This window comes from Solanum dulcamara, chromosome 2 (assembly GCF_947179165.1).
Source record: "Solanum dulcamara chromosome 2, daSolDulc1.2, whole genome shotgun sequence".
Lineage (NCBI taxonomy): Eukaryota > Viridiplantae > Streptophyta > Magnoliopsida > Solanales > Solanaceae > Solanum > Solanum dulcamara.
Genome location: NC_077238.1, coordinates 80,366,370 through 80,438,458, shown reverse-complemented (window position 1 = coordinate 80,438,458; position 72,089 = coordinate 80,366,370). Strand labels below are relative to the sequence as shown.

The following is a 72,089-nucleotide window of genomic DNA, read 5'->3' as shown; positions in this document are numbered from 1 at the left end:
GAAGCTTCTTTCGTGGATAAATTCCTATACACAGAAACCAACAGTTCTTCATTGTTAATTCTTATTCCACCTACAAATATGATAAAGGTGTGAGCCAAGGGTGGCCACAGGCCCACATCCTAATATTAGCCTCTAAATTTGGCCCGTACTGGAATTTCTGGAGGAAAAAAAGAAAAACCAATTCTTAAAAATATTGCTTCTCTCAATCCAAGCATCGAGCAATCAAAGAAGACTGTCAGTTGATACTTAGGATCAATGAAAAATTGTTTATGGAACTTTTTGTTCGTTTTCTATTACCTTCTCATACTCAAGCATCAAGGACAAATCAAAGGGTATCATTTTCACAAAATGGTTAGGTATCTGTAACTTAAGTGGTCTAGCAAGGGTGTCCCTATAACTTACCCTAATATTAATTAAGTGTATTATATGTCAAAGAGAATTTGCTAAGAAACTACAAAAGTAAAAATGGACAGTGTAGTTTCAAGAAAAATTCATAGTGATATAAATAGGCATAGAAGGGAAACAGGCTCTTCCTTAATGTTTCTCCTTCAACAGTACCCATTTGATTCAGAATCTCTCAGGAAAACAAAAAAGAACTATTAGGAAGGTACAGTCCCCCCCCCCCTCCCCCCCCCCCCCCCAAGGAAAAAAAGAAGTAAACACAAAAAGAGAAAAGAAAGAAGAAAATATAGGTTTTGCCTGGTGCAATACCATTGAAAAGAATCAAGTTTCTATACAGAATGTTAACAGAGCAAAGACTAGCATGAAACAAAAGAAATTAAGTAGCTGTTTGGATTGGCTTATAAGCAGTTTTCAGTTTTTTTTGAGTGTTTGGCTGGCCAACTTAAAGTCATTTTGTGCTTAAAATAAGCCCCAATAAATAGTTGAGTTTATTTGGATGAACTTATTATAAGTAGTTTATAAGTTGAAAACAGCTTATAAGTCAAAAAAAAATTTTGGCTTGCACCTATTTTTTTTTTTTTTTTAACTTATAAGCAGTTTTTAACTTATAAGCTGCTTAAAAATAAGTCAATCCAAACAGGCTATAAGTCTTCAAATAAAGGATATGTACAGACTGTAAGACTAGAAACAGAACATACCTTCCAGAACCAAGCTATTTGAGGATCACTTTCTTTATAACCATTATAATCAGTATGTGCTTTCCAGTCTTCCACAGAAACAGCAGTTTCACTCCCATGGAGCATCCAGTCAAGATCTTCAAGAACTAAGCTCTGGAAAAAGGATTTCTGGAGCCTTAAGGTAGTTATAATGTCAGCAAAACCTTGAGCAAAATGAGCTACCTGCTCAGCAATGGATGTGACAAAGCGGTGCTGAATAAGAAGCTCAACATACTGCTCCCTATTTTTACTATTCACCATGGTGCTTTTCCCATTAGGGCAAAGCTCGACAACCTTCCTGGATCCTAACTCTTCAACTTCACGAACAAATGTCAAACCAAGAGTATCTTGATCTACCATCTCCGGATCCATTTCCAATATCTGCTTGCAGCTGCTGTATAAGAATGGATCTGCATCCCTTATGTCATCTAATGAAATACTCTTGCCCGACAATTGTAAGAAGAACACGCGGTCAAAGACAATGCCAACTTGTATTTTATGCATTAAGGCCAAAGCAATTACCCTGCCAGAGAAGCTAAAATACTCAAGGTGCAATGGGTCCACCTTCGACGCTGCAATAAGAAAGAATATGTAGAATGTCGATAAGGTCCCAATAAATAACAGTAGTATTAATGTCTTGCAAAATTAAAAAAATGTTCCAAGCAGAACACACTTTGCAAGTTCATCCAAATAAATAGGAACACTGATGATGAATGAAAATTGTCAGCTTGTCTAACCACATATCTCAAACAGAAGAAAAAAATGATACTATGACTTGAAAGTACTCCATATGTACTAGAATATAAAGAAAAGTGGACCATGGATTTCTAACTTCGTCTGAGAAAGTTCACTGGCTAAGGATCGGAGTGGTCATCCTTCAGACAGAATGTTGAACTCTTTATCACAGTTTCCCAGCATTTATCTGATTGTCTTGCAGAAGACTACCAAATGGGGGCTTCAGAAGAAAATGACAGAAGAGGACACGAAGAGTATTTAAATCAAGAAAACAAACTAATATTCAGATATTGCATGTCCCTAACACTAACTGATTTTGGACTGATGCAGCTGATTGATTTGATGTCAGAATAGCTGAATCTCCTTAAGTTTAAACGGAAATAATTATGTGATACTGGAATCTGGACAGGCAGGAGAAGTCCTAATCCTTATTCCCTGATTCTACCTTCAAATATTTGAAAAAAGAAACATTAGTTATCACTTATCAACAATTGTTGAAGATAACTCAAACCTAATGTAGGTCATGCAAGTTCTTGAGCAGCCTCTTTTCGCACGAGCATAAAAGCAATATCATGTTGAGTTTTTATGAGACGATTCAAGTTACTAAACAATCATTTATATCTCTAAGGATCACTAAGAAGCTTTTTTGACCTAATAGAAGCTTAACATTTTTAGGTAAGTAATCCTAATAAATGGTTTAACATTTGGACCAATAATTTGACCAATGGTCATACAATATATTCCAGGATATTTGCACAAATAAATAGCCCAATAAGGCACATTGCGCCCACAGACATATTTTTGGTTTAGACCCGCATACTCAGCATTTATTTACAACAGTATTTATACACCAACATAAGCAATGTATACCTTGTACAAAAGGGTATGATAGTGTATAAACATATATCAACCTTGTATAAAAGCATGCAACAATGTACAAATGTTGCTAGTTAAAGTGACGAACTTCTATCATTTTCAGTTGCAATTCTTGTTCAATACCAGTCTAATCTTCACCATATGACTTCAACTATTTCCAACAAGTCTAAACAATACTCACTCCAAAATTCTCAGAAATCATATTCGAAATTCAAACCCGCTTCTTGAAGATTGTAAAACAAAGGTGGATTACCTTTCTGATCTAATTTTCACCACCCAAATCTTACAGACCCATTACTTTAATCACGATTTGAGCTCCAAACATGATAATGAATTGAATTTGTCAACTAATAACCAATAGAACTCACAATTTCATAGGTCTTGTACTGATAAATGGCGTGGGTCTGTCTTCTGTGTGCATTTTTTATTGTCAAGGAAAATCTAGAAAAATGAATCTACAAACTGTGTGTGTTGTGCTGAGAGGGGCCGGCCGGGGGGGGGGGGGTCTGGAATAAATGAGCACAGGAAGAAGAATGGGCTCTAAAAGTTCGTATACATTATATGCAAAGCAGACTAGAGGAATAGAAACTAAAAAGAGGGTTAAAATCTGACACCATACCATCCAATCTGTACTTCAGTATAATAATCTCATATCTTCCTCCCCCCTTGATGGGTTATTAAATCAACAATTATGATCCCCATCGCCTTGGGCATGTGTAACTCATATTGGAACTTGAACACCTTAATGTCTAAAGAACCACACAGTCCACCTAGGTTCTTAGATTGGAAGTTCTGATAGAGATGTTTCAAATTAATATTAACCTCTTGATTAATATTATTGCATGTCATAACTATGCCATCAATATAAATGACCAAATTACACAGATCTTGAGTAAAGTACCAATAGAGCACAAAAATGAAGAGTCACTACGAGTAGTGATAAACTTTTGAATAATTGTGCTAAACAACCAAAATGATACCCGAACAGATTGGTACAATCCATAAACTGATTAACAAAACTTGTATACAAAACCAATACTCCTACCGAGTATCAACACCTGGTAGTTGCTCCATTGATACTTCATTTAAAAAATGCATACTTGATGTAGATGAAGAGACGGGGCAATGAAAACAGCAAGCATAAACAACAAGAAACAAGAGACGGATGGAAACTAGCCCCCGGAAGGCACATACCAACAGAATCAAGCTCAAGAATCTAAGTATAGCTAACGCACCTTAAGCCAATAAATCTGATCCTCTGGACGAACTTTTCACTGTCTAAACCAACCAACAACATTTTTAACTAGGAGGTAGAGAAACAACTCTCGAGTATCACTAAATTATAAAGCAATCATCTTCTCATTTACCACCTATTGCCAACAAGGATGAGAAGCTTCACCTATAGGCTTTAAGGACACGACTAGATGACAAGAATGACACAAATGTAAAAGGTGTAGCCTTTGGGGCTTCAGTCTAGCGATAAGAGCTCAATCAGTGATGTTTGAGTCATGCACGTGTTATGGGTTTAAGCCCTGCTGCAAATAAAAGCTTGGTATTTAAATGGAAAATGGTAAAGGGGTGGGTCCATCATCCATCCAGTTTCGAACCGTGCTCCACTAGTCCTCGGAGATTTCTCGATTTTTTAAAAGAAACATACAAAGGCATAAGAGCAAATATTGATGATACTGAGATGGTGGTTATGATTAAAGCGAACACTGAATAGCCCTTCAAAGATAATGCAGAAAAAGACAGTTTTGCAATAAAAGAAGGATTTGAATCAGAACTTGTATTACCATGACCTTGAGGGCATTGCTCGCATAAAAAATAAGATGGGAGCGATGAGCTTTAGGAGGAGACATAAGAAAGGTACTAATAGGATCCCTTAGTTGTGGATCATGTACAACCGCAAAAACTATGGTCTACCTAGGTAGAGGATGTGAAGAATGACCCGAAGAAGATGACAATGGCTAACGTAGTGTACCATACAAATAAGTTGAGTAGCAATGGCATTGTTCCTAAGAGCGAAAAGGGCAAAAAAGTGACCGGGTTCATGGGGCTTGAAGTGAAAAGCAAAAAGTGAAGCACACACTTCTTTGAAAGTAAAGTTTACAAGTTATAAACAAGTAAAAATCACCAAAGACATATTAAATAAGCCATATTTTAATCAAATTGCAATTAAATAACTATTTTCAACATCCAATAAATAAAAACAATGATACTCCAACTCGTCAAAGTTGAGATTCAAAGAACAACCTGAATTTCATTAGGATAGCCTCGCACATCATTTGTCTAAAGTCTTATACTTATCTAAACACATGGCTTAACCCAGGAAACGGTAACCCGTCGCTTCAAATTGCTTCATTGCTTTAAGCCACGAAGTGATGACTTTAAACAACACTGAGCAAGGTAATCCTTACTAAATGGATAACAACAAAGAAATAGACACTTAAAAATGGGGTTATTCACGGTTAAAATCCCACTCTCAACAGCTTTGACATTATTTTCTTTCTCAAAAAAAGAGTTAGGGTCTTTGCAGTTCTGTTTTTACATAAAAAGGATTAAATCAACTATGGCAGTTTGCTATATAAATACACCAAATTAAACCACTATAGAAACTACTCTTTTGAATTTGCATGTTTCTTTTTGGGGGTTTGTCACTTGGAATGCAAGTTCAATTCATTCAATCCACTAGAGCTATGTATAAAGATGTCAAATACAAACACAATATCCACTAGGTTACGCCACCGAAGATTCAAATTTTGTTTCATGTTCTGTATATAAAACTTTGAAATCAAATACTAACAAAATGTGAAGATTTGCGAGTTTATAGAGACAAAAATGTCAGATGAATTTAAAATAAAGGCAGGAAAAGCTTACCTGGATTTGGAAAAAACCTTCTGCGGTCATTTGGACAAGCAACAAACAGTGCATTCTGAGGGTTGAAGATTGCTTGGCATACCAAGAAAAACCACTCCCTCAAGACGCCAGGACCTGTAGCTTCTTCATTCTTGAACTCCATAAACAAGCCACCACGTAATGACTCAGGATCTGCATGTGCAATGTACTCAAAAGATTCTGATAGCAACTGAGAGCGGTCAATGAGCATCTCATGAAGCTCCTCGTACTCGTCCTTCACTTCTGGAAGCATCATCATGGCCAAATGCCTCCTCGACTCAAAATTAGTCACTTCCTTGTGGTCCAGAATCCACCGATGATCTTCAGATCGTTTAGCAAATCTAACAATCAGGAAACACAAAGAAACTTTTCTTTGCTTCATTTTATTCCAAAATACATCCTCCAAGCCCTTATAAAGTTTTGATATACCATTTATCTCCTTCAGAATGGCAAGATACTGGGACCAGCCGAGTGCAAAAGGCTCACCTTCTCCTTTCTCTTTCAATGCTAAAGATTCTTCCATTTTCTTTAGACATAGCTCTAATTTCTCCAGTAAATCAAAGCAAATATCATGCAAACATTTAATCTGTTGTCTGTAATACAACATCTCAAATATTTCGCTTTCCTCCTCACTGGTGCCTTCCTCCTGCAACGGGAAAGCGATTGGACTGCTAATCGCTACATGATCCCCTATCAAATTCCTGATAGGATGCATAAACGCAGTAAAATCACGCACATCACTCAAAGACGGCCCCATTAAGGTATCCGATCCCATACTTGATTCTAAAGCCTGTGATAGCTTAGCTGCTAACTCGCGAACAAATGGGAAAATGTCTTTCAATCCCATTTCATCTTTACCATTACTCTCCCAACTTGTAACCCCAACGGACTCTACTATACCCCCTAAACTACTTCGACAAAGACCATATAAAGAATCATCAACACCAGCAGACCCACTAAGCAACTTACAGAATTCTAAAACTATAGGAGCACATTGCATATATATAGGATTAGGCAAAACAGTCTTACTCGAATTAATAAATTGACGAATGGATTCATCAGCAGTATCTTTGTTCACTTTAGCTTGAGACATATACAGCATTACCAAAGCTGCCGGGGCACACGAAGAGAGGAAAATTTGAAGGTGCTCAGCGGATTTATCAGGAGCATTTCGAGGTGTCATAGTAAGAAACTCAATGAGTCTCGTCTTTATACGACTCGAAGGGCGAGGATTACCGCTTTTACACAGATCAAAAATCTGAGAAACCAAGTCGTTTATCAATTGCCATGCTTGTGGATGCCCCGTACTTCGCATTCGTCCAACCAATTGCAGTCCAGCATCATTTTGAATGTTGCAGCCGGCTAACGTTTGCTCCCACTGTAGCTGTTTCCCTCTGTAGATTAATCTCTGCTCAGTTATGGGTATTCCAGTAATGAATTGGATTTTCTCATGAATTGATTTTACTGAGTCAGTCGACTCAGCTTGAATAACCAAAGTGTTGCCGCCGGATAACAACCGGACGAAAAACTGAAGACGACCCAGAAACCTAGTTGACTGGATGAACGATGATGACGACGGAACCGGTGACGGCGATGAAGAAGCTGAGTCAGAGCTGTTGTTGTTGTGATGATGACGTTGAGGGGAATCGGTGAAAGAGGTAAGGTTAGATTGGTCTTTTCTCATTCTGACGGCGGAGGGTACTAAGTATAGCTCAGATGAAACCTCGGCGTCTTCTTCGGCGGCATAATCTTCAAGTTTTCGTTTGGGATTACCGCCGGTCATTGAAACTCCGGGGTTTTACTCCATAGAAGAATCATAACACCAAAATTCACCAAAAAAGAAACTAGACCCACTAATATTTTCTTCTGAATTCAAAAATTTCCTCAATCAAAACTGAAATCAAGAAGAAGAAGAAGAAGAAGAAGAAGAGAGAGAAAGTGTAGAGAGAGAAAATGGAGAGTGAGGAAATTGTTGAGAAGAAGAAGAGGAGAAATGAAAAGAAAAGAAAATGCTTTTTGTTACGCTAAGTAGTGTGAAATGACGAAAATGGGTTTCCCGCGAGGCACATGCTTTTTTCATTTTCAGTTACTAGTATTAATAAAATAGTAGATTTTATTGTTTCACATAAAGATTTACCTTTTTATTAGGGTAAAGGGTTAGATATACCCTTTACTTTACTATTGAAAGTAGATATATTATTCTTTAGAAAAATGGTACATATATATTCATGTTATTTAATAAATTTTGCATATTTACCTTAGTCGTCTATTAAATGGTGTATATTTAACTTTTTTGTTAACAAATTGAATGGAATTTTTTTTTCATAAAATTGATTTTTAAATTTCAAAAATGTGACTTGGGTTAAAAAAAATTACCTCATTCATTTTTTTAAGCATTCAGACTCGACTCAATAAAAAAATTACAATTCTTAATCTATTCAGATTCGATTCAAACCCATTTTATGATTGAGTAGAAGAGGAATTTGATTTTTTTTCATTTGGATCGGCTCTAGAGATATAAAAAAATGTGAGATAATTTTTGAAAGTCACATGACATTTTGAAATTAAAAAATCAGTATTATAATTTTTTTTTAATTATGTAAATATAAATATATTAACGAAAAAGTAAACATGCACCATTTGTTAGACGGTATGAATATATATACACTATGTTTTTAATAAAAAGTGTATATATACTGTATATCGCAAAGTTTAGAAATATATTTGACATCTTTCTCTTTTTATTATTAGTGAATAGTTGTATTTGGTAATTTGTTCATTAAATTTCTGTATCAGGTTTTGTTAATCAAATCTGGTAGTACTAATTTGGATTTGCAATATCTTGACCTTAATTCATGTATATTCATTGAATTAAACATTCCACTTTACAGATTTTATTTTATTTGTAAAATCAACTTTTTATATTACAAAAAAGTAATAAAATAAGCTGACCAACGTGAGTGTGGTGAGATAATTAATTCAGAATCTTTCTTCTTAATCAGAAATTTTTGAACTTAAGTTTTTTAGAATAATTTTTTTATTATTTAAAGAATCAACTTATAAATGAGCCCTATAATATGTAAATTCAAATTTAATCAAATTTTAGTGAAAATATCGAACGTCAAGTAAGAAAATAAAATCTCTTTTCCCATTGTTGGACTTGTTCACATTAGGGGTATTTTGGAACTTTCCACCGACATACAATAAGACAATACTATTACTTTTGAAAAAAAATATATGAAAAAAATCACATTCCATATATATGAACCAAAGCAATAAAACATAACTAAAATAACAATAAAATAACGTAATACAAGGTATATATTTTGTTTTTGATGATAATGATAATGTTCGTGTCAACTTGCATTAACTTAAAGCGATTTAATGAGTATTTGATATTTTTATCAGCTAATATGAATTATATAAATATTTAATGTTCAAAGTTGAAACAAGTTAATTATTAAAATAAATAAAAAATCCTAACCAGATTCAAATTTTGAAGCTAAAAGATCATTAGGTTGCATTTTTATGATTCGCCTTCATACTGAAAATTAAAATTGAACATTACCCCCTCTATTTAAACCCAAAGCGTATTGTGTATGTCAATTCAAGCGAAAAATATTATTACGAGATCTGAAAAAATCACATATCTTTTTTTGTTGTATAATATTACTATTGACACTTGGATTTTAGGCACATTTAATTTTTTTTTGCTAATTATCTTTAAAAATATATTTAATGATAATTAAATTATTGTTGTTAATTAATTATTGCTAAAGATATTTTTGATGTAGTGAATGAAACTAGTGTTTAATATAATTAAACTTTTTCTTCTTTCTTCTTTTTATCAACCATCTTTTCGAAAAAATAATAATATAATAAAATGGAAAAATTTATGTTCAATAGCAAAAGGAGGACAGTGAATGGCTAACTCAAAACTCTTTTTGGGTCAAATCTAAATAATTAAAATTTATTAAAATCTTGTTTTCTTGAGGAATTTAAATAAAAATATAATATAAGAAGGTATCAAAAAAGTTAGTTACTAGGTGTATACAACAAAGTATATATGACAATAATAAGTCAAAAAGCAAATGGGAACATGCTTATCTCATTTGACGCCAACACAGAGTATTTATATTTGGAAATCTATTAATTACGAATTCAGTAACTAAAATGAACTATGAGTTCGATGGCAAATAAAAAAATTTATAATTTTAAATTCTAACTCAATAGTGATTATTCACCGGCAATAATATATCATAATAAGCAATGTCAAAATTGTTCTTTTAATTCTGATGAGTTGCATTCTTTATATATTCTTATCACATAATTGATAATGCCTCGGCAAAAAACCTAAAATCTCAGTTTCAGTTCCGTAAAGGGGTAAATATCAGCAACAAGTGTTTGTTTGGTATTGTCTTTGTTCTTGTTGTTCATAGATTATGATGTGAATGTATTGCGATTTGTGTCAATTCGATATGTGTGAATAATGAGATTTTAATATCTAATGGAAGATTCGACTAGGCGAGTGTTTTTAAGAGAACTCATGGTGGAGAAAGCGTTACTTCATCCATACATTTTTAGTTTTTCTGAAGTGTGGAGCAAAATGCACTCTATGCTTATGCTTCAAACTAAAGGTGAAAAACTGACATTGTAAGCAAATAGAAAGTCTTTACCCTATTTTAGACAAAAAATTGTATTGATTATTTTGAGTCTCAAGGGTCATTTGCCTATTATTATTACCTATGAATCGCTAGCTCATCCTTCATTAGACATAGCGACTAAAGCCCTAGCTAGCTCCTCCAATTACTTTGACGCTTATGATTTCATGTTCTATTCACTTTCCAATGGGAGTTCTTTTCACCATTAAAGGAAAGGCACAACGAAGGATGAGTGCGGAGAAGAAAAATATTTTTGAAGATGAGATTTTATTAGATGAAAATTCACATAAAAATCCATGAAATTAGAGATGAATCAAATGGAATTGTATATTAAAATGTATTATAAATTACTCTTATTTTAAAGTAAAACATTCTCTACTAAACCTTTCAACATTTGAATAATTTCTACCACAATAACCATTCAAAATATTTTTGAAGCATTAGAGAAGACACAAGTATAGCATCTAATGTTGTATGACAATGATCAAATGCATGAGAGCCAAAAGATAAACTTTTACAAAACATGAGAAATTAAGAATATCACCTTTTTGATCCTTCATTTAATTGATATCCGTTATATGTTTTATTTTATATTAATATTCAATATTAGGTAGTTTCAAATAAAAGCGTTTGCGTTAAAAAAATAATCAGATCCACGTGATTGAAATTTTAGTCAATTCTAATATACGTTTCAATTATGTACGATTGAAACATATGCATACATGAAAAAAAATTAAAAGAGAACGAAATTAATTTGTTAGATTAATTGTTGTTTTAATAAATTGATGATTAGAGTTTGTTATTCTCGATACATGACACTTATGTTTCAATTTTTAGTTTATTTAGAGTAGATTTGAGTGTTGAATTACTAAAACCTAAGAACAAAAATTTCAGAATCACATGATTGAGATTTTAGTCAATTTTATGTATTTTAATCATGTATGAGTGAAGCGAAGACATACATGAAAAAAATGAAAAGAATGTTACATGAGTTTGTTAGATTTCTTGTTGTTTGGACAAATTGATGATTGAAGTTTTTTCTTTATTATATATGAATCTTATTTGGAGAATATTTGAATGTTGAAATCCGAAGGACATAAAAATAAATTCAAATACACATGATTGAAATCTTTAGTCATATTTTACATGCACTTAAGCAAAAATAACATGATATTTCAATTTCAGTCGCGTACTAAAGCATGTAACTTGCAAGCACAACTTAAATGACGACCCCCAAAACACATATATATTTGTGCACTTAACCTCGAACCCTTTGAAGTATTGCACACTCTTTTGATCGGGAGAGGAGTGAGAAATTTATGTCAATGATGGCTCCTCTGGATCCCCCTCCCCCCTATTCTGGAGCCAGCGGGTTCTGAATGACCTTTCTCTCCTTGTAGGTCGAGCTTTCGTTTCAGTCCTTTCACTTCGTTCTAGTTGAATTACATCCACCTTCTCACAATTAAAAAAGTGATTGACTATCTCAAAAAAATTCATATCTTCCATTCGAATTGTCTCATTACAACCAACTCCCCCTCCTCTGTTTTTAATCTCTATGGAAAAACTAGCCCTACTTATTTTGTTCTACGAATGCTAACCAAGGGATATGCCACCAGCCCAAACATGAAAAATCATCTGGGCCAGCCCAAAATAAACATTGGGCTCTCATCTATTATCCATTTTACATAAATTAGAGGCTGAAAAAGTCTCAGCTATTAGCCATTTCTCAAATCTAGGGTTTTACTCTTTCACCAGAGCTGCTCGAGCTTTTCTCCAATGGCGGCGAAGAAGACAATCCGAAACCCAGAGCTAATCCGTGGCGTCGGAAAGTTCTCACGTTCTAAAATGTACCATAAGAAGGGTCTATGGGCAATCAAGAAGATAAATGGCGGCAAATTTCCCCTCCATGAGAAAAAACCCGCCGCCGCCGCCGCCGCCGTAAAACCCCCAAAATTCTATCCCGCCGATGACGTGAAAAAACCCCTCGTTAACAAACACAAACCAAAACCTACAAAACTTAGGGCAAGTATCACACCTGGAACAGTGTTGATTATCCTTGCTGGTAGATTTAAGGGAAAGAGAGTTGTGTTTTTGAAGCAGCTTTCTTCTGGATTACTTCTCGTTACTGGTCCGTTTAAGCTTAATGGGGTTCCTTTGAGACGTGTGAATCAAGCTTATGTTATTGGTACCTCAACGAAGATTGATGTTTATGGAGTGAATGTGGAGAAGATTGATGATAAGTATTTTGCTAAGCAGGTTGAGAAGAAGCAGAAGAAGGGAGAAGGAGAGTTTTTTGAAGAGAAGAAAGAGGTTTGTTTGTTCATTTTCTGCTTAAATTTGTTTCCTTTTTATGAAAATTCAGTATTTTCACTCAATGGGACTTAGTAATATACATTTACTAAGCTAATAGTAGCTTATATGTTGCAATCCTGAAGATGCATTACTTATTAGCGAGCGTTTGGTATAGATATACATATATTAGAATAATCTTAGTGTATACAACAACATATCAAGTGAAATCCCACAAGAGAGTTTGTGCTTACCTTGCCACTACCTCGAGTAGTCAGCGAGTTTGTTTCCAATAGACCCAAGTACAAAGAAGAAGAAAACATAGCAACTAACAATAAAATAGTGGGAATAGTGGGATAATCAGAACACAGTTGTTAACTGCAAGATATCTAAAGTAAGAACTACAATAATACGGCTAATACAAAGCAAAACTGTGTGTAATTATAATCGTAGTGTATGTGTTTGGTTAACTTGCTTTGGGGAAGAATGTATTAGTAGCTTATATGCTGTGAGAATGTTGCAATTTTGAAGATGTGCTACTTATCAGTGAGCGTTTGGTAAATAGATATACATTTGTTAGAATAAATGTAGTGTATGTGTGTGCTTAACTTGTTTTGGGGAAGAATGTAGTAGTAGGTAGGTTACATGCTGTGAGAATGTTGCAATTCTGAAGATGCAGTACTTAATAGTGAGTGTTTAGTATATGAAGATATTTATTGTTCCTTTGACATACACAAAGGCCCTGTAAAAGTAACTAATGAAATGAGTACCACATTTAGAAGTCTATTTTCTATACAATTTAGACAAAAATGGAATTGTGTAGTTGTGATCTTGGTTAGAGATGGTTTGAGGATTTACTTATGAAAAAAAGTTCTAACTTTTAGTATTAATATATATTGGTGAGAACTAATTCACTTGCTACTCCTTTGTAATAGTGAGTACTCTCTTTGTTTAACATACATTGTTGAAATTCTTCAGCATTGTGTTATCTAATTTGAAGCAGGATTAGACATTTGAGAATTGCTTGATTTAATATGATTTGTATTCATTTGTTGAATGCAGGAGAAGAATGTGCTTCCACAAGAAAAGAAAGACGAGCAGAAGGCTGTGGACGCTGCATTGCTCAAGGACATCGAAGGAATTCCTGAATTGAAGGCGTATTTGTCTGCAAGGTTTTCATTGAAGTCAGGCATGAAACCACATGAGCTTGTCTTTTAAAGGAAGAACACACCTACAACATTTCTGTTGAAACTGATTTTTTGGTAGTACTATTTGTCTGCTTTTTACGGTTTGTACTCGCGTTAAGAGGTCATATTGAGTATTTGTTGAGTATAAACATCTTTAATTAGAATTCGCAATATGGGAATTTTCTTGTTTATGCAATTTGTTTTCTTTAATCTTCAAAGCTCAATGATATGCTTTTCTGCCATGTCAAGATTTTCCTCTGTATTGAAGCTACATGTTACCAAGATGAGTGTTAAGTTGTGTGTACTCTTCTTGACTGCCATGGTGGCTGTAGCTATATATGAATATACTGTGAAGTTCAAGTGGCGGGTTGTTTTTAATCTTTTCACATATCTGCTTACCTAACTTCTTACATTGTGCATGCCTATTGAGAAGGGGAATTGAAGTAAATGGCGTAGTATTTAGCCTCTTCGATAGGGACCCTTCTTTATCACCAATCGTCTCTACACTTCTTGCTCAGTCTGCTGGTTCATATCAGTTTACTTAGATAGTTGCTTCTAAATAATCGTTGCATCCATAGCTGCTTCTACAAAAATCTGCATCAGGTGATTCTTGTGCTGAGGGTCTATGAGAAATTGGGGAAAGATTGCGTACACACCACCTTTTGCAGACTCCATTTATGGAATTACACTGGGGGTATGCTTTTGTTGTAGTTGACTCTCGAGAAGACAGTCATTCAAAGAACGTTGTATGATTTCTTTTCAGCTGCATAGTTTTGGCGTACAAGCCTAGTACATGTATTGATGAGAAGTAGCAAGTATTTGCCGGGATAATTGAGGGGCGCACAAGTTAAAGTGCAGATGGCATCTCTATAGAAAAAGGAAAGGAAATGAGATGTCATTCTTTCCTACTTCTACCTATTCTTGGATTCGAATACCAAGGAACAAATAATTAAATTTTGAGTGTGAAATTGATGTATTTTTTTTAAAAAGTTTTTCTTGTTGTTTTTTCTTTAATAAACACAACGAAATTTTCTTGGGAAAAAACTTAACAAAACCAATTGTGCAGAAACTTACAAGTATAGTTACCTTTGTTGTACTGTATTACTGTGGAGGGTGTGACCTCGTGTTCAACCTTTATTATGTAATTTCTACTTGTTATCAATAAAAACTTTAGTTTAGCAAAACATTTTTTTTTTGAATGAGATAGCTTGTATTCATACTATTTTGAAATTGTTCTAGAGTTATAATTGTCACATTCATTATTTTTTTTGACTATATTGATGAAATTTGCATGCGAAGACAGCTCATCACTAAAGCTTAGTTTGCTTTCACTCGATTTGTTATAATTGTTATCAATAAATCCACGATTCCTAATGGATTAATATTTTCCAGGAAAGTAAGGCCGCTTGATCTGACAAATAATTATACTTGATGATTTGGCTTATCGAATATCGACTAGAGAAACCAATAAGCTATCAGTTGGTTTGGTATCAACTCAGTAATTAACGGGTGGTTATCAGACGCTGTATTGACTCAATCATTTCATGCTCCGATCTCTTCTTTCACTTTCACTCATCAATACATAAATCTCCAATCAAATAAAACAATTTTTTTCTAGCTATACTTAAGCTGGTAATGGTGTAATTGTAGATCATAGTGAGAAATACATAAAAGTCTAAATTTTGAGAGTGCGCACATAAACATTTATTTAACAAATATACTGATGGTAAGAATGTAACTATGATAATTTTAAACGAAATAACGGCTTACTCAATAACCTTATTGAGAATCCGTCCCCACACCAATAAATCGTTAACTAATTTTTTTTTAATCCATTTATCAATTATTAATCCGATAACTCAATATCAATAAGCCAATAAACTAATTTGCAATTGACTTATCGATTACGATTCAATTTATAACGCAATAATATTTTCCTAGCAAATACACCATAATGACAATTCACAATTTATTTTTGAATCTCCAATATATAACCAACTCATTACAAGTCATAATATTCCCCTTGTATTTTCTCAATTTTCTCTCACCCACAAATTTTCACTTTTACATTTCTTACACAGATCCCGATGAGCTTTTTCTTCACTATAAATACTCCTTCCCTTCTTCCCTCCCTCTCTGAAATTTTTCTTTTTTTGCTTTCTCTTCCAATTTCACGCAATTTTTAATCTTCCATTTCAGTTCACGCTCTTCGTATAACTCTATACTCTTCTACAATAATGACTCCAGCGCCTGCTCTCAGTCCTGCCGATGCCCAGAAGTTATCTAATCTCAAATCTGCTGTTTCCAGCCTTACTCAAATCAGGCAAGTTTTTTTTTTGGTTGAATATACGTAGTTTTCCCTTAGATTTACTTGCTCTCAATGCTAGGATCACTTTCTATGATTCTCAGTTTCTCTATTTCTGGTGGTTTCATTACTACAGGATAGCAGCATTTTTTTTTCTTCTTACTTTTTCTCAATTTCTCGATGTTTCGTTCATTTTTTTGATTATTTTTTGCAGTGATAATGAGAAATCTGGATTTATTATGTGTGTGTGTGTGTGTGAATATACATAGTTTTTTTAGATTTACTTTGTTCAGCATGCTAGGATCAATATCTATGATTCTCAATTTTATCCATTTCTGGCGGTTTCATTGCTATATGCTGCTAGCATTGCAATTTGTATTTTCTGTTTTTCTCGATGTCTCGTTCATTTTTTGATCTGAAGCTGAATTTTTTTGCAGTGAACTTTTTTTTTGAATAGGCGTAGTTTTTGCTTAGATTTACTTGTTCTCAATGCTAAAATCAATTTCTATGATTCTCACTTTCTCAATTTCTGGCGGTTTCATTGCTACAGGATAGCAGCATTGTTTTTTTTTTCTTTCTATTTTTTCTCAATTTCTCGATGTTTCGATCATTTTTTGATCCGGAGCTGATTTTTTTTTTTTGCAGTGATAATGAGAAATCTGGATTTATTATGTGTGTGTGAATATACGTAGTTTGGCGTAGATTTACTTTGTTCAGCATGCTAAGATCAATTTCTATGATTCTCAATTTTATCCATTTCTGGTGGTTTCATTGCTATATGATAGCAGCATATTTTCCGTTTTTCTCAATATCTCGATGTCTGGTTCATTTTTTGATCTGGAGCTGAAATTTTTTGCAGTGAACTTTTTTTTCAGTGATGATGAGAAATCTGGATTTATTTTGTATGTGTGAATATGTGTAGTTTTGCTTGATTTACTTGCTGCATGTTATTATCATTTTCGATGTATCTCAATTTTCTCCATTTCTGGCGGTTTCATTGCTACACGATAGCAGCATTGCGTTTTTTCTATTTTTCTCAATTTCTCGATGTTTCGTTTATTTATTTTTTGATCTGGACCTGATCATTGCTATACGATAGCAGCATTGCGTTTTTTTTAAATCTAATTTTTCACAATTTCTCGATGTTGCGTTTTTTTTATCTGGATTTCATAAGCTTTTTGATTTATTTTTTGTGTGAACTTTTTTATGTAGTGATAATGAGAAATCTGGATTTATTAACCATGTCGCTCGCTGTCTAAGTTTTCAGCTTAATTCTCCATTTCTGATTTCCGTTGTGTGTGTGTGAATGTATGTAGTTTTGCTAGATTTACTTGCTCTGCATGATTGCATCATTTTTTATTTATCTCAGTTTCTCCATTTCTGGATCCTTTGCTCATTTCGTGTAGTTTTTTGCTAGATTGCTTTTGCATTGTCCGTTTCAATCTAGACCTGATTTTGTTTTCTGTATATGTGTTTTCTCGTCTGATTGTTTTTGTTTTTCTTGCAGTGATAATGAGAAATCTGGATTTCTTAACCTTGTCACTCGCTATCTAAGGTACATTTGGAGATTCTCTGATTACTGATTATTATAGTGTTAATCATTTTATTTTACTGAACTTTAGAATGTGGTTAATCCAATGCTCAATTTCGTAAGTGGATTTGCGATAGTGTTTGGTGATTTAAGGTAGTAATGTGTTAGTGTATTGATTTTGATTATCTCGGATATCTTATAAGTTTTAGAGGATAAGGCTAGTTTTAGCTGGCAAAACTCAAACAAGAGCAGATCAATTCATGATCTATTGTGCATTTGAATTGTAGTGGTGAGGCGCAACATGTCGAGTGGAGTAAGATCCAAACGCCAACTGATGACGTGGTGGTGCCATATGACAAGCTAGCACCTCTCTCTGAAGGTATTATGATTTGCTAAATTGCTCTTCTTGTATTAATTGGCTTGTATTGAGGAGTGTGAACTAGTGGCGGATGCATATATAAATTGGTATTTATTTGTTTTTGCGTGTGAGTGTGCGCACACACGTGTTTTTAAAATTATTTTTATATTTGTATACATGGTGAGAGCCTAAGTAATGAGTCTAGTCGAATCTGCACTGAGGAGCTAGATCTGCCTTTGGTGTGGAGATGTTTTTCTTAAGAGAATCAGATCCAATTGAAACTGTTTCTGAAGAAGCTTCACTATCTTGATCAATGCAGATCCCGCGGAAACGAAGAAGCTCTTAGACAAACTTGTTGTCCTAAAGCTCAATGGAGGCTTGGGAACAACAATGGGGTGCACTGGTCCAAAGTATGTATTTGCCACAAATATAGCTGTTATTTTGTCTAAAAGATTAAGTCTAACAGGGTTATGTTATGCAGATGTGACTTATACTTTTGTTTTCTTTAGTGGACTTAAACTCATGTTTGTCAGCACATATTGTTCCAAGTTTCTTTCTATTCTATTACATGTCACTGGAGAGTGAATACTGTTGGTGGATCCAGAGCAGAGTTCTGAATCTTCTGTCTTTTTCTTAGCAACATTATTTTATTGATTCATCAGTAAGGTTCCAAGAAACTTTCTGAATGGTATTCTGAATCTTGTTAGGAGTACTATTTTATTTTACCTTCACATGATACCCTTCTTTCAATTTTTTTTCTTACACATGCCCTCAGTGAAGGCTATAAAGGGATGAAACTTGGTTATTGGTTTCTCTTTCTACTCTGTGTTTGATAGTTTTCTAATGCTTTGAGTCATCAAACACGACTTATTTGGTTGATTTGATGGCATTTCCTATGGCAGCTTGTATCATTTGGATGTGAAACAGTTCAAATGCTACTTCCTTACCTTTTACCTTTGTGGTGTATATGATGATGCTTGGGTTCTTGACAAGTTTGTCTAGAAATGTTAAAAACCTCTCCTTTCTCATTGTAAAATGGAAGTTTTAGCTGGTTTATTTATCCATCTTTATATCTTCTCAGAGCCTGAAGTTTGTATTTCTTCCATGCAGATCAGTTATTGAAGTCCGTAATGGTTTGACATTCCTTGACTTGATTGTCAAACAAATTGAGGTATCTATGATTTTATGGATCAATTTAATTCACCATGATGTTTCGTATATATTCACCAACAAAAGGATGCTGTCTGTAGGCTCTCAATACCAAGTATGGATGCAGTGTTCCCTTGCTTTTGATGAATTCATTCAACACCCATGATGATACAGCAAAGGTGAAATAATATGTGATGCATAGTAATCCATTATTGTTCTCCAGTGTTTGGATTTGATTTAACTGATGATTTTGCCTTTGCATTCTCTATGTAGATTGTAGAAAAATATTCTAACTCAAATATTGAGATTCACACATTCAATCAGGTTAGTGGGGCTTAACATCAATGATATTAAGTATCGGCTAGCTTGTTTTTTCACCCAAAATTTTGGATTTGAATAGGATTATTCATTCTTTCATCTTTAAATTTTTGTAGAGTCAGTATCCTCGTATGGTTATTGAAGACTTTGCTCCACTTCCTTGCAAAGGCAATGCTGGCAAAGATGGATGGTATATAAATTGTTTAATGTGTGGACGTTGTGATTACGATTAAAAAAATAGAATCAACTCACCATTTGAAACATTTTACAAAAAAAATTCTTTTGGGTGTTGTACTGAATTATAATGACAGAATCTGCATCTTAATGATCATCTTTTAAATGATGATTCAGTTAATCTAACTGCTCTTTCTTAAGTTATTAATTTTCACGCTCTTTTCTTGTTACTTTAGTTAAACCTGTAATTGATGATGAAGTTTTCCTCTCTTCAAGCTGCATCTATACTTGTTCTTGTAATTATCGGAAAATAAAAAAAAAATCTGTATTCGTGTTGTCTGTGGCCAAGTATGCTACTATGTTTGCTGCTGCAAGAATGAGAGTGCAAATTCTGATTCATTTGGCTTTTTTGTGACATAAATCATTCTCATAAAGCAATCCATTTCAAACATAAGCTAAGATTATCAAATTCTTAATTCTTCATACTGCATCTCAACTGGAGCAGATTGTGCATGGGTTCTGATCGTCTGGTCCTGTTCTTGTACTCCCTGTTTATTTTGTTGGTTTCATTTTAGCATTTTGCTCAGCTAATGCAGTTCACATGTACAGGAACCCCCCAGGTCATGGTGATGTTTTTCCTTCTTTGATGAATAGTGGCAAGCTTGATGCACTTTTATCAAAGGTTCTTCTCTTCATGTTACTTCTTTTCTTTTTTCTTTGCATTGGGCTGGTCTTTTTATATTTACTGTTTGTGTAACAATGGCTAATTTTCTTTTTCAATCTGTTACAGGGAAAGGAATATGTCTTTGTTGCCAATTCAGATAATTTGGGTGCTGTGGTTGATTTGAGTATCCTTGCTATGATTCTCAAATGTGTATGAAAACATGAGTTCATTTATTGACATCTCAATCATAAGAAGCTTCCAATAGTAATAAGCTTTTCTCAATCACCGCCCAGTGCAATTTAGTTTCCTTAATTCGACATTACAGAAATCCTAAATCATTTGATCCATAACAACAACGAATACTGCATGGAGGTAATGACTGTAATGCCTTTTAAGGCTGTGTGTTTGGTAGGTAAAAACTGTTTCTAGTTACTGTAGTATTAAATCTTGACAATTTCTGCAGGTGACACCAAAAACATTAGCTGATGTTAAAGGTGGCACCCTAATCTCGTACGACGGAAAAGTACAGGTATGTGGTCCACTGCACGGTTTAACTTTTTTTACAAGTAGTTGCTGGCCTAGTCATATGTGCCTTTCCCATAAAACGTTCTAGGATGTTGATGTTATTTGCTATAACATCCTTGTCTCTGCACTTCATCATCTGAAGATTTTTAAATATTTCAAAACAACGTTAGGACCACCACCCGTATCTTTTCTCCTTCACTAGAACAACTGAGTACTAGTTTTAGAGGGGTTAAGGGTGACATCAATTGGTCAAATCTCCAGTCATGAGGATTTCCATTATGTGTCATAACCCTTCCCATCCTTCCTGCCTAGCCTACACAGGTGTCCAAGAAAAGGTAGCACCTGCGAAGTGAAATGTACTTTCTTTGCAGTACTTCTAATCAACACAGTTCTTGGTATTATGCTTACGGTTAAACACCATTTGCGAACCTATGGTGGATGCCCAAATTCAAGTGCGCGGTCGCTCTTTTTTGGTTTTCTTTTTTGTGAGAGCTTAGGACAATTGTTTTGCTGCATTAAAGCTATCAATTTATGAGTTACTTTCACACAACTTGCTTATTAAGCTTCTGTTTTGTGTGGTGGTGCAGCTTTTGGAAATAGCTCAAGTTCCTGATCAACATGTGAGTCACGCCTCTTCATTTCTTCTATAGCTATTATACTATGCATTGACATTGCAGATGTTAAATTGTTGCTGACATTAGGAGATAAGAGCAAAAACAATAAATAAAAGAAGTTAAAGAACATTTCAAATGCATCGACATAAATATAACTGATTCTGAGTCAAATATTGTCAATTTTTTCAAGTTTTACTGCGACAAACAACTTAATTAATAGCCGACATGTTTATCCAATTCTGATGAAATTACCTCATTTTTGTTCACTCACCGTTCTGTTTTGATGCTCTAAATGAAACTGTTATGAATACACAAGAAGATTGTCAGAGGATTTCAAATATACTTTTCACTCGAGTTATCTAATTGGATAAGCTCATATGGCTGAGTAACTCTACTATCTATAGACCTGATACGTTCTTTCTCTGAACAATCCAGTTTCCTCTGCAATACCTTTCCAGTAAGATGTTTCTTTCAAATGAAATAGCTTATTCTGTTGGATGTATATATGTAAATGTTAAAGTTGTGACCTGCTCAATGTTCCTCCTAGATTAGTATTTGCTGCTATTATTCAAACAAGATTAGTTTGAGACGACATTTTTCTTGTTGTTGTATCCAATACCGTTTTTCCTTTTAAACTTATTGCGTACGTGATTCTTTCTATTCCATTCCAGAGGTGGCACATCTGATGTGTAAGAAACTTGTTTGATACAGGTCAATGAATTTAAATCAATAGAAAAGTTCAAGATTTTTAACACCAACAACTTGTAAGTTGGGACGACTTTTTTAATCTACTCTAAGCTTTATGTTATTACTTCATTTTCCTTTGAAACGTTCACTGATTGAACCCTTGGCTATACAAACAGGTGGGTGAATCTAAAAGCTGTTAAAAGACTTGTAAAAGCAGATGCACTCAAGATGGAGATAATTCCAAACCCTAAGGTATCACTTTCTGCTAGTTGAGGCTGAAGTTGAATGTTTCAGTACTTTGTATAAGATCACGATGTGGCTACTTTGGTTTGCAGGAAGTAGACGGGATTAAAGTTCTTCAACTTGAAACTGCCGCTGGTGCTGCAATTAGGGTATCTTAAGCCTAAACCTTATGCCTTTTAATCTCTAATGCCATTCCTTTAAGTTTTTATATTTTCGTTGAGCTGATTCCTCTTTCTGATGAAGTTCAGCTAAGAATTACTTTTTTTTCTTTTCTTTATCAGTTCTTTGATCGGGCTATTGGAGCTAATGTTCCTCGATCTCGTTTCCTTCCAGTAAAAGCAAGTTCAGATCTGCTTCTTGTCCAGGTTAATTTCTGTGTTTGTCATGATTACGATACAATTCATCCCCTTTTGATCAATGTTCTTTAGTATGTTAACTCACCTGCGTAACTTTTACAGTCTGATCTTTACACGTTGACTGATGATGGCTATGTCATCCGCAATCCAGCCAGGGCTAATCCTTCTAACCCTTCTATTGAATTGGGACCTGAATTCAAGAAGGTTGAGCTTACTTCCTGAAATCAGATTCAACATGGTAGATTGGTCGGTCTTTTGTTGAATGCAAGCTAATTAGTCTACATAACTTTACAGGTTGCCAGCTTCTTAAGTCGTTTTAAGTCGATTCCCAGCATTATTGAGCTAGATAGCTTGAAGGTCACTGGTGATGTATATTTTGGAGCTGGCATTACTCTGAAGGTAATTAACAAAGTTTGTCTTCATCTCCCTTGAACTCACGTATTCACTGGTAGAGTTGGTCTTCTTAGACGATGTTCTGATCTGTTAGTTCATGGTATTTTCATTTGATTTAATATAGTGCCTAACTTTTTTTTGTTTTCATACCTTTTAGGGGAAAGTGACTGTCAATGCTAAATCCGGAGTGAAGTTAGAAATTCCAGATGGAGCTGTGCTTGCAAATAAGGTAATTCCATGGATCTAAATGCGTGCAAGCAATTCGATTTAGTCGATATTGCTTTTTATCAAAAACCTATTTTGGTTATATATTGTGTCAATTTTTTACTCCAAACTTGAAAGAGTTTTTCAAAGACTAGTTTTCCAAGTTAAAAGAAAAAATTCCCATCCCTTTTGGACGGGCGAGGAGGGATTCAAACCCCCTACACCGTGGTTCGTAGCCACATGCCCTAATCCTCTTAGTTATATGCCCCACCTCATCTCCACTGGATTTGTTCTTAGGGGTACCCAAAAAAGGAACCTTTCCTCTCCCCAGACATTTCGGGTTAAGAAAATATATATGTCCAAACACAACTTCAACCACCAAATACCCTTTTTCAACATAACTTCAATTACTACTACTTTTTTCTCATATCACTCAATTTATGTCCAAACGCCTACTAAAGTTTGTTACATTGGTTTCCAGGATGTCCATGGTCCTGAGGACATATAGGAGAGTTGTGTTACTGGTGTTAAACAACATAGGATGTTCCAAAGAAGCAAGGAGTAATTTTGGTTGCAGTTTATAGAGAATTGTCACATTAAGGAAAATAAATGAACATTTTTTTTTTACGGGAATCGCTGTAAGAGTTCAAATGCCTACAAGCCAAATCCTGAGTGTCCATTTTCATTTTTCTATAGTTTGTTTAGTTCTTCATGGAAAATCAGCCATAATTAATGAGCCTAATATTTTTCTTAAAGAAGTTTAGTCTCTCTTAATTCTAGTTATAAGCAATTAAACTTCGACTTCGTTCTTGAAGCATATCACTGTATCTTCAAGATTTTCTTTTTTTGCCCAAAAAATACTCCCTCCTCTCTTGAGACTTTTCTTCTGACGTGCAGATCTAAAATTTGAATTTTATGAGTTCAAATTCGAAATTCTATCACATTCCGTATAATTTATTGGGTTTGAAATATATTATTTGTACCTTCTTAGTAAGGTTTTAGCACGAATACAGCTTAATCCAAAGATATGGAATTCAGATGAATCCATGACTTATTCACTAGATCTGCCCACCCTTGTTTCACCCTTGCAAAACGTCCGGACTGCAACAGACACTTTTTTGGAACGATAAATTCAAAATCTTGGCACCGTTTATTATGAGATGAGTCAACATTTAAACATCATGAGACGATCATAAATGGTTAAAGTGATCTTATGAAACTAATGTCAAGATTGGTTCCTTGTTACGTCTTGGTCTACATTCCTCCAACATATCTATATAACAATGTTTGAAAAAAAAAATGGTTAGATTTGATTAGCGTGCGGAACTAAAAAGGATCACACTATTATAAAATCCTACAGTGGATGCTCCATTTAAGAAAATAAGACCTACTAATGGCAAATTGTCTTTTTGTTCACTCCCTTATCTTCTGATACACTTGGCTATAAATAGCTGTGTATCTTGTGTAAATGAAAATATAGATACTCAATTCTCTCAACTCTCTCTGTTTTTCTTATTAATTTGGTAAGTTAGTTTATTTTATTACACATATCTCGTTATATGTATGGACGAACAAACAAACTTTGCATAACCGCTAGTAGGAATTGATTGAATAATTCTAAATACATGACTTTTCATGAAAGTGTGCAATCAATACGACACATCTATAATCTTTGGAAAATGTCATTTTCACTTTTGTTTTCTACTTTTATTTAAAAAATTGTGTAATATTTTAGGTTCATCTAAATCTAGTATTTTTCATGTGAATTTTTTTGTTTGTATATTACGTAAGTTAGAACGAATGAAGTATTAGTTAAACATTTCAAGTTCATCCTTAATAATAATAACACTATATTCAGTATAATTCTATAAGTGAGGTATGAAAAGGCTAAAGTGTGCTTAGACCTTACGCCTATCTTGGGAGGCAAAAAGAGTTGTTAATTCGATAGAGTATAAACCCTCGACTCAAGAAAAAACGTATCAAAGCAAATCAAAAAAGAAATAAAGGAAGTGAAAAGATCATGACAAAAATACTTTAAAAAACTATGACGAAGCATTCTAAGAAAAATAAAGGAACAATAACAAAAATGTTGAAAAAGTAGTCGTGGATTCTATGTAATTTGCCTATAAAAAGGCATCAATTCTACGAAATGAAAGGAACGAATATAGACTCCATTTTCTCTAAAATCTCTCTCTTTCTATTACTCCTTTTTATCAATTAGCTAAGTTAGTTTATTTATAACACGTTATCAGCGCGAAACTCTAATTTTCTCCAGACAAATTAATTTTTATATCAGGTATATTTACTAAAGAAATTTAATTTTAGTTGTTTTTGTTATTTCTAAATTAATTTCTATTTCAGTCTTTATCATGTCAAATTTATCAAAACTTGAGTTTGTGGCACTTGACATTATCAGAAAAAATTATTTGTCATGAATTCTTGATGCTGAAATTCACCTTGACGTTAAAGGTCTTGGTGATACTATTAAACAAGAAAATAAAACATCAAGCCAAAATAAAGCAAAAACCATGATTTTTCTCCGTCATCATATTCATGAAGGATTAAAAATTGAATATTTAACTGTGAAAGATCCTCTTGAATTATGGACTAATTAGAAGGATCGATATCACCACCCAAAACTTACGGTGTTACCAAAAACTCTATATGACAGGATGCACCTTCGATTTCAAGATTTTAAAATTGTGACAGAGTATAATTCTACTATTCACAAGGTAAGTTCCATGTTAAAATTATGTGGAGATACTATCACTGACGATGACTTACTTGAGAAAACTCCTTCCACTTTTCACGCTTTAAATGTGTTGCTACAACAACAATATCGTGAAAAGAGATTTAAGAAATATTCTGAATTAATTACATGCCTACTTATGGCTAAACAGAATAATACTTTACTGATGAAAAATCATAAAGCCCGTCCCACTGGTCTGCTCCATTCCCTGAAGCGAATGTTGTAGCAGCACATAATCAGTTTGAATCGAGATAAAATAATTATTGCGGCCACGGTCGTGGCCGTGGTCATGGACGTAGGCAAGGACGTGGTAGAGGACGAAACAATTATCGTCATCATGATGGAAAAAAAACATGAGAACAATAAAGTTCCTCAAAATAATCCTTCTAGAGGTAAAATCAATATTTGCCACCGGTGTGGTATGAAGGGTCATTGGGCACGTGAATGTCGTACGCTCGATCATTTTGTGAAACTTTATCAAGCCTCTCTCAAAAAAAGAGATAATAATGTAGAGGCACACTTGAATTTTTGGAATTATGATAATGAAACAACTCCCTCAAATAAATATGAAAATATTGAGGCGAATCTTGCTTATAAAGATGAAGTTTTTGAAGATCTACCAAATATTACTCATTTGGAAGCTGAAGATTTTATGAATATTGACTGAAGAATTGATCATCTAACTGAGAATAAAAAAAATAGTTATTGTTTTTTTATGTTCGATATTATGTTGTCCTTCGTAAAATATTTCTTAAGGCAGTGTAATTTATTAAAAGTTTCTTATACTGTTAGTTTTTCATATTTTTATAATGTATCTTTTTGTTTATGAAAAATATGGAAATTCCTCAGTTATCAGTTGGATGCAACATCAATTATGATAATATATGTCTTATTGATAGTGCCACAACACACACTCTTTTAAGAGATAAGAAATATTTTTCTTATTTGATTATGAAAGAAGCTAATGTTAATACAATATCTGGTAGTACAAGATTAATTGAAAGATCCAAAAAAGCTAAAGTTGTACTTGTCGGAGGAACAAATTTAACAATTAATGAAGCATTATATTGTAGTAAGTCTCAAAGAAACTTATTAAGTTTCAAAGACATTCGTCAAAATGGTTATCATATTGAGACTACAAATGATGAAAAGAATGAATATCTTTACATTACTACAATGATGTCGGGCAAAAAGTTTATACTTGAAAAGTTACCCGCTCTTTCATCCGACTTATACTTCATAAATATTAGCATGGTTGAAACACATGCCATAGTAAATCAAAAGTTTACTAATTCAAATGATTTTATTATTTTCCATGAACGGATGGGCCATCTCGGTTCTAATATGATGCGCAAAATAATTGAGAGTTCATATGGACACTCTTTGAAGAACCAAAAGATTCTCCAATTTAAAGAATTCTCTTGTGCTGCATGTTCTCAAGGCAAATTGATTACTAGACCATCAGTAATCAAAGTGGGCATTGAATCCCCAACATTTCTGGAATGTATACAGGGTGATATATGTGGGCTCATTCACCCATCATATGGACCATTTAAATATTATATGGTTTTAATAAATACATCTACAAGATGGTCACATGTGTGTTTATTATCAACTCGTAATATGACATTTACGAGATTACTTGCTCAAATAATCAAGTTAAGAGCACAATTTTCAGATTATGCAATAAAGACAATTCATCTTGATAATGCTGGCGAGTTCACATCTCAACCACTTAATGATTATTCTTTATTCACTAGGATAATAGTTGAACATCCGGTTGCTCATGTTCATACCCAAAATTACCTAGCGGAATCATTAATTACATATCTCCAATTAATTGCTAGACCAATGCTTATGAGAACAAAACTTCTCATTTCATTATGGGGTCATGCTATTTTGCATGCAGCAAGTCTTGTGCGGATCAGACCCATAAGTTATCATGAAGTCTTCCCATTACAACTGGCTTTTGATCAGGAGCCGAACATTTCCCATCTTAGAATATTTGGATGTGCAGTATATGTTCCAATTGCTCCATCACAACGCACAAAAATGGGACTCCAAAGAAGATTGAGGATATATGTTGGGTATGAATCTCCTTCTATCATAAAATATTTGGAACCTATGACAGGAAATTTATTTAAGGCAAGATTTGTTGATTTTTCATTTTAATGAATCAGTATATCCAACATTAGGGGGAGAAAATAAACAGCTGAAAAGAGAAATAGATTGGAATGCATTATCACTATCTCATTTAGATCCTCGTACAAATAAATGTGAACTGGAAATTCAAAAGATAATTCATTTGCAAAATATTGCAAATCAACTGCCAGATGCATTCACTGCCCTATCAAGAGTTGCTAAATTTCATATTCTAGCTGCTAATGCTCCAATTCGAGTTGATGTCCCAGTAGGACAATTAATTAATGCAAATGAGTCTAAATCACATTTAAAACGTGGTAGACCGATCGGTTCCAAAGATAAAAATTCTCGAAAAAGAAAAGGAGCAAACAATCTAGATGATCATGATATGAAAGAACTTGCTCAAGAAGAGCGATGAGACATAACAATTGATAAGATCTTGGAAGAGGTTAAGACACCTGAAAATGATAAAAAAATTTCAATAAATTATGTCTTATCAGGAAAAATATGGAACCGAAATAATGTAATTGTCGAAAATAATTTTGCTTATAATGTTGCTATTGAAATAATACAACAAAATGGGAATCTCGAACCAAAATCTGTCGATGAATGTAGACAGAGGAATAATTGGCCAAAATGGAAAGATGCAATTCAAGTTGAATTAGCTTCGCTTGAAAAACGTGAAATTTTTGGACTGATAATCCGAACACCTAAAGGTATAAAACAGTGGGGTACAAATGAGTCTTTGTGCGAAAAAGAAATGAGAAAAATGAAGTCATAAGATATAAAGCACGATTTGTGGCACAATTTTTTTTGCAAAGACCCGACATTGAATATATGGAAACATATTCTCTTGTGGTGGATGCAATCACTTTCAGGTATATTATAAATCTGGCAGCTCATGAAAAACTTGGCATGCATCTGATGGATGTTGTTACGCCTATTTATATGGTTTTTTGGATAATGATATTTTAATGATATTCCTGAAGGATTTAAAATGCCTGAAATATATAAATATTCCCGAGAAACTTGTTCAATAAAACTTCAAAAATCTTTATACGGGCTAAAACAGTGAGGGCGAATATGGTACAATCGTCTTAGCGAATATTTGCTAAAAAAGGATATAAAAATGATCTAATTTTCCCTTGTGTCTGTATGAAAGGTTTGAATCTAAATTTGTTATAATAACAGTATATGTTAATAATTTAAATATCATCGAAACTGCTGAAGAACTTTCAAAGACAATAAAATGTCTAAAAAAGGAATTCGAAAATGAAAGGGCTCGGAAAGACAAAATTTTGTCTTGATCTACAAATTGAATATTTTGCAAATGAGATATTTGTTCATCAATCAACATATACAGAAAATATTTTAAGGAGATTTTACATTGATAAAGCACAACCACTGAGTACCCCACTGATTGTGAGATCTCTTGATATTAATAAAGATCTATTTCAATCTCATGAAAATGATGAATAGCTTATTAGTGATGAAATGCCATATCTTAGTGCAATTGGTGTATTAATGTATTTTGCCAATAATTCTAGACCAGATATAGCTTTCTCAGTAAACTTGCTAGCAAGATTTAGTTCTTTCCCAACGCGAAGACATTGAAATAGAATTAAGCATATATTGAGATACCTCCGAGGGATCACATAAATTGGATTGTTTTACTCAAATGAATCCACGTCAGAATTGATTGGTTATGCAGATGCAGGATATTTGTCTGATCCCATAAATATCGATTGCAGACAGACTACTTATTTACATATGGTGGTACAGCTATATTGTGGCGTTCAACAAAGCAAACTATGATTGCTACTTCTTCAAATCATTCAGAGATAATAGCCAATCATGAAGCAAGTTGGGAATACATTTAGTTAAAATCAAGAACTCAACACATTCAAGAAACATGTGGTTTTTTTTGACAAGAGACACTCCAACAATATTGTATGAAGACAATGTTGTATGTATAACTCAATTAAAGGGAGGATACATCAAAAGAGAAAGAACAAAACATATTTCACCAAAATTCTTCTTTACCTATGATCTTCAAAAGAAATGTGAAATAGATGTCAACAAGTTCGTTCAAGTGATAATTTAGCAGATATATTCACTATTTTATTTATTTAATTTGGTGTCATTGTGTAATAACTAACACCCACACAAAAGTGTGAAATCACATCCCTCCCCCAACAACAAAACCAAAAAAATAAAAATAAAAAATGATACGCACTGCACTCTTTTTTCCTTAGTCTAGGTTTTGTCTCACTGGATTTTTCTAGCAAGGTTTTTAATGAGCCAGCACTCAAGGTATATTATCAGATGTGTATACTCTTTTTCCTTCATTAGGCTTTTTCCTATTGAATTTTTCCTAATAAGGTTTTAACGAGATACAATATCTATGGGTGTTCAAGATATTTGTTCTTTCACTAGAATTTTTCTTTTGTACATGAATATCTAAGGGGGAGTGTTGAAAAAATAGTCAAAAGTGGATGTCGGTGGGATCCACTTTCACTGTAGTGAATAGTATTTTCACTGTAGATGAACAGTAAATTCACTCATTTTTACATTGTAGCTCGCTATTTTTTCTATGTAATTTGCCTATAAAAAGACATTAATTCTACGAAATGAAAGGAACGAATATAGACTCCATTTTTTCTAAAATCTCTCTCTTTCTATTACTCCTTCTTATCAATTAGCTAAGTTAGTTTATTTATAACAAAAAACAAAATATATTGAAGTACAAGAGACATAAGATTGTAGTAGAACGCGAAGGACAAGAAACTACATGAGACATACTACGACTATTTGTATGGAAGGATAAGCAAGACAATATTGTACTACCTACTAACCTTCTATCATAATTCGTGTCCTCTGCAACGTCTTATCTAAGGTCATGTCCTCAGTAAGTTACAATTGCATCATGTCCTGTCTAGTCACCTCTCCTCAATACTTCTTCGACCTGCCTCTACCTCTTCGAAAATCATCCCTAGCCAACCTCTCACACCTTCCCATTGGGGCAACCGTACATTTTTTTTTCATAATATACTTAAATCATCTTAGCGCCGCTTTACACATCTTGTCCTCGATCGAGGTCACTCCTACCTTGTCTCAGATATTTTCATTTCTAATTCTATCTTTCTTAATATGCCACACATCCATCATAAGATTCTCATTTTTTCGTAATCATCTTCTGAATGTGAGAGTTCTTGATTGGTCACTCCGGCCCATACAACATCTTTGATATAGTCACCACTTTGTAGAGCCTGACTTTAAGTTATGGTGACACCTTCTTATCAAATGATAATCCATATGCGGGCCTTCTTATCTTTAATATTTCAAAATCATTGGAATAATTAACTCAATGGAGATTCCAAGTTAGTTTCTTCGTTATATGGATTAATTTTTCATATGATCATTTAATTAATAATAATTATCTCAAAAAATTATTTTTTTATTGATTTCAATGTTCTTTAATAGAAAAAGTAATTTTCTAAAATAATACTCTGAAAAATCAACTCTCATTATATTAGTGGGATTAATTTTAAAAACATTAACTTGAACTGTCCAAAAACTTGAGAGAAGTACTCTGCATTGTCTTATTGAGTGATTGGTAGTTGGGTTATAATATATCTGATAATTAATTGAAGAATATTCTGTGGAAAATAATAATAAGTTCACTTGATCTCAGCATGTTTAATAAAGTCGCATGTCTATGCATTTCATTTATAGTATGAATCGTTCAAACTAATTATTTTCTTTTAGTATGTTCTTTTGTTTCTTTAATATTTACTCCTTTCATTCATATTTATTTGTGTATGTCTTGACACATCTTTTAAAAAATAATAAATAAAATGATAATTTTATTATATTATTTTAATTATTACTTCTATAAGTTGTCTAGCATAAGTCTAAATTATTGAAATATGAAATGGAAATTAATACTCAATAATAAGGTACAATAGGTATAAAAAATAAATTATTTCTTTTTTTTAAAAAAACTAAACAAGTAAAAATTGAATATTTGTTTTTTAATATAGCAAACATAAGTTGACTTTTCTCAACGTCATTTCATTGGTTGAATCAATTGCTTCGTACTTAATCAATGACATGTTTCCACATTATGAAAGTCAATATATTAAATTGTTCAAGCTACTATTGATACAAACTAGATTAATAAAAATACTAGGTATTTTTGGAAAGCACAATGAAGAACGTTAGAAACGCGTTGGAATAGTCAATAAAGTCGAACAAAAATTATGAAAGATAAGCAAAAACAAAGAAATAAAGTCGGTGAGTTTTTCTTAATTATTTGTCCTATGTCTTATTGTTTATATTAGTGGAAGACAACAAACACTTTATAAAATACCTCAAAACATCCAAACTACAACAAATATTAAACTAATATAGTTACTCTCATGCGATTAGGAGATCGGTTTAAAATGTGGAAACATATCTCTTATAAAAATGCATGGTAAAACTACGTACAAAAGATCTTTATAGTTTGACTTTTCTCCAAATTCAGTATATAATTGAAGCTTAGTGCACCAGACTATCTTGAACACGAAAAAAAGAAAAAAAATATTGGCTTTAGATTTATATATGAAACCATTCAAAATTTTAATAAAATCTTAGAGAAGAAAAAACGGCGCAATTTTTTTTAAATAGGAAATAAAATTTTAAAATTTAAATCATAAACCAAAACAAATTAATTTAGAGAATTTCATGCTACTTCACTAGTAAACTTATTACACCATCTCCTCTATTTTTACTATAGTCTCTCTATCCCTTTAAAAATAAAAAAAGAATTCCTATAAATATGCCTATCCTTTGCACCCTATTTTTTTTGTTTATAAATAGTAACCTCTTATCGACCCTTTTTTCTCCAACGAAGGAACGAAAGAAGAAATTAATTCTCTCAATTAGTTCCTTCTTGAGAAGAAAGAAAAATACACTCTCTTTCTCTCCTCTCTCCTCCGTCCACCACCATGGTTCTATCCAAGGCCACCTCGGAGACCGATCTCTCCGTCCACTCTACCTTCGCTTCACGCTATGTCCGAGTTTCTCTTCCTCGGTAAATTAATTTATTATACAATTTTTTTTTTGAATGATCACCTAATCTTGAATTTTGAAAGTTGAGTTTCTTTTTTCAATCAAGTGGCTTTCTGTTTTGTTTTCTTAACGAAATGCATGTTTGCATTTGTTCACATCAAACATTATTCTTTTCCCTTTCGCCCTTATGTTGGTGTTGAACCTAAGTCTGCCAGCTTCATATATAATTACCAACTCGAAATTATATTAGTAAAAACGACACTATACTTTAACTCATTCTCCGTCCAACAATAGACAAAAACACCCACCCCCACTCCGACCCTCCAAACACAACTTACAAGTTTTACTATATTGTGCTATATATCCAGAGAGTAATTCTTCTCAAAATCTCATTCAGATCTATTATTGCTTATGCAATTTGTTTGAATTTCGAATCCTTTTGGTCAACTTGGCCTTCTGTGGAAGTTCATGAACATATTTAGGGGAATTCCTAGTGTCGTCTCTAATTTAACAATCATTTCTTTTCTTGGGATTTCAGATTCTTGAAAAATATTTAAAACTCTATTATTATTATTATTATTAATTTATATTTTGAGATATTTTTATTAGGTTTAAGATTCCGGAAAATTCGATACCAAAGGACGCAGCATATCAAATAATAAACGATGAGTTAATGTTGGATGGAAACCCAAGGTTAAATTTAGCTTCATTTGTGACAACATGGATGGAACCAGAGTGTGATAAGCTAATCATGGATTCAATTAACAAGAACTATGTTGACATGGATGAATACCCTGTCACCACTGAGCTTCAGGCAAGTTGTCTATTTTTTTTCTTCTTTTTCAACATTACGTTTCACCAGATCAGCTTGCGCACACGTTAATTATTTCATAGAGTATATGAGATCTATTACATTAATGTCTTTTTAAAAAATTGTGTTTGATCGAGTCAATTTGTCCACACCTCTTGAATTATTTCATCGAATATCTATCGAGAACAATAAATTTATTTCTTTCAAAAAGTTGTGTTTGATCGAGTCTGTTTGTGCTCACATCAATTATTTCATCTAATATTTATTGTCTTCACGTTTTTTCCCCTCAAAATACTGTCATCACTGAGCTTCAAGCACATTCTCTCTTCTTTTTTTTTGGTTAGTTTGCACACACTTCAGTTATTTAATCGACTATATGTGATCTTTCACCCTGTCTTTTCAAAATGTTATGTTTGATTGAGTCTGATTATTGCAGACCTCATGAATTATTTCATCAAATATCCAGCTCACATAATTATTTTATTTCTTTTAAAATATATCTACTTAGTTGCACTCACATTGATTATTTCATAGTGTATATGTGATCTCTCACTTTGTCTTAATTTTCAAAATATTATGTTCGATTATTCCATCCATTATATGTGATCTCTCACGTTGTCTTTTCATATTTGATTGAGTCATTCTACACACACCTCAATCATTTCATTGAATATCTGCTACCTCAGCTCCCACATTATCTTCATTTTTCAAAGCAATTTTTTTCTAAATTAATTAAATTGCAGAATCGATGTGTAAACATGATAGCCCATTTATTTAATGCACCATTGGGAGAGGGAGAGGCTGCTGTTGGAGTTGGAACTGTTGGATCCTCAGAAGCCATTATGCTTGCTGGATTAGCCTTTAAGAGAAAATGGCAAAACAAAATGAAGGCCCAAGGAAAGCCCCATGACAAGCCCAATATTGTTACTGGGGCCAATGTCCAGGTATGTTCTCCATTAAAAGCCCATTGTTTTTGAGCTTACTCTTACAATCTCTCTTTTGGGGCAGTTACACGTTTGGTAAAAAATAATTGCAGTCGCTAGTCAATATACATCTATGATACATAAATTATACATGTTGCATACATATACACATACATTATACAATTGTCGCCGTCTGTTTTCTCAGATGATGATTATACTGTGTACAAAATCCGTTTCCTTTTTCCATAAAATATTGGAGCATCTTAACATTTTTAGCCAGACAACTAAAAAACACTTCACCTGCCTAGTCGTATATGTTTGTAAATGTCATTGGTGTAGACTCATTATATACAAAACTTTTGAAAAAATGTATAATAAGTGGATAATATATACTATATTGTTTCGATATACCACCATGTTAAGTAACTTGTAAGAGACATATCTAGGAGTCGTAGAACATAGGTGTACTACTAAAAAAAGAGGAAAAAATATTTTTTAAGTGGGAATTGATCGCTAATTCTTTAGGTATACAACACAACATTCAATCAAGTGTACCATTTAGCTTTTGTGGGATGAAAGTCAGTAGATAATATTATATCAATTTTAAAAAATATATACATAAAATACCTAGTTTTACAGAAAGACAACGTATGCACGTGCCCCAATTTTAGTGCATAAATTCGCCCCTGATAATAGGCAGCTTTTTATATCAAATTTGATAGGATAACATAAAAAATAGAGTAATAATAACCTATTATAGCTGGTTAAATTGCACCAATATTAAAAATAATATTTTTACGCTTTTTGATGCATATAACTTAAATCCTTAATTTTACAGGTATGCTGGGAGAAATTTGCAAGATACTTTGAAGTAGAATTAAAAGAAGTGAAATTAGAGGATGGGTACTATGTGATGGACCCTGAGAAAGCTGTGGAAATGGTTGATGAAAACACTATCTGTGTCGCTGCTATTTTGGGTTCCACACTTAATGGAGAATTTGAAGATGTCAAACGTTTGAATGATCTCTTGGTTGAGAAGAACAAAGAAACTGGGTAACTTATCTCATCTTCCATGTTCTAATTTTATATACAGTGCAATTCTTCGATGAAAAAAGTTCATACCGACTCTCTTGCGGTATACACACATACATATCATATAATTTGTGGTAAAAACGGAGGTCAATGTAGAGACTTGTTAAGTTACAGGTTCATTTTAAACTTCAGTAACTTTGGCTCAAATTTTAGATATATACTAAAAAATTAGTTAAATAAGTATGAGTTATAGATTTGAAACTTAGTAAATGGAATATGCTTTGTGAATTTCAAATTTAAACACATAGTGTTCAAATCTTGAATCCGCCTTTATATATACTCCATGAAAATAACTACTAGCTAGTGTATAAAGCTTAATAATCATATATACTTGAAATTAACTCAAGTTCTAGTGAATATTATCAGAGTGTATGTTATATACACTGTAAATTACTTATAATTATAATTGTTAGTATGTCTTATATATTCTTAAGATTATAAATCTCATATTTAAAGAGGCTTAACTATATATTTTGGATGATCTGATAGTATATTTATTTTTAAATAGTAATCCTGTATATAACATATTTCTAATTCATGTTTATAACTAAGTTTTTGAGCCAAAAGGTCTATCGGAAACAACCTCTCTACCTCACAAAGATAAAAGTAAGGTCAATGTTAGCCTTTTCAGATCCCGCTAATTATGTGATTACACTGAGTATATTATTGTTGTTGTTTATTACTAATTAATACTTGATAATTGTTATTAATTTAACAGGTGGGATACTCCAATTCATGTGGATGCAGCAAGTGGTGGATTCATTGCCCCATTTATCTATCCAGAAATTGAATGGGATTTTAGACTACCATTAGTGAAAAGTATTAATGTAAGTGGACACAAATATGGTCTTGTTTATGCTGGTATTGGTTGGGTTATTTGGAGGAGCAAAGAAGATTTGCCTGAAGAACTTATTTTCCACATCAATTATCTTGGTGCTGATCAACCTACTTTCACACTTAACTTCTCTAAAGGTAATAATTAAATTAAATTATGTTCATCTTTATGAAAATGTTCTCAATACATAATTCACAAAATCTTAAAGATCATGAACATATTACTGTCACACTGTTAAAAGAGAACATATAATATAATATGAAAAACTAAGTCAACATAAAATATGATCATTATATTAAAATATTATTATAAATGACGATTGTTTTAAAAATACCTAACTAGTATGTCTTTTTATTCCAGGGTTAATATATCACTTTTGGTTCTCAAGTTATTGATAATTTTTATTTTTAGTCATTATGATATCCTGACATTTAACCTCCAATTACAATTGAAATATGCACTTTTGATCCCATTACGTAGATATGAATCTTTATAAAAAGTTTCAGAATTAATAACCTTTCCACCATTTAATTATCACGTGTATGTTAAACTAGTATTGTTACTCTATATTTGATAGTAATATACTTTTCAAATAGTTTAAATATAACATACTTTTACATAAAGGGATTAAATCCATACATTTTAATTGATTGAAGGTTAGATGCATTGAGTCATACGTCACAGAGAATAATTTTTTTATGCATTTAAATTAATTAAAGGTCAGATGTGTGAGTCATACTTCATAAGGATCAAAATCAGAATTTATCAATTATCGAGGGACCAGAAGTGCTATTATCCTTGTATTATTTAAAGGGTACAATCTAATAAAGCAATTTGATGCTTGATGTGATGGAATGAAATGAAAATATACAATTTTTTACACAATTATGATACTTCAACTAGTTTATTAATTCGTTACTTAACTACCCCTTTTTCGATATTATCTTTTTTTTTTTTTACAAATTGATAGCATAAAAGTTCTTCTAGAGTTGGTATATAAAAGTTAAAACTTCTGATTTCTCTTTACTTGCAGGTTCTAGCCAAGTAATTGCACAATATTATCAACTTATTCGTTTAGGTTATGAGGTAAGCTCAAACTTATGAACTATTAATCATAAAAAATATATCTTTTTAACCTCAAGATTATTATTCTAATAATTAATTACGATTATGAATTATGTTATTAACTAGGGATACAAGAATGTTATGGAGAATTGTCAAGAAAATGCAAAGGTATTAAGAGAAGGACTTGAAAAGACAGGAAGATTCAACATAGTTTCCAAAGAAATTGGAGTCCCATTAGTAGCATTTTCTCTAAAAGACAACAGCAGACACAATGAATTCGAAATTTCTGATCACCTTAGGAGGTTTGGGTGGATCGTGCCAGCTTACACTATGCCACCCAATGCTGAGCACGTGACCGTGCTTAGAGTTGTGATTCGGGAAGATTTTTCCCGGACACTAGCTGAGAGACTCGTGACGGATATTGAAAAAGTCCTCCACGAGCTCGACACTCTCCCAGCCAGAGTCTCAGCTAAGTTAGCCGCGACCGAGGAGAGTGAAGGTGGATCAGGGCATAAGAAATCAGCCATGGAAGTGCAATTGGAAATAACCAATGTATGGAAGAAGTTTGTTGCTGAAAAACAGAAGACCAAAAATGTAATATGTTAAAAAGAGAGTTTACTTTGCTCTTGTTTTTCTTTTGTGTGTTTTAGTGCTAATGTATTTTGAAGGTTCAATTGAGTTTGGACTTCTTTTGGTGTAATTTGTTTTCTTTTGGAGGTGCTTTGACACCTTTTGGAAAAGAAAAATTTACTTTTGTTTGGTTTATTATGTTTTAAGTGCTAATTTTCAAATAAGTAGTCTACATCATCTATTTCGATTCGGAGCATGATGATTCAAAATACTTAGGTTTAGCGTGATGTCGTGGATCAGGCTCGACGATCGGGAGAAGCAAAACGAAATTAGGATTTGGCCGTCCTAACAATTTCCCTTCATAACTTAGGAAGATTCGATGGGCTTTTCTTGCTAAAGCACCTAACGTCTAATTGAAAGATTCGATTCCGTCTTCGTAGAGCGGGTGCTGTTGTTGCCTGCGCGTAGGACCGTCCTCCACTCCCGTCCCGAGGAGCAAATTGTCCAAGGGAACAATGAAAAATATCTCAAAAGATATATATATTTAAAAATATCTCATGTATTGATAAATTTGAAAAAAACTTTTTGGGTAGAAAATATAATAATCTTTTACCTAATTCAATATAAAGACTGCTGTAATAATTCAAAATGGAATAGTATTAGATAATTATTGCATCGTTTCTTATGTGACTATCTATTTTGTTGCCTTGTTTATATTATGACGATTATCATGAACCAACATTATTATTCTTATATTTAACTTTTTTATTCCTCTTTCATTATTTTTATTCTCTCATTATTGAATTTTCTAGAGTCTCTCAAACGGTCAAACCTTCTATATGCTAAATCTATCACTATGTATTTATAAGGGGATCAAATTTGTTTTTTGGTATCTTCTTCAAATTTCAAGCACTAAAACTAATCAACACTATTTTAATATCATTATATCAACTTATCAAATTCAGTGCAACATTATTTCGATATCATTATATAAGCTTTTCAAATTTTTGAGTCAGGTTTTATTTATTCTAACTATATATTATATATTTTTTATTGAAAATTTACATTGTTTATATTGTTACTTCATAATGTCCACGTATATCCACCTTTCCAGACCTCATTTGTAGGATTATATTGAGCATGTTATAATTATTCAATTTTTATATGTCAACTAAAAAAACTAAGGTCTCTTTATGAAATTTGACTTTAGGCCCCCAAATTTGTTGAAATGACCCGTACATTTGAAAAATTATATATATAAAATACTAGAATTAGTTAAAATAATAATTTAAAATATTAATAAAGTATTTAAGAAAAATATGATCAAAGAAGAAATTAGCTATTCTTCAAATGGAGTTGAAAAAATAAAAAATGTACAAATATTAATCATAGAAGAGGAAAAATAAATACATTAAGTTATTATATTTTGAAGAAAATTCAACCTTATGAAATTAATTTATAATGTCAAAGACAAAATTTCACCTTTTCTGTTGGTGCTTAGGACCTCAATTCCATTTTTTCTTTACAGGTAGAGAAGAATCCTGTGGTTTAATTTAGTGAACAAATGTAAGTTTCGTTGCCCAATAATATGTAGTACTGTGGCAAGTGAGATAAAAGAAAGTAACTGCCCCCCATGCTTTACTAACATATTCAATGAATCTAGGCCGAACACATAGATAGCCCCTCGTATTTGATTGATTTTTCCTCTCAGGTACTTTAACTATGATGTCTTCCTATTGAACCCCTGAATCATACATAGTTTGTACCTTTTAAACATTCATTGCTAACATTGCCTAAAATATTTTATCACATTTGAAGAGCGCATAAAAATGATTTAAAGAAGTTGATGTGGAATCCATTTTGGGATGTAACGGTCTTTCTTTTCACGTGCTCTTCATATGTGATAACACATTTAATGGATTCCATATCAGCTCCTTACATCCCAAAATGGATTCCACATCAGCCCCTTACATCCCCAAATGGATTCCACATCAGCCCTTTTAAATCATTTTCACGCGCTCTTCAAATGTGATAAAATGTTTTATGCAATATCAACAATGAATGTTTAAATGGTACAAATTATGTATGGTTCAGAGGTTCAATAGGAAAACAGCATAGTTGAGGTTCCTGAGAGGAAAAACCAATCAAGTTCAAGGACCTATCTATGCGTTCAGCCATGTCATACTATTCAATAATACTGAAAAAATAGCATCGAAAGATAACAACTAGAATAGAAAGTTGCTCTCGTTTGTAAGCCCTTCATCGATAATGTCCTTTGGTAAAGAATTAGTTTTTTGTTCAAGAATATGTTAAAAATCATCGCTTTTTCTTTATTTTTATCATCGAGACACTCAAAGGATCAAATGTTGTGGCATTAGTTATTTTACTACATTCTATTTCCTTTTTTTTTAGTTTCTCATTCGGTGTTCGAAGCTCATTTTGAAACTACAACTAAATCCACATCGCGCACTGCAGGATCCATTCGGGGGTGGCGCCCCCAACAAGAGTTTCTCCATACGGAGGGCTCAAATTCAACCTCTGATTAAAGATGAAGTAGTCCCACCACTGTACCACAATACATGTTAGTAAATTAATAAATTTAATCTATATCAATTTATTGAAAAAAAATTTCCCCCCCCCCCCCAAAATTAAAAATCAAACTATTTCTCCCACGTTTCATTGCACAGTTCCGAAATTACCCTTTTCTACTGAACGGAGATTGAGATCTGAGCTCCCCTACCCCCTACCCCCACCCCCTTCACCCCAGCCACCCCCAAAATTCTCTATATCTAACCATATATACATACACACGAAGTGTATATATATATATGTATGTATGTACATTAATGTATAGAACTATAGTGACGAAAATGGAGATTAAGATGACTTGTTACGTCGTCGTTTTGATTGTTTTGTGTTGTTGTGTTACTCCGGCGAGATCGGACGGTTCCGATCACAAGTATAAGGCCGGAGATCAGGTTCCTATGTATGCTAACAAGGTTGGTCCTTTCCATAATCCAAGGTAGTGTTTGTATATTTGAGCTAAACATTTTTTTGTAAATGGATAATGTGAAGCTGAATTGACATTTTGTGTAAATTTGATTGTTTTATGATCGAGTTACGTAATATTTGTGCTTTTCTTGGTTAAATGTAGTATGTTTTTGTACACAGAGAGCTTCGGTGGATGTTAAAAAATATATAAGAGTTGTATTGCTGGTGGAAGGTGGAAGGTATATGTTGTAATTAGTCGAGTTGCAACCAAACTGGTTCGGACATCAAGGTTATGGAAAAAATGAACTAGTTTGTGGTGGTGGAAGTTAAAATGGATAGAGTTTACCTGGTATCTGTTGATGGTGGGAGGTGTAAGGTATCGCATGGAATTAGTCGAGTTGCGACCAAACTGATTCAAACATCACAGTTATAAAAAACATGAACTAGTTTGTGGTGGTGGATGTTAAAATGGATAGAGTTTACCTAGTATCTGTTGCTAGTGGGAGGTGAAAAGTATATTCTGGAATTAGTGGAGTTGCGACCAAACTGGTTTGGCCATCACGGTTATAAAAAAAATGAACTAGTTTGTGGTGGTGAATGTTAAAATGAATAGAGTTTACCTGGTACCTGTTACTGGTGGGAGGTGGAAGATATATCGTGAAATTAGGCTAGTTGCGACCAAACTGGTTCGGATATCACGGTTATAAAAAAAATGAACTAGTTTGTTGTGGTGGATGTTAAAATGGATAGAGTTTACCTGGTACCTGTTTCTAGTGGGAGGTGGAAGGTATCTCGTGGAATTAGTCGATGTGCGTGCAAGGTGGTTTGGGCATAAAATAAAATAAAGTAGTTTGTGGTGTTGGATGTTAAAATGGATAGAGTTTACCTGCTATCTATTACTGGTGGGAGGTATATCGTGGAATTAGTTGAGCTGCGACCAAACTGGTTTGGACATCACGGTTATAAAAAAAAATGATCTAGTTTGTGGTGGTGGATGTTTAGATGGATTTTATCTGTTGATGGTGGGAGGTGGAAGGTCTCTCGTGGAAGTAGTTGAAGTGCATGCAAGGTGGTTCGGACATCATGGTTATCAAAAAAATAAAATGAAGTAGTTTATGGTGTGTATGTGTTGATACATACAGTAGATATATGTATGTTTGCATTTTCTGGTGTGTATACATATGTGCATAGTCCTGAGCCGGAGTTATAATGTCCTTGATTAATGAGCAGAAATAAATTCAGGATTTGAAGTTTATGGTTTTTTATTGCGACCTCAAGTTAATGTTCAATAATAGCAGGGTGCATAGTTCCGAGCCAAAGCTATAATGTCCTTGGTTAATGATAGGTGGATTTAGGATATGAAGTTTATAGGTTCCGGCAACGGTTTCAAATTAATATCCAATAGTAATTGTGTTGGGTTCAGAATTCAAATATTTATAAATATTGAGTTAATTCTTAATGCATATACAGAATCCGGACAAAAGGTACTGAGTTTACGTGAACTTAGGTGACACTCTAGATCCTCCATTGTTAATGAGTTAATGGTGCTGGACAGATTTGATGAATTTCTCTTTGTATACAACTAGTTGGTGGAGATTCAGTTGAAGTACCTGATAGAATTGATGAGCTAACCTTGCTATTTCTGTATCCTAGAAAAGAGCTAAAGATAAGAAATTAGTATATTTAGATTTTAAGACTGGATCTTTATGTAGTATCTTCTTAGAGGAAACAGAGTATTGCAACGATCTGGAGTACTGCATCGAATGTGGCTGACTTCATCAAATAAAAGGTGTCTTATCTTCGATTACTCAAGTATATCAAGATAAAGAGAGTGATGATGCAACTTTAGGTGGACAATAAGTTTACTGGCTCAAGTCATCTGGAAAGTTATATATTTTTCCGTATGTATGACTGTTGACGTATGAATGCTTTTTGACTCTTCATGAAGATTGATAAAAGTTTAACAAAGCAGTCACCTCCAACTTTTGCCTTAGATTGATCCGAATTTGTCCTTCTAATGGAATTTTAATAACGAAGTGCTACATAAGTTGTTAGAGGACTTCAAAAAATTTCTTTCTTCATATTGGTATTATATTATGCAAGAAAAAGAAAAAAAAAACAGTTTGTCTACGTACATGGATATTTGAGCAAACTTAAGTACAATCGAAGAAGAAAACATGAGATAAATGCAGATGGCTTTCTTCATGTTGGTATTAATATTATACAAGAAAAAGAAAGAAAAAAAAAGAGTGTGTCTACATACATGGATATTTGAGCAAACTTAAGTACAATCGAAGAAGAAAACATGAGATAAATGCAGATGGCTTTCTTCATGTTGGTATTATATTATACAAGAAAAAGAAAGAAAAAAAAAAGAGTGTGTCTATGTACATGGATATTTGAGCAAACTTAAGTACAATCGAAGAAGAAAACATGAGATAAATGCAGATGGTATGTAAGGCAAGATGCCCACAGTCACTTGCTTGTGGTGTAACAAATGGGAGTAATTGTAATTTGTAAGATTGAGGTGACCTCTAATTGGCAGTTATATATACTATAAGTGGTTCTTGTAGTTTGCCTTTTGGCAATAATCACCTCATAATAGTACAAACTACAAACTTCACATTCAAAATAATTCAAACAACTATAAATGTCTTGGTCAAAAAGAAAGATTTGTCCGACTCTTGAAAAATTAAACCCGACAATCATGATTGGCCCATGGAGTGTAGTTGTTTTTGCATTTGTCTTGTCCTTGTATCTCCAACATGCACTTTCCTTTTTTTCTATGAATCATTGTTGAACAAGTCTGTTCATTTTTCCTTTCTGAAAGTCCAGGCAGATAGATGTAGATAATGAATGATGGATCCAAAGCCTAGAGTGAAGAACAATGGTTTTTAACAAATTAACAAATTGGAGATTGATGTACTTACAAAATCTTTTATCCTTCTGTCACAACTTTATGTGTTGAAATTGATTAAAAACTAATATATTTGCATTGCATATTTTTTGTATGTTCTTTTTGTCTGTGAAATAGCTCATGAATTGTTCTCTTTTTGCATTTTTCATTCCAGTGAAACATACCGTTTCTTTGATCTTCCTTTCTGTGCACCAGGTATGCAGTCAATGTAGTAGTTTCCTTCGTTTAAGTCACTCTGTGGATTTTGAATTTCAAGCTTACTGAAGGATGTTTTGCAGCTCATGTGACTGAGAAAAAGGAAGCTCTTGGTGAAGTCTTGAATGGTGATCGATTGGTCAGTGCTCCTTACAAGCTCGACTTTATGTACAACAAGGACTCAGAAATAGTGTGCAAAAAGAAGTTATCCAAGGAAGAAGTTTCTCAATTCCGTAGTGCCGTTGCTAAGGACTATTACTTCCAAATGATGACTTGCCCATTTGGGGTTTCTTAGGGAAAGTTGATAAGGAGGAAAAAACAGATCCTCACGAGTACAAATATTACCTGTTTAAACATCTCCATTTCGAGATCTTTTTCAACAATGATCGTGTGGTTGAGATCAATGCACGAACTAATCCTAATGCCCTGGTAGATATCACAGAAGACAAGGAAGTAAATGTTGACTTCATGTACTCCGTGAAATGGAAGGAGACAACTACTCCTTTTGAGAAGAGGATGGAAAAATACTCTCAGTCTTCATCATTGCCACATCACTTGGAAATCCATTGGTTCTCAATTATCAACTTCTGTGTGACAATTCTTCTATTAACTGGTTTTCTTGCCACAATTCTAATGCGCGTCCTTAAGAATGACTTTGTCAAGTAAGTGGTAATTTAGTTAGCACGGTTTGTTTGCCTACATTGTTGTTCTTCAGAATAAGTTTTCTCTTTTGTGTCTTCATGTCAAATATTTCTTACTCAATATTCAAGGTATGCACGTGATGAGGAGGCAGCTGATGACCAAGAAGAAACTGGGTGGAAATACATTCACGGTGATGTTTTTAGGTATCCAAAGTACAAATCTTTGTTGGCTGCAGCACTTGGTTCTGGTACCCAACTTTTTACGATGTAAGTATATTTTATCTTGAAAAATTGTAATCTCAAGCATGCATGTCTCTAATGTTCTTTATCCACTTAATTTCCAGGACCATCTATATTTTCATTCTTGTACTTGTTGGTGTTTTCTATCCCTACAACCGCGGAGCTTTGTTTACTGCATTGGTTGTCATATATGTTCTCACATCTGGGATTTCTGGCTATACTGCATCCGCTTTCTACTGCCAACTAGAAGGAACAAACTGGGTGTGTTTTCATGACTCTTAACACATTTCTTTTCCATTTGAATTGATACTCTTTCTGTTATATGACAATCTTTCTGTTTTGGGACATGCCAATATGTTTTAACATTTCCATTATAGTATTTACACAATGTTTGAGAATCCAATTTCATTAAACTATTCAACTTTTAAAGCTTGGATAATATAATAAAAAGTAAAATCAACACCTTAAACTCTGTCTAGGCGAATACCGTATATATAATGAAATGGAGGGAGTATTAATTTTATCACCCTTAAATCTGAACTTTTTAGAACAATTAAAAGGAAAATCATCCTTAGTTTTGATTATTATATATTTAATCACAGTAGGGGATGAAACTGTGTTTATAGTTTTTTTTCCTATCTTCGGTACCTTGTCATCCGTTGCTTGCCATTTGTGTAAAATCATTCTTCTCTAGCATTTTTTTTTGGGGAAAATGAAGGTGTTATATAACAAGACGACTGATTTGTTTCCCCAAGGCCTTACCTGTGTAGTAAAGGGTCTAATTCCGTCCCCTTGCTTTTTTTGTTAACCATAGGGAACGAAAGACAATATTTTATGTCTCTGAAGTAAATTATTCAACTGTTGAAATGTGTAAAATGTACTAGCTTTGTTCTTTCTTGTTTTAGGGGGCATACTCTTTTGTATGGTAGGTGTCGTGATAGTTAATCCTTGTGCAGAAGCCATTTGACTGATGACTTTTAATTGCAAAAAGGCATTTTAACTTCATCCACACAAAAGTTTAAGTTTATGTGATATACTTCGTCATTGCCAAGACTAGTTACAACTTTTAAGAGAACTGTTTTTTTTTTATTGAAGTAAGTTGTTTCAGTTCTGGAATCAGTTTTTAAGAGAACTATACTATATCAGTATCTGCGGGTTAGTATTATTTGCCTAATTTCATCAAGTTAATTAAGATAATATGCTTTTACTTGAGCCGAGGGTCTATTGAAAACAACCTCTCTACCTCCCAAGGTGTGTAGGGGTAAGGTCTGCATACACTCTATGTATGTTGTTGTTGTATTGTTAAGTACATTGTTGTCTTAGCTAACGAAGCACAATAGCTGAAAATGGAAGTGAGTGCAACAAAATAACATGATGGTGTTGTTTGTGCCTTGCAGGTCAGAAACTTGATATTGACTGGGGCCTTGTTTTGTGGACCCCTGTTTCTCACGTTCTGCTTTCTCAACTCCGTTGCTATCAGCTACACTGCCACTGCTGCACTGCCTTTTGGAACCATTGTGGTCATTTTTCTAATATGGGCTCTTGTAACGTCACCTTTGCTCGTCTTGGGAGGGATAGCTGGAAAGAACAGCAAAGTTGAGTTTCAAGCTCCTTGTCGTACCACCAAGTATCCAAGAGAGATCCCGTCATCGCCTTGGTACCGTGGAACTCTGCCTCAGATGGCAATGGCTGGGTTTTTGCCTTTTAGTGCCATATATATTGAACTTTACTAAATATTTGCAAGTGTTTGGGTTCACAGAATTTACACAATTTACAGTATCTTGTTTGTAGTCTTCACTATCCTTCTAATTGTCACCGCTTTTATAACCGTGTCATTGACATACTTCCAACTTGCTGCTGAAGATCACGAATGGTGGTGGAGGTACGTTGCTCCTTCATCAGCAATTTAGTTCTTCATTTCTACGTATAATGTGAAATGCAAGAATCACTTATTAATATTCATTACGTTCATGATCTCTCTGCATACCGCTATACATTTGAGGTGGTTGACGATGATTTAAAGTCCTTAACTTTTATATGTTATTTCTCCGTGTAGGGCTTTCCTTTGTGGTGGATCAACTGGGCTGTTCATCTACGGATACTGCTTGTATTACTATTATGCACGTTCCGATATGACAGGCTTCATGCAAACCTCATATTCTTCTTCGGGTACATGGCTTGCATCTGCTATGGTTTCTTTCTCATGCTCGGGTCTGTTGGTTTTCGCGCTGCCCTATTCTTTGTCCGTCACATATACTGATCAATCAAATGTGAGTAGAGTTTTTAAGGTGGTCATTCCACGTCTTACAAGACTGCTTTCCAGATTTGGTAGGAGAATTCAATTTCTTGAGAGGAAGCTTGTATTATCATACACTGGCACTTTTTTCATATATAGTTAGCATTTTGCATTTGCAGCTCAAAATTTTACAACATACCCAGAGTAATCCCGTTAAGTGGGGTCTAGGGAGGATAGGATGTACACAGAGTTGCAGACCTTACCTCTATCTTTGTGGGGTAGAGAAATTGTTTCCGGTAGATCCTCCGACAGCTGAAAACTTAAAGTTTTGTAGTTATAGATATAGATTTTGCTAATGCCTATATAATCAGACACTACTAAATCAAGATGATCATCTTGTGGATGGATTGTGTGCATTCAAATTGCCAACAGTTCTTATCTGTTAATCCTCCATTCCACTTTTCTTGACACTATTTTCTTATTAGTCCGTTTAGAAAAAATGATTCATTTTTCTATTTTTCAACAAGAAGCTTTTATAGTCGCAAAGTGTTATAAGATCACAAGTTTTAAGAGATGGCCTCCATTTTCTTTTTGTTTTTTGATAATTTGTTGCTAATTCATCACTAAATAAGATTAGCAATGAATTTTGCTATTTATATAGAATTTGTCTGTTGCTAATTTTTATTTTTTTGTTGTGTAATGTATCAAACAAAAAAAATCTTAGAAGTATGGTGACATGATTTTCCATTAGTGATCTACTCACTATGTTTAAATCAATCCAATTTTCATGAACTAAATTTGAACGCTTTATTTCCATAGGCTAATTTTACAATGCCTAATTAAAGATGGGCCTCTATATGTTTGCATTTAATGAATGTCCTAATTTTCATCATTCATATCTTCACCATTAAGCCTTTTTTTTTATGATCACTCAATGAGTATGAATAAATTTTGATGATTTTTAGTAACATGAAAATCATTATCACTAAGATGTTTATTCAAAGATGTCAGTTCACCAATTCTATCCATTCATCCTTATCGTTATCATCATCACCCATTATTATCAACTACCGCCATCATCGCCATCCACCATTATCAACTATCACTACTCACAACTATCATTTTCAGCCACAAACACCACTGCTGTCAATCACTACAATCGACCATCACTATTACTAGCCACTATTTATAATCATTAAGACCAACCACAACAATCACTAATCACTAGATAATCACAGTCATAAATCACCATAATATGTCATCAATTACCTTCATTACTCACCATCATCATTTAGCTATCATTTTCATAAAACATAACTATCAACCCATCACCATCAATTAACACCATTAATCACTATTGTCAGCCACCATTATCATTAGATACTCTCACAATACCACCAAAGCTAATACCATCCCCAATTGACACATGCAACCATCATCACTAGCAATCACTAAAACCAATCACCATGTAATATTTTAAAAATATTTTTCTGTTATAATAGTTTAATACTTTCTTTAATTTTTTTTTTATTAAGTTTTAAATAAATATAATTGTATGCATTTATAAAAAACTCTCATTTTAATTTAAATTTTGTGTCGAATCAAACTATGATAAATAAAATGAAACAAAGCGAGTATACAATATTTTTTTTTTATGTTATCCTACTCGACAATCTGTATCAATATTGAAATTTGGCTAAATCCAAATTCACACATTGTAGGATCCATTTTTAAGATCGACGACACTCCTAATGATATATTTTTCTTTTCTAAGAACTCAAACCCAAAACATTTTATTAAAAACGAAGGAATCTCAATCATCTTACTGGTACGATTTATGTTGTTTTGTCTTGTAATTGTTGTCTCTTCCTTGGGTGAAAAAGATTTCCAAGAGCCTCCTTCTTTTTCAAGTCCCTTTGGCATTAAAATTTTGAACTAGAAAACATTAATGGATCTTATGCCAAAATTGTTAAAGCTGTTTTCACATTAATTAAATATCTGCATCACAACAAATATTTAAGAGAAAATTTAAGAAGAAAATGTACAAAGATAAAACAGTGAAAATGATATGTATATAAAGTTTCACCTTTTGGTGTGCAGCTTTTTAGATTTGTCTCTGTGATAACTGCAGGCCTGCAGGATGTCTGGAACTCACTTTACACATTTTCATTTACTGTAAATAGGACTATCTTTTTTTTATTTTTTTTTATTTTTTTTATTTATATCACATAATTTACTTAATTTAAAATTTGTGAGTTCGAGTAATTGATTATAGTAAGTCGTTTTTGCTCTATTTTTTAGGTTATCATATCAAGTTTTATTAAGAATTCCCTATTGTTTGGAGGTTGAACTAAGATTTTTAAGGTTTATTGACTGCGATAACGATCTCAAATTAATATACAATAATAATTATGTAACTATTTATATGTTTGGTTAATTATTTTTATGCATATACATGATACAGAACATGAACTATTGAGTTCACGACAACTCATAAATTTACCTATTGTATTGTAGATCCTCCCTTACTATTAATATAAATGGAAAATCTCGACTATCACAAAAATTTAAATATATTTTTCATTCATCTATTTAGCTAAAAATACTCCTCCGGTTACATTTTTGTCGCATTTATATCTTATGCCCTTTGACTAACTGTCAACACTAAATTATTTTTTTTTAAAAAATCAAAATTCCAAGTGGCATTTTGTTTCTGGTTCAATTTTACACTCCGACTCCAATTAAATAAATCCACTAACCCGATTTCCTGACTTACCCGACTAACTTTAAATTCGATCCAAAAAATTTTATATTGTGGGTAAAGTGCTCGAAGGCCATTCCATATACATAATAAGGCTTGAATTCGAAATTTCTAATTAAAAATAAATAAGTACTTATCGCTCCATACACGACTCACTAAATTCTCTCTTATTTTTACCCAATAACTGTTCTTTGTCAAGTGTTGTGAACAACCATCAAGATTGGACTGGAGACTGAGTGATTTTTTTCACAAGATAAAACTGAATTAACCGAAAGATAAAAAAGAATTGCACCTCAAAGAAATAGTAAATTTTTTGTAAAAAGTACAAATTATAATTTTCACATGTTGACCAGTAACTTTAACTGAAACTTGTAAATACAATAGAGGTCTAGACATAAAAAAAATGTGATATTTAAAAAGAAGTAAATTTGAGTTAAGTTATATTTGAACATAAATTTAACATGAAACTTTTTAGAAATTTTGTAATTGAATTTTTTTTTAAAACCTTTTTTAAATTTGAAACTCATCTTCAATTTTTTTTTGAGTCCAATATATAAACTCATTTAGAAATTATTAAGCAATCAATAAAAAAACTGGCTTGTAAATAAGGGGGATGTTTGAAGATACAATTTATTAAATAAATAAAAGTGTATTATTAGATCTCTAATCGCTTAAATTTTTAAATGAATTTTTCACACACTTCAACATTCGTATTCTATAATTAATGACACTGTTGAACGCCAAATTCCTATCGATCGTTTCCGCTTGAAATTATCCGTCGATTATGTTTTTGACGAACTTTCAATAGAAAATATTGAATTTCACACTTTTTTAATAGTCCGGTCAATGAAGGAGCTATATTAACTTAAGGGTGGTCACTTGAATACTCTTCATCGAAATATATTGTGCATATATTGTATATATAGATTAAAAATAATTTTTTTTATAGATATTCATACTAAAATTTAGAATATTCTTACCAAAATTTCTAATTTCATCACTGAGTTTGGAGAAACAATCTCAATCATCTCGGTGCATGTTCACAGTCTTCAAAGGAGGTATATTATGGCAAGTCATATATAGTTAGGTCAACAACAACGTAAACATATCAAGTATCGTTTTATAAGTGATGATTGAGAAGAATGAAGTGTACATATTCCATACTTCTATCTTTGTAAGATAGATAGAGTATTTTCAAAGTGATATAGTTAGATTAATCCGGACAATATACTAAATATAGTTTCATAAATGAAATTCGAGGAGGATGACATGTACTATATAAGTAGATCTTACCCCATTTCTAAATTCTTGTTATGTCATATAGGACTAAAGTTGTGTACATTTCACTCTTTTCAGGCACCACTTCTGACACCATATATTAGGTATGTAGTTAGAGGTCGTTTGGTAGCTGATTAGATTTATGTAGAGATTAGTTATGAGTGAATTAACGTATTATTTTATGCAGGTATTAATTATGTAGGTTTTAGTTATGCAAATTTCTAAATTGTAAATCAAATATCGTATTAATACATAAATAACTTATTTTCTATCTACATATATACCAAACATCATATAGTTATATGAAAATTAATATATCATAAACAATTTCCTATTCAGCTAGATGAATAACTTGTACATCATGTCATATAGTTAGTTCATGAACTCAAAAATCAAACAAAATAGCAATGAAATGGAAGGGGAGTAGTTAGTCCACATTTAAAGATCCAAAATGCCTTTATATTAACAGCACACTAAAATTCTTCAATACTCTAGTACACTCTCTCTCTCTCTCTTCTGCCACTATAATGTAAGTGTATATATATATCAAAGACATTATGATGGCGTGTAAGTACTTTTTATTTTTAATCAGAGGTTTCAGGTTCAAGTTTTTTTGGATACATAGTCATTTTTGTTAGGAAGTGTTTTTATATCTCAATGTAGAATTTTTCAAAAGTGAATTCGAATTTAGTCGAATTCTAATATGAATATCGAATAATGAATGAAAATAAAAAAATAATAAAAAGAAAATATATTTATATATATGATATGATGAGAGTTTTCAGAAGAGTGAGGGGTCATATACTGTGTGTCTTGTCTAGGGGTTGAAAATGACTAAAGCTTCTGCATACACTTACAAATCATGGCACTGAAAAACATGGCATTTTAATGAGCATTAAAATTGGAATAGTACTATTGATAAAGACACTAGAGAAATATGTAAAAAAAGAAAGAAAAAAACATTAGCTTTTTAGTTCTATTTTCCAGCTTTTTCTTATATTCATTGGTCCACCAAATTAATTGGGACATATATGTAGTAACTCATGATTTGGCTTCATATTCTTGTGTGATGAATGTTATGAAATAGACTTTATGGAAAACATAGCTTCAATCCTATTTCCAGCCTATTTCTTGTACTCATCATTTGGTCCACCACTCAAGACCATATAGTAGCCACATGACTTCATATTCTTTTCATGGCGAAATTAATCGGTGACCCCCTAAAGTTGACAGCAACTTTCACTTAGATACTTTAACTAGACTTTATTCATTTTAGACACCTCAAGTAAGGCTTAGATGTGTCATCAAATCGGAAAAAGTCAATTTTCATTGATGATGTTCTACTGAAAATAATTTTTTTAATTTGAAAATGCAGCGGATAAGATTTGTGTACATCTCACTCCCCTCAAACTTCATTTTTGAGATTACATTGAGTACATTGTTATTATTGTTGTTGACTATTTGGATATCGCGACGATAGGATTGTAATGAGATTGGCAAAATTTCTTTGTCTTTAACTAGATGTTCAGATCCAAGTTTTGAGTATAAACCAACATGAGTTGTGGTGCAGTGGTGAAACTGGTCTACCCTTAATTAAAGGTCCCCGGTTCGATCTCTGAGTATGACAAAAATCTTGTTGAGATTGCCACTCCGAAAGAATCTTGTAGTGCATAATTCCAGAGTTAATTCGAACTCCACGGACTCTGAACACCAGGTGGAAAACTAAAAAATTTTGTTTTTGAGCATAAGCTAAAATTCTAATGAAAAAATGTTTCTTCATTAATAAGTCTTACGTGACAAGTTTGAAATAATCAATACTTCAATGCATATATCGAATACCAATAAAAAGAAAGATTTATGAAATATTGAAGGATTGATTATGTGCAGAGGTGGAAGCAGATAAATAATGTCCATTTCATAGTTAGAATTTACTTAGTTTTATGAGTTGATCAATAACAAAATAAAATTATTTTCGAAATTTGAAAACCTATAGGGAAAAGGCATTGCAAGAAATCTTTTAGACGCTCCGAAAAAGATACGACAATACATACTTTCAACTTAATTTATACGATATATATGATTTATTCTGAATTCACTAATTATAAATTTTAAATTCTACATCAACGAATTTTGTTTTTTTGTTGAGATCTTGAAATTAAATCATAGTATCTTTCGAGAAATGATGTAACAAAGAATCGACAAATTCATATTAGCTTGTTAGGACATTAGGGTTTTTGACACTAAGAGTAGATATACATGCGAGAAATTACTAAAATTTTAGCAAATATTAAATTATAATGAATCATAAATCCAGACATATAATGAATTCATCTGTAAAAATCAAAGTTGAACTAGTCAAATTTAAATTCTAAATTCGTATTTGCATATCATTAAACCAAACAAACAAAAATAAGAAAAATTCTAGAGTAAAAAAAACCAACATTATTTAATTAGACTTACAACAAAACATAGTTTACATTGTTCACTCCTCATATCAAAAATCTCACTTTCACTAGGATTTCATCATGGCCACCAAAAGTATACAATTTAAAACTACACAATTTTTTTTTTACCTTCTATAAATGGAAGATGACAAATAATAATTATTAGTCAAAGTAGCATCTTTTGATGATGACACACTTTGAAACTGTTTATTATTACAAGAACTACATTTTATTATCTTCATGACATTTGATGATGATGATATGCCACCAACACTTTGTCTAATTTCCATTGCCTTTGCCATTTCAAGATTGGCTAATTCAATCAAACACTTTGCTTCTTGTCTCTTCTCTATAGCCATTGCTTTTTCTTCCATTGCTATTTTGAGGATTTCATTTGCTTCATTTTTCAATCTTGTTACTTGTGTTGTTGCCTCTTCAATGATCTCTTTGGCTTCTTCATTGTTTTGGACTATGTAATTATGATGATGAACATCACTTTGACCAACAAATGATGACAAATATGATTGTGGGGTATGTTCATTTTTTTCCAAATAATAGTGTGTGTTTTGGTTATAGTAATTTGGAGAAGTGAAAAGCTCAAGATCAAGATTAGGCAATATTCTTGAATATTGATCATGTGGAATATGAGTAGTAGTAGTACTACTACTAGTAGGCAAGAAAATTGGCTTTGGTGTTTGCACATCATGACATTCTTTAGTAGTTGTACTTTGTGGTTTGCATGAATCTTGATGCTCAATAAATGTTTCAACTCTGAAAAAAAAAGCAATAAAAATGGAAGAAAAAAATAGATTTATTAAGAATAGAAAATCATACTATAATTCAAACATAAAATTTATTCGCAACTAAAAAATCACTAATTTTTTATTTAAAAAATTCCAACAAAACTCTCTTAGAATTCGACTCGTTTGTAACATACGTTCCCATCAGAAATCCCTTACCGGACTAGTCAAATTCTGATGTGATATCTGTTTGAAAATTAGTGATTTTTTAACAGTGATTTCACTATATATATTTTTGGCTTCTTATTTGGTGTTAGGTATCCATCAGACAAAATTCAAAATTCGAATTCGCTACATTGGAGGCAAAACTCTCCCTAATAAAAATGACTTCGTATCCAAGAAAACTTGAACCCGATTCCACTATATTGTTCGAGGTCAGTAAATTATATCTTGATCACCCTATAGTAATCATGTTTTTAACTAAGAGATAGTAACTTCATCATCATATATCATATAAATAAGGAAGAAATTTTCAAAAGTGAGCACACTATATATGTAGTACCTTTATAAGACATTCATTAGGTTTTAACACTAAAAGGATGCTACCAATTCAATTGACATGGTAATTTCATTTTGATATATGTGTACTAGATAGTATAAATTTTATTTTTTACACTATTAGGTCCCCTAAAAGCTATACCTACAAATAATTATTCATATATAAAAAATTTACTACAAAGAAAAAAGAAGAAGAAGAAGAAGGAATTAACGACTACCAATTTTTAAGTAGTATGTTTAATAACCCTAGAAAATAAGACATGTTGACTTACCTAAAGAAATAAATTAAGATACATTGATATAAATTACAACGACAATAACAACATACTCAGTGTAATTTTATAGGTGGGGTCTGAGAAAGACGTGATGTGTACGCAACCTTACTCCTACCTTGTGAAAGTAAAAAGATTGTTTCGGATAGATCTCGACTCAATTAAAGCATACCACATATATATAAATAGATAAAATTAATTAGTAGTTGAATTTACCTAGAGAAAACTCTTCCACAATCACATGAATGGCCTCTAGTTCCACAAGTTTTGATGTGAGCTTTATAATCTGATTGAACAGCATAACCTTTGTTACATTTTTGACAAATCCATTGTTTGTAATTGCTATGTTTTCTTCTGAAATGCTTTTTAATTCCAACAAGATCACCTAGTGCATGGCAAGGATCATGGTGCACACAACTTGGCTCTGGACACACATATACTCTTTTCTTAATCACTTGATCCATCTCATTTTTCTCTTCTTCCTGATCAACAAGTTGAAAATATAATTAAGTAAATAAAATTGTAAGTTCAATTTATTATAACAAATAAAATCACAAAAGTTAACCTGATACTTCCTTTTTCTTAATTTAGGTGATTGTATTTCACTGAGTACGAAATTTAAGAAAGAACAACTTTTGAATTAAACTTTTTCTCTAAAACAAACAAATGAAATTTATGTCTATCTATCATCTTATTAAGAGTAGAAAGGTAAATTATTTCAAAATATAAAAAATATATCATTTTTTTTGGGGATAAATTAAAAATGAAAGAGTGTGGCTAAGATCAAGTGTAATATCTGTGCTTATAAGTTGAACATCTAATAAGTGGATCGTCGATCCACATGATATTAACTCAATTTTTTTTAGGGGGAAGACTCGACTCTCAAGGTTTGACGCACCCCAACCAAAAGAAGAATTTTTAATGTATCGAACAATTTAAGATTTTAGATAAGACGATGATTAACCTAATTATATATAAATACCTTCTTTTTCAACTTCCATGGAACCTTATGGCGACGAAGATGCATTTGAAGATTTTGCTCTCTTTGAAAGCTAAGATTGCAAATTTCACAAACGTAACGATCAGATTCCATTAACATCTCAGCTGTGAGATATACAACTTGTGCATCGGGATCTGTGCAAATTTGTAAAATTCAATTACGAGTTCAACATAATTCAGTACTAAACCCTAAATATATGCGTGTAAAAAGTATATATAGTAACGGAGCTAGTAATTCTAATTCAAAAATTAAATTTATATACAAATATTAAAGTTATTTAATTATATTCTTGCACAGTATAATGTTGAGACGAAAGGAGATTCAATCTAACCTCTTCCTTTACCTTTAGCTCAGGATTGAATATATAGATAATCATAATCGAACTTTCTCATCTATTAACGTTTAAATTCTGAATCTGAGACACAAGGTCGGAGCTAGAAAAGACCAAAAGGAGGTTCATCTGAATCTTTTTCGTCAGAAAATCACACTAATACATATATAATAGATAGATGATGAATCCTATGATGAAAATTCTGTTTCCATCACTGGCTAAACATGTTGATTTTAAAGGTATAATGAATACCACAAGAGCTAAAACTCAAGTGTTTTACAATATTATCTCATATATGAGGAAAAAAAGAGTGCAAATATATTAAAGTAAAGAAAATATAGAAATTAATTAATTAAAAATACCTGGAGTACCAGCAGGTCTTCTTTTTCTTTTGATAATAAAACCATTTTCTGGTGAAGAAAATGGATCAGAATAATTAGAAGGAGCTCCAAACAAGAAAGAGTTACTAGCTAGCATGGAGAGAGAGAGAGAGAGAAAAAGAAAGAGATATTAAGTATGATGAAATGTTGTTTTTTTGCTTCTTAGCTTTTTGTATAGATAGATAGAGGAGGAGATCCATTTAAATAAAGCCAAATATATATTATAATAGTATATTCAGTGCAATCACATAATTAGAATATGAAAAGGGTCGAGTAGATGTACGCAGTGGCGAAGTCAGGATTTTGATTAAGGAAATTCAAAATATGAAGAAGTAGACACACGAACTAGTCGAAGGGGGTTCGATATCTACTATATATATATAAAATATTTTAACCATGTATAAATAATGTAATTTTCAGCCGAAAGGGATTCGGATGAACCTTCTAAGTCTAAGGTGGCTCCGCCACTGGGTGTACGCACAATTGGAATATGGAAAGGGTGGGTCGTGGGTGCACGCAGTCTTACTCCTACCAGCATATAATACGATAACAAAATGTTTAATGTAATTGCACAATTGAAATATGAAAAGGGTATAGGCGTACGCACAATTGGAATATGGAGATTAAAAGGTGAGTCTACGCAGCCTTACCCTTGCCAATATATAGTATGGGTCTAAATTATTATTTTCTTTTGATAAAACTAAGAGAAAAAAATTTGTATTCATCCTCTAGATGTTTAGCTAAGCTTATAAGTTCGTTTAATTAGTTTAAAAGTATTTAGTTAAATTAATATAATATAATATCTGTAATTAAATAGAATTAATGAAAATTACCTTTTAAGCAATTTAATTGTGTAAAATTTCTCATACCAATCATATAAACTTAAGCTCTATTTATAAACTATGTAATAAAGTTATATTTACTGCAGTGTTATGATTTTTTGCATCAATATAACGTATGTAATTTAGCATGTTATAACATGTATTTAATCATTTACTTTAACATACTATTCAATTAATGGTATTATCAAGGCTAAATATACAATTATTTCTTAAGTGATTCAATTATTTAACTTTTCATATATTATTAACACATAAAACTTAAATTCATAAAATGATCAGAGGAAAACTCCACAATAATCACTAATTGATAACCTCATAAAAATGATAATTATTTTGCTACAATAGATTAATTATATTAATAGTGTATAAAAAGAAAAAAAAACTATTAAAATACATATAATAATTTAATTCCAAAACTTATCTCTCTATTTTTTTTAAGAGCACACATAATTTTGTATTAGACGTACTAATTTGTACCCTAATGAGTGAAAACATCCCTTGAGATTTGACATATATGTAGAAGTACCTAAAACAAAGTAGGACAAAATATCTTATCTAGTCTAAATAAAATAATTCTTATTAAGCGACATGATATTATAGTGGGATGATTAAGATTTCTGTATTCTTAATCAAAAGATTTGAATTTTGATTTCTGAGAATGAAAAACAAATTCTACAGGGAACATCGTCTATAGAAATAGATCATTTAATATATAAAATTAAATTTAATAAAATCCAAAGAAAATATCAAATACCGACGGAAAATCTTTAAAAAAGGATAGTTTTTTTTTGGTAGTTGGGAAATCACTATTCACTAATTAAAAAAAGCCAAAGAGGAAATGATTGTTTTGTACAAAATGAGTCCTCTACTTTATTGGTTTCATATTCTGTCTACGTTATAAAGTTTCACGTGGTAGTTTTTATTACGATTTATATTTATATTGATGATAGGGTAAAAACAAATGGAGGATTTATCAAAAAATATTTTTTCTACATCACAGTAAAATAAGGTGTGAGTAATGAAATATTACTCTGTCCGTCTTATATTAATTGTCCGATTTCCTTTTACTTGATTCTTAAAAAATTATAATAAGAAAGACAATTTTATTAATATATTCCTTAAAATTTTTTTTGAAACTTTACAAACTTGTTTACAGTTTCGAAAAAAATATTAATTGTAAAGATAAAATAAAAATAATAATTAATTTTATCTTGATTTTATGAATTGACAAGTACGTACGTACTCCATCCATCATTGTCCATATTTCAATGTTTTGGAAAATGACTCTAATTAATAATAAGGATAAATTAGGAATTAAGTGATAAATTATCTCTTGATTTTCTAAATTAGATAGCTATTTTTTGTATAATAGATATAAGTTATAAAAATGGACAAAAAGAGTAATTTGAGATAATTATTTATAGAGGTAAATGAATCAAAGTTATTGATTTAGCAGTTTATCTAGCAATTATTGATCTAATAATTATATACATAATTATTTATCATAAATAAATGCTCAATTATTCAAGAATTAATTAAGACAAGTCGAAAAGGTTTTGTCAATTTTCATTTTCCTAACCTTAAGTTCATTATTAGTTTCATTTTCATATATTTAGCCTTGATAATGACTTGACTTATATTGTTCAAGAAATAATAGGAGGAGGAAATTAAATTAATTAATTAAGTGCTAATTAATTAACCTAACAACATTAACATAAAAATTGTCCCTATTAATTGGCTCTTTGGAACCAAACAAGAGAACATGAAACTTCAACTATTTTGTTTTTTTGAGAAAAACGTCAACGACTATTAGCATATTTATCAAGAAAATAAATAGAATAAGTTATAACGAATTAATTAATCAGTTGAACATTTGAAAAACAAAAACTCGTTTAATTGATTAATTTGATGTTTCGGATGGAGTCCATTATCGTTAGAAATTGACTTGCCAAAAATGTTTTCGATGGATTTTTCGTTCTTTTAGTAGTCCTAAGGTGGCTCCGCCTCAGCATCCAAATATCCCTTCTAATTAATATGTTATCAACTAATTTTTTTTTACGAGTGTGTCAAAATATTAAACGATAAAAATACAAGTACCACAAGTAGTAGTACAAATTTTGTTTTTAAAAATCCCAAACATGACCTCGTGGTTTCAAACCAAGCCTTAAATAAAAGTGAAGGACCAAGTTGCTGCAGGTGCAATTATAATCTATGTCTTGGATCTGAAAACATATGATTTGTTTGGATGTGAAATAGTTATATATATATATATATATATATATATATATATATATATATATATAAAGATAAAATCAATAATAACAAAATTGAATTTGTACTGATATGAGTTGTGGAAGGATGATTGAGATTTCTCCGTTTTTAATCAAATGTTTCAAATTCGAGTGTATGAGAATGGGGAAGAAAACCATGTTGGTAGCTCGCCTCAAAAAAGAATTCTGAATATGCGAATTCGAATTTAGTCAAGCTTAATACGAGTGAATATCGGATACTGAGTGAGAAAAAAAAAACAAAATTGAATTGTGTACCAATATAATAGTTATGATGGGATGATTGAGACGATCCCTCCACCCTTAATCATTTGAATTCGAGCCTCAAAATCATGTTGGGAGCGTCGCTCTAGAAATAAACCCTACAATGTTCGAATTCGAATTTAGTCCAGCTCAATGTGTAAATTCAAATTTAGTCGAGCTCTACACGAATATCATATACTAAGTGAGGGAAAAAAATTGAATTGTACCAATATAAATTGTGGTGGAATGGTTGAAATTCCTCCACTCTTAATAAAATCTCGTATTCGAGCTTCAAAATCTTATTAGGGCTCCACCCCAAAAATGAACACTGCAATATACGAATCCAAATATAATCGAACAAATATGAATATCGAACATCAAGTGCAACCAAAACAAAAAAAATGGAATTGCATATTAGTTGTTTTCTAGTGTTTGTGAAGGACCCCCACTCAACCCCCACCCCCACCCCCACCCCTCTTGAAATGATATATATTCTTACATAAATAATTTATATTCTCTAATCGATGCAGCATATTACAAAGAATGAATGTCTTCGTCAGTCTTTCAATTATATGTTCCCTTACTCATTATCATCAAGATTCCTTTTCTGGTAAATTCATTTATTAATATATTTATTTATTTATTCTGATTTTTATTGTTTTTTTTTTGCAACTTAAATTTAAGGTCCACATGTTAATGTTATTTAGCGAAAGTATTAATTTAGAAAATTTACGAATTTTTTTTTACGTAAGTTGATTTACAATAATCACGATTTAAATTATTGATCGGTTGGAATTATCACAAAACAAAGGTTTTTTTTGTTCTCACGACTTAGATATCCTTTAGAAGATGGAAATAAGATTTCTAAATCAATGAATAAAATTGAATGTGGTAATAAATTGTAATTCGAACAAGTATAAGGATTATAAGTCTTCCGTAAAAATCGTGTATGTAACTGATAATTCGGGACAAATTCAAAAATCATATATATAAATATTTAGAGATAATAGTATTTTTGGTCCTTTAATTACAAGTAAATTTTAATTTTAATTCTTGTGATATATGACAATACATTTAATCTTAACTAATTAATAATATATATATATGTATTTAGTACCTTTATGGAGGAAATAAGTTATATTTGGATTATTTAAGAACTCTACTACCGTACGAAGTAACAATATAAGTTTAATATATCACGTGAATAATTAAGTGGTGGGACGTTTAATAGTTAAACAATAAATTTATGAATATTTTTGAGCAAAGGGATTAAAAATATATATTTCCTAGTTAATAAAATGTATTTAGTCATATATCACAAGGCGTAAAATCGAACTTTACCAATAACTAAAGACCAAAGTGTTACTAACCAAAATAAACATTCTTGATAAAATAATAAACATGTTATTATATATGTAACAAAATTCAGTACTAATATAAAAAAGAATTACACTATTATATGCAATTTGAATCTTTTTTTTCCCTTTTTACAAACTATTTTTGATATGCGTTGCTTGAGACAAGAATTCGAAAATAACGTCTCTACCTCTAAAAGATAGAAATAATTTTTACGTATACTCTATTCTCTTGGACCTTTTCAGATTTCACCTGCAAAATTACATCGAATATATTATTGTCGTCGTTAAGTATTTTGCGGCATTAATTGGAATTGGTTGTACAAAGAAAAGATCTTCCTGTGAAATCAAATCTAAGGCATGGCTGTAAATTTTGAAATTCATAAATTAGGGGAACCAAAATTCAAAAAAACAATCATTCACGTTTGTATTTTCAGTACAACATCATCAATAAAGTTGAGGACAACATGTCCAAAATTAACAGTCACTGAGGATGTGAGTGTTTATTACTCCAACCGCTTCGATTTATGTGATAATATTTATTAATTGGACATAAATTTTAAGAAAAAAAATATTTGTATATTTATGATCTAAAACAAATCGTTAATATTAATTTATATGATTATACATAAGAATATCAAATGAGCTAACTGAACTGACAGAGTTAGTAAATTGGTAGATCACTAACCCACTAAAGGTTACATGTGCTGAAATAAATTGGATAAAAATGAACTAAATAATGGGGGTCAAAAAAGACACAGGGTGATGCATAGTTTCAACCATATGCGAGGCCAAGATTTCAACTTTATCGGTTATGAATTCTAATATTTTTAAGTACTTGAGTTTTAAATTAATTATTTGTACATATTCAATAGATTCTTAAGACAAATACAAAATTTAAACAAAAGCTACTAGATTGGAGCCGAATCTACAGACAAAATTCTAGCTCCTCCCCTTATTCCGTTTACAAGTTCATTTGAACTCAGTAACTTTTGACAGACTTATGTTAGAAATATCCAGAGTATATAGATTGGCTACAACTTCAAACATTTTGTTTACAATTTTCCCCAAATCCACTACTAAAAAGTCTTAGAGAAATTTTTGTTAGAGAGAGCTTTATTTCCAATGTGAAACTTTTTGATGTGTATTCAAATTTAGTTGGACCCCAATGCGGATATCGAATACCAAGTCTCTGCTACAAGCATTAGTCATTCTCGTTTTCAATATTCACTTAACATAAAATGCAGAGCAATTACATCAAGAAGAAGTTGTCCATTCTGCTTAGCATTTTGATTTTAAAGAACTCTCAATTGCTTGAATCTAAGATAGTATGTACAATAGTATTATAGTAATAGTAAGTAAAGTTTAGCAACTTCACCGTTATAGTGGGTAAAGATCAGTTACTTTAATATGCCTATCAATAGTTCTATGACTTTACTACTATAATAGGTAACGTTAAACGACCATATATAATTTTGACTCTTTCGCTGGTATCCGACAAAAAAACAAAGAATGTTGCATTGGCTGGATAGTCAAAAGAGTTAATGCTTTATGCACTAACAGTGTAAAGAATCCAAAATAGTCTAGTCTTGTTGAGACTAAAACGTTCATCCCGTATCAATTGTTATGTATGTCAGGCAAAAGGAACAAAATGTTTGTCATGAAAGGATAGTTCAACAACAACATATCCAGTGAAATCCCACAAGTAGAGTTTAGGGAGGGTAAAATGTGTACGCAAATCATATCGCTATCTCGTGGAGGTAGAGATGTTGTTTCCGAACGACCTTCGGCTTAGGTAACACATATCAGCGAACATACAGAGAAAAGGAAGACAAACAAAAACTAGAGGAAGCATTGCAAAGCATTCAGGCAAAAGGAACAAAAGCTTTGTCCTAAAAGATAGTTCAACAACAACATACTCAGTTTAATTCCACAAGTGGGGTTTATGAAGGGTAGAGTGTTCGCAGACCTCATTCCTACTTCATGAAGGTAGAGAGGTTGATTCAGAAAGACTCAAGTAAACCATATAAACGAACATACAGAAGAAAGGAAGACAAACCAAATACTATAGGAAACATTACAAAACATTTAGGAATAACAGTGTTTAACCACAATGGAATCAAGGAAATGAACTGAATCAACACCTTGAATATGGCATAAATGTGTGAGGATAGATCCAGCATTTTGAAGCCTATGAGCTCACTGCAAAAAAAACTATACATGTTGAAGTAATTTGAAAAATATATACTGAAAAGGAACTTAATGTAGGAAAGAAGTTGATGTAATATACTAACAATGATTTGCCTGGAGATAAGGACCTAAGATGACTCCATTTCGCCGCAAACTCAACTGTAGTGTACCTCAGGATTGTCTTCCCCCGTCATTTCTTCAACGTAGTCCTTAATCTTGTGGACCGACTCTTTGAGCTGAGGGCTTCCAAACACTGAGATAAACTTTAATGAAGCAATATCCCCAAAACTGTCTGGGATCTTTATAAGCGTACAATATAGTATTTCTAATGCCTCGAGCACGGGAAAGGATTTCTCTCCATCAACATGCCATTCAGAAAAAGACAGTATCCAATTTTAGAGATTTGAGATTCTGGAAGGTGACTTCTTCCATGTTCCATTCTTCCTCCCCCTCGATGATTGTGTATGTTAGACGCAGTTTTTATGGGTTGGATAGTGTCGCGATTCTTGACAGTGAATTGGATGTCAGATTGAGCCCTTTCAAATCCAGTTTCATCAAGCTTGAAGGGAATCCATGTGTATATTCACTCAATGAATCCCAAGAAACATGTACGCGAAGTTTTTCAAGTTCATTTAGGACATCGAATCTTGGAAAACAAATCTTCTCTGCTGAACAATCCGGTAGTTGTTTGATCCGGACTCTAAGGATTTGAAGATTCAGAAACCTTTTGAAAATATCCTCTGTGTCTTCTGAACCGGGAAGGTAGAGATGATATAATGTTCTCAAATTCTCGAGCTTTGAGTTGTCGTCTAACACTGTTGGTTCGTTGATGTATGGATCAAAGAGAGAACAACACTGCATGCGTACATCTCGTAGCTTTGCAAGAATCCAAATAATAGGTGACAGTACCATGCATGATCCCTCAAGGCTATCTACCACCAGAGTTTCTAGATTGCAGAGGTTTGAAAATGACGGAGGGAGAGATTTTGCCTCCGTCAAAATGTTTAAGAACTTCAAATGAACAAGCATGCCTATTTCATTCAGCAAAGAATCTGTCAATGTTATATCCCCCAGATCCAACCTTTTGAGAAGCCTCAAGTGTCTTAGGTGACATTTGTAGGGAAGTTCAAATCCTTCACAATTATTCATGTATACCTTCAAAGAGAGGAGGCGTTTAATGTAAGGATTTTCCTTTTCTGCATTGAGCAAGACAAAGCTTACATCCGATGGAGGAAGATCTTGATCATAATGAACGGTCATTCCACGTGACATGAGATTTGAAGAAGACAATGACAGAGCACTTGAACTTGTCAAGACAAACAGCTTTTCCTTTCTAGCTTTTCTTGAACAAAAATCATGCACAAGATCATGAATTTGGCAACTCCGGAATGCACCTCTCTCATTGGAAACTAATACCAAGCTACTGCTAATTAGTTCATCCACATAAACATTCATCTCAGTCTGTTCCATCAGTCCTTCAGCATTCCATAAATATTTGAAATCAGATATTGCAATGTATATGTCCTTTGGATAGCTTGCAGGGTAAATCAGGCATGGCTTTAGGTGATCTGATAAATGATTGTAACTTAATTGTATAATCTTCATCACTTCCTCTTCATCCTTAAAAATAAAGGAACTCAAATTATCAAGAACTTGAAGCCACAAAGCCTCTTTCTTTTCCTTCCCTGCGATGACTCCACCGATCAAATCAAGTACCAAAGGAAGCCCATCACACTTTCGGGTTATCTTTTTTCCAACATCCTTTAGTTCATCAGGGCAACATTCTTCTCCGAGTATCCTTTTCTCTAATAACTCCCAACTTTCTTCTGGTCTTAGCAATCGAAGATCAAGAGGATCACTGTGGTATTTTCCATGCAAAGCCACTTCCTTTTTTCGACTTGTTAAAATAACTCTGCTTCCTTTCTGAAATTCAGATGGAAAAGGTCTTGTTATCTCATCCTATGTTGCAGTATCCCACAAGTCATCCAAGACAATAAGGTACTGCTTTCCAAATAGTTGTCTCTGCAGCTTATCAGCAACATCATCATCTATGTTATCCTCACTGAATCTTTCTTTCAAACCAATAACTTGATTGTAAATTTTCTGCAACAACTTTTTCTCATTACGTTCCTGGTCGACTGTGCACCAAGCATGAACGTCGAAATGATCAACAATGAACTTCTCATTATACACTCTGTTAGCCAAAGTAGTTTTTCCGAGCCCTGGCATGCCGACTATGGAAATGACATCTATCTCAACTGATGAGCTGGTGAGCTTCCCAATTATCCACTGTCTCTCCTCCTCAAAACCTACAATTATTTTACCAGCTGTTGATGACTTGCTTTCAACTGGCTTTTTTGGAGAGTTTGCAAAAAAAAGATACTCATGTTCTTGGAGATCTTCTCTTGTACCTCTTTTTTGACAAGCTTGATCTTTTCTACGGTATCAGGTAGTAACAAGATAAGCTACAAGAGACCATGATCCCTGACAATAATTGAGTTAATAGCATGTTCTGCTGCATATGCCACATCTAGAACACGAGCCCAGAGATCTCTATTCAATTCTTGCTCAACTTTCCCGAAGAACGATCTTATGAGTTCTATGTCCTCTTTCACCCACCTTATTTCTTCCTTTATCTAAGCAACTGAATAAGCATTGGAATTCAGCAAGTCATTTAAGTTTCTGAGTAGAAGATTCATGAAGAGCGGTCCATCACTCAGGGGGAAGCAGAGCTGAGATGAGTCTACACGGGTTTTCAAGAAAACATTCTTGAGATCTTCCTTAAGGAGTTCAATATTTTCCAGCAAGTTTAGACCTGCACCACTTGTTGCATTCATATTCTCTTCTAAGTTGCGAACAAGAATGAATACCTCCTTGGTAAGTGCTCCAACACGTGCCAAGAGAACAGACAATTTGTCATGACGAATAACGTCCTTGGGCACATCAGTAAGAATAATCAATAGGAACTCTATCATGACATGAATGTTGCACGTAGAGGCTCTAGGAGTAACAGCATTAACCATGTGCTCTTGCAGATGAATCAGAGATTCTCTAAGAATGTCCGTAGAGGCTTCTAGGAGCTGCTTGATGAAACGTTGAACTTCTTCCGACTTTGAACCTTTCAGATTTGTACAACATATGTGCATAACCTCCAGTTCAACAGGAATAACCTCCACAAGTAGTTTATATAGCTTGGAATTAACTCGAGAGACATCTGATTCATCGAATTCATCAAGTTGACAATCCAAAAAAGTAAAACAAAAGTTTACTACTCTCTGAGCCACAAGTTGAAGCTGAGGTATGACATATTCAACTGTCTCATACTCAACAGAACCATTTACTTTCAACCTATGGAAATCTCTTAAATTGCCAAATACATTCTGAAGAAGCTCATATCGAGTCACTGATGGGAAAATAAACTCAGAACAACACTTTGGTAGATATTGGAGATGCATGAGGATGGCATCCAAAAGTTCAACCAAATAATCTTCGGTCATAGTCACACGACTTGGTTCACCATAGCTATGTGAGCTAAAATAACTTTTGATATTTTCCAAGAGACGAGAAACGTCATGATACATTAAACTATCCAGCATTTCTTCTCCACTCTGATGAAAAAGTGACTGAACCAGATCATGAATCTCATTTGATATGCAAGACATTTCGTCATTACAACCTTCCAAAAAGAAAGAGTAATATAGATGACAAAATGCGGACACAAACGTCAGCTCCAATGTCAGCTCTTCAATTTGATCCATGCCAAGAGAAATTTGAACACGGCCATTACTTAACCTCTCTATGAAATCTAGAAGATTGACAATGTCCTCGCGAAGTACAATCGATGACACCTGCCAAAAGACCAAATGTTGATTCAAATTATTTTAATACATAGATGGTGATAGTTCAGATAGAAAAAGGGAACAACTGATAGTTGGAGTGTGAAACTCGCGAAAATGTGATAGTTAAGGTATGTTTGATTATTAACTCTAAATTTTACTCTTAAATTACAACAGGCAGCTATCACAAGTGCAGAGGAGTTTCTCCAGAATAGCCTAATAGATAAGCTAAATGTTTGGCTTTGGCCTGTTACAACTTAAATCTTAAAGCAGAAAAAAAGCAGGCTGGTGCACTAAGCTCTCATTATGCGCGGGGTCTAAGGAACGGTCGTATCAGAACGGTCTATTGTACGCAACTTAGTTAAATCATAAAATAAACATATCAACAAAGAATTTATACTGATCTGTCCATCCACATATTTACTAGTTAGTTACTGAAGAAGCTTTTATTCTGTTGGATAGACTACTAAACAGAGAAGAGGTAACAGGCAAACATCTAAAACAATGTGTTGCAAATTATAAATAACAACAACATATCCATTGCAATCGCACAGACGGTAGGATGTACGCAGAGAGGTTATTTTCGATAGAGTTTAGCTTATACAAGAAAGATTAAATTATCGATTCTTATAAGTTATAAAGAATATGTGCACAATCTAAGTTTGATAAAACAACATACTTACACGAATAGATTAATTATGTGAATGAAAAAAGTAAATAAAAATTGTATAACATACCAATGATTTGTTTTCTAATTGTCTTGGCTAGATCCGAGAGGCGTTTTTTTAGCATTTAGGGGTCACTCAACAAGAATTGGACGATTTTTGCCATTTTTCATATGTGTTAGCCATGAATTTTTTTACTAGTATGATTTCCGATTAATTTTTGTACAAAACTTTTACAAAATTATCCTTAATGACTTCAGAAAGAATTTCAATAGCCTCGGCCTAATCCACGGGCTTTTTTTTAGCATTTTGGGGCCACTCAAAAATAATTAGGCATTTGTTTTTTGTTTTTTGTGTGTTAATCCATGAATTTTTTGGTGGTATCGCTTTCGATCAATTTTTCCAGGAATTAGGCAATTTTTGCCCTTTTTTGTGGGTGTTAGCCCATAAATTATTTTGTCGGTATGACTTTCGGTCAATTTTTTGCGAAAACCTTTACAGAACCATCTACAACGACTCTGTAATTCCAATAGATTCGGCCTGATCCGCGGGGTATTTTTTAGCATTTAGGGGCAACTCAACAGGAATTAGGTAATTTTCTCCGTTTTTCGTGTCTTCATGATTTTTTTTGGTGGTATGACTTCTGGTCAGTTTTTCTACGAAACCTTTACAGAACTATTCGTAATTACCCGGAGAAGAATTCCAATAGCTCCGATCTGATCGGCGGAGTGTTTTTTAGCATTTAGGAGCCACTCGAAAGGAATTAGACGATTTTCTTTATTTTTTTGTGTGTTAACCAATGAATTATTTGGTGGTATGGCTTCCGGGCAAGTTTTCAGTGAAACCTTCACAAAATCGTCGGTAATGACCTTGGGAATAATTTCAATTGCCTCGGCCTAATTCACGATGTGTTTTTTTAGCATTTAGGGGCAACTGAATAGAAATTAGGCGATTTTTATCGTTTTTCATCTGTGTTAGCCCATGAATTTTTTTGGTGGTATGACTTTCGATTAATTTTTCTGCAAAACCTTTACAAAACCATCTGTAATGACCCGAGGAATAATTCCTCAGTCTAATCTGTGGTGCTTTTTTTAGCATTTATGGGCTACTCTATAGGAATTAGATGATTTTCTTCATTTTTCATGTATGTTAGATCAAGAATTTTTTGGTGATATAGCTTCCGGTCAACTTTTCCGCGAAATCTTTACGAAACCATCCTAAATGACCTTGGGAAGAAATCTAATAGCCTTGGCCTGATCTGCTTGGCATTTTTTTTGTTTTTAGGGGCCACTCAACAAGGATTAAGAGACTTTCTCTGTTTTTCGTATGTGTTAGCCCATAGATTTTTTGGTGGTATAGCTTCCAGTCAGTTTTTCCGCAAAATCTTTACAGAATAATCTTTAATGACCTTGGAAAGATTCCAATAGCCTCGGCCTGATCCGTGGGGCACTTTTAGCATTTAGGGGCACTCAATAGGATCTAGGCCATTTTCACTGTTTTTCATGTGTTACGCCAATGAATTTTTTTGGTGGTATGGCTTCTAGTCAATTTATCTGTGAAATCTTTACAAAATTATCCGTAATGATCCCGAGAAGAATTCTAAAAGCCTCGGCCTGATCTGCGAAGGCGTTTTTTAGGATTTAGGGACCACTTGACAGGAATTAGGTAATTTTCTCCATTTTTCGTGTGTGTTAGACCATAAATTTTTTGGTAATATGGCTTTCGGTTATTTTTTCTGTGAAACCTTTATAAAACTGCTCGTAATGACCTTAGGAATAATTCCAATAGTTTCGGCCTAATTCGTAGGGCGTGTTTTAGCATTTAGGAGCTACTAAATAGGAATTAGGCAATTTTTACAATTTTTCGTGTGTGTTAGCCCATGAATTTTTTTGGTGGTATAGCTTTCGATCAATTCTTTATATGAAACCTTTACAGATTTATTTGTAATGATCTGAGGAAAAATTTCAATAGCCTCGACCTGATCAACGGGGAGTTTTTTAGCATTTAGGGGTTAGTCAATTGAAATTAGGCGATTTTCGCCATTTTTCGTGTGTGTTAGCCATGAATTTTTTTTGATGATATGGGTTCCAATCAATATTTCTATGAAACATTTAGAGAACCATCTGTAATGACTAGAGGAAGAATTCCAATAGCTTTTGCTTGATCCGCGGAGCCTTTTTTTTACCATTTAGGGACCACTCGATAGAAATTAGGCAAAAAACATTCCATTTTTCGTGTGTTTTAGTACATTGATTTTTTGGTGGTGAGGCTTCCAATCAATTTTCCTACAAAACCTTTATGGAACTGTCCGTAATGACCTTAGAAAGAATTTCAATAGCATCGGCCTTATTTGCAGGGCCTTTTTTAGCATTTAGGGGCCACTCAACAAGAAATAGACGATTTGTTTTCTGTTTTTCGTGTCTTCGCATATGCGTTTTTTGGTGGTATGACTTTCAGTCAATTTTTCTGTGAAACCTTTACGGAATCGTCCATAATGACTTAGGAAGAATTCCAATAGTCTCGGCCTGATCAGTGGGGCGTTTTTTAGCATTTGGGGGCCACTCAACATGAATTAGGCGATTTTTTTCCTTTTTCGTGTGTGTTAGGTAATGAATTTTTTTGGTGGTATGATTTTCGATAAAAATTTTTGAAAAAACTTTACAGAACCATCCGTAATGACTCGGAAAAAATTTCAATAGCCTCGACCTGATCCGCGGGGCATTTTTTAGCATTTAGGGTCCACTCGACATGAATTAGGCGATTTTCTCCATTTTTCGTGTGTGTTAGCCCATAAAATTTTTGGTGATATGACTTTCAATCAATTTTTCTGCAAAACCTTGGGGTAGGATGTTGTCTTGACTTGTGACTATTTTGAGGTTTATCATAGAATTGGTTGTGCCATCATAGTTGTGTTGATATTGCTCTTCGATTATTTTGCTACTTCTATTGTTCTTTTCTTGTAGAATTTATTTTGCTCTTCGTTTTAGTCACTATTTTATATCTATTATTTTTTTCTATTATTTGAGGCTGATACATTTGAGTTGAGGTTCTTTCAGAAACAGTCTCTCTATTTTCATGAGGTAGTGATAAGGTCTGCGTACACTCTACCCTCCCAGACCCCACTTGTGAAATTTTACTGGGTATAGTTACTTTGTAAATTTC

The 72,089-nt window shown here is 32.8% G+C and overlaps 5 protein-coding genes, 1 non-coding gene and 3 pseudogenes across 7 annotated transcripts in view; 6 read left to right on the top strand and 3 right to left on the bottom strand.

The window, feature by feature from the left end:
• The window catches only part of LOC129880984 (E3 ubiquitin-protein ligase UPL5), an 8,625-nt gene extending 1,041 nt beyond the window's left edge, over positions 1 to 7,584 (bottom strand). Inside the window, exons 1-2 of the mRNA XM_055955266.1 lie at positions 5,607 to 7,584; positions 1,101 to 1,690 (exon numbers count right to left, since the gene is read on the bottom strand). Coding sequence (XP_055811241.1) covers positions 1,101 to 1,690; positions 5,607 to 7,407 — 2,391 coding nt within the window. The 5' untranslated portion in view covers positions 7,408 to 7,584. The remainder of the gene's footprint in view (positions 1 to 1,100; positions 1,691 to 5,606) is intronic.
• A 4,400-nt stretch (positions 7,585 to 11,984) lies between these two features.
• LOC129880983 (60S ribosomal protein L6-like) lies at positions 11,985 to 14,125 on the top strand. Its single transcript, XM_055955265.1, has 2 exons — positions 11,985 to 12,595; positions 13,637 to 14,125. The coding sequence occupies exons 1-2, from the start codon at positions 12,062 to 12,064 to the stop codon at positions 13,790 to 13,792; spliced, it is 690 nt and encodes a 229-aa protein (XP_055811240.1). The 5' UTR covers positions 11,985 to 12,061; the 3' UTR covers positions 13,793 to 14,125.
• LOC129881198 (small nucleolar RNA snoR109) lies at positions 14,085 to 14,176 on the top strand. The gene has a single exon (XR_008765531.1). It is a non-coding gene; the product is annotated as a small nucleolar RNA snoR109 (small nucleolar RNA).
• A 1,650-nt stretch (positions 14,177 to 15,826) lies between these two features.
• On the top strand, positions 15,827 to 24,040 carry LOC129878411 (UTP--glucose-1-phosphate uridylyltransferase-like). The gene is made up of 21 exons (XM_055953457.1): positions 15,827 to 16,084; positions 17,574 to 17,621; positions 17,885 to 17,976; positions 18,275 to 18,365; positions 19,066 to 19,126; positions 19,206 to 19,283; positions 19,378 to 19,428; positions 19,539 to 19,612; positions 20,206 to 20,278; positions 20,387 to 20,444; positions 20,586 to 20,632; positions 20,724 to 20,789; positions 21,373 to 21,405; positions 22,111 to 22,163; positions 22,263 to 22,338; positions 22,422 to 22,478; positions 22,611 to 22,694; positions 22,788 to 22,889; positions 22,980 to 23,084; positions 23,236 to 23,307; positions 23,764 to 24,040. Exons 1-21 carry the CDS (start codon positions 15,999 to 16,001, stop codon positions 23,788 to 23,790), a joined length of 1,434 nt encoding a protein of 477 aa, XP_055809432.1. The 5' UTR covers positions 15,827 to 15,998; the 3' UTR covers positions 23,791 to 24,040.
• A 9,006-nt stretch (positions 24,041 to 33,046) lies between these two features.
• LOC129880982 (glutamate decarboxylase-like) lies at positions 33,047 to 38,717 on the top strand. Its single transcript, XM_055955264.1, has 7 exons — positions 33,047 to 33,250; positions 33,838 to 34,042; positions 34,783 to 34,983; positions 35,801 to 36,015; positions 36,773 to 37,026; positions 37,923 to 37,975; positions 38,081 to 38,717. The coding sequence occupies exons 1-7, from the start codon at positions 33,165 to 33,167 to the stop codon at positions 38,558 to 38,560; spliced, it is 1,494 nt and encodes a 497-aa protein (XP_055811239.1). The 5' UTR covers positions 33,047 to 33,164; the 3' UTR covers positions 38,561 to 38,717.
• Positions 38,718 to 41,306: 2,589 nt separating this feature from the next.
• On the top strand, positions 41,307 to 48,217 carry LOC129880981 (transmembrane 9 superfamily member 3-like; annotated as a pseudogene).
• A 5,993-nt stretch (positions 48,218 to 54,210) lies between these two features.
• On the bottom strand, positions 54,211 to 57,673 carry LOC129878385 (zinc finger protein SHOOT GRAVITROPISM 5-like). 2 transcript variants are annotated; one of them, XM_055953456.1, is made up of 5 exons: positions 57,491 to 57,673; positions 56,780 to 56,931; positions 56,183 to 56,279; positions 56,014 to 56,083; positions 54,211 to 54,998 (listed from the first exon to the last, which is right to left on the bottom strand). In XM_055953456.1, the coding sequence occupies exons 1-5, from the start codon at positions 57,603 to 57,605 to the stop codon at positions 54,353 to 54,355; spliced, it is 1,080 nt and encodes a 359-aa protein (XP_055809431.1). In that variant the 5' UTR covers positions 57,606 to 57,673; the 3' UTR covers positions 54,211 to 54,352. The 2 variants fall into 2 exon arrangements, with proteins under 2 accessions (XP_055809431.1, XP_055809430.1); XM_055953455.1 differs by having other exon boundaries at positions 56,014 to 56,279.
• On the top strand, positions 56,537 to 56,682 carry LOC129881318 (U2 spliceosomal RNA; annotated as a pseudogene).
• Positions 57,674 to 64,581: 6,908 nt separating the features above from the next.
• LOC129873708 (putative late blight resistance protein homolog R1B-23) lies at positions 64,582 to 71,356 on the bottom strand (annotated as a pseudogene).
• Positions 71,357 to 72,089: the final 733 nt, after the last annotated feature.

Excerpts from the sequence above, each read along its gene's own strand:
- LOC129880983 (XM_055955265.1), top strand. The coding sequence starts at position 12,062 with ATGGCGGCGAAGAAGACAATCCGAAACCCAGAGCTAATCCGTGGCGTC. Across the intron at positions 12,596-13,636 it reads TTTTTGAAGAGAAGAAAGAG|GAGAAGAATGTGCTTCCACA; the intron begins GTTTGTTTGTTC and ends TGTTGAATGCAG.
- LOC129878411 (XM_055953457.1), top strand. The coding sequence starts at position 15,999 with ATGACTCCAGCGCCTGCTCTCAGTCCTGCCGATGCCCAGAAGTTATCT. Across the intron at positions 17,977-18,274 it reads GCTAGCACCTCTCTCTGAAG|ATCCCGCGGAAACGAAGAAG; the intron begins GTATTATGATTT and ends TGATCAATGCAG. Across the intron at positions 22,164-22,262 it reads ATTTTTAACACCAACAACTT|GTGGGTGAATCTAAAAGCTG; the intron begins GTAAGTTGGGAC and ends CTATACAAACAG.
- LOC129880982 (XM_055955264.1), top strand. The coding sequence starts at position 33,165 with ATGGTTCTATCCAAGGCCACCTCGGAGACCGATCTCTCCGTCCACTCT. Across the intron at positions 33,251-33,837 it reads GTCCGAGTTTCTCTTCCTCG|GTTTAAGATTCCGGAAAATT; the intron begins GTAAATTAATTT and ends TATTTTTATTAG. Across the intron at positions 34,984-35,800 it reads TTACTGGGGCCAATGTCCAG|GTATGCTGGGAGAAATTTGC; the intron begins GTATGTTCTCCA and ends TTAATTTTACAG.
- LOC129878385 (XM_055953455.1), bottom strand. The coding sequence starts at position 57,605 with ATGCTAGCTAGTAACTCTTTCTTGTTTGGAGCTCCTTCTAATTATTCT. Across the intron at positions 56,280-56,779 it reads CATGGAAGTTGAAAAAGAAG|GAAGAAGAGAAAAATGAGAT; the intron begins GTATTTATATAT and ends CTTGTTGATCAG. Across the intron at positions 54,999-56,013 it reads TGTGGAAGAGTTTTCTCTAG|AGTTGAAACATTTATTGAGC; the intron begins GTAAATTCAACT and ends TTTTTTTTTCAG.